Raw genomic sequence first — 72,089 nt, 5'->3', positions numbered from 1 at the left:
ATGTTACATCGGAAAGTGAAGCACAAACCAACCTCCTAGATTCAAAGTTTCTAACCCAACTTTTTCATACACTTCCGGAAAGAACCTCTTCATTTAATCTAATCCTAAGCAGCTTCTGCTCTGGCAATCTCACACTCCTTACCAGAGCTTACAAAACTTTCCCCAGACCCATCCTAGAATACAGCTCATCTGTTTGGAACCCATACCACATCTCGGACATCAACACCCTTGAAAATGTCCAGAGATACTTCACCAGAAGAGCCCTTCACTCCTCCACCCGAAACAGAACACCCTACAAAACTAGACTTACTATCCTGGGTCTAGAAAGCTTAGAACTAAGACGCCTTAAACATGATCTAAGTATTTCCCACAAGATCATACGCTGCAACGTGCTGCCTGTCAATGACTACTTCAGCTTCAACCAGAACAACACAAGAGCAAACAACAAATGCAAGCTTAATATTAACCCCTCCAAATTGGACTGTAAAAGATACGATTTTAGTAATCAAGTTGTCAAAGCGTGGAACTCATTACTGGACTCCGTAGTATCATCCCCTAACCCCTAACACTTTACGCTTAGACTATCCATGGTTGACCTCTCCAGATTCCTAAGAGGTCAGTAAGGGGCGTGCATAAGTGTACTAGCTTGCCTCCTGTTCCCTGTCCTATTGTCTCTCCTATATTTCATACATAGTATCTACTATCTGTTCTGTCGGTCTCTCCGGTAGACTCCTCCCAAAAATTCACAGGTACAAATTTCAGACACACACACGTTTGAAAATTCAAAACAATGTTCTTTATAATGAAAATTCACTTAAACCAAGCCCTCTTTTGGTATAGCAAAGAGCACTCGTCTCCAAACAAACTGGTAATTTGTACATGTCCCTTATCAGTTCTGTGATACTTAGCTTGCAGCTGTGAGGTAATTCACAGTCCTTCTTCTTTCACAAAGTGATACACACTTTACTCTGGTTTAGTTTCAAAGTGGGGAAAAATCAGCACACAAAAGGTCAAAGTCAGTAAAGCAGGCACGAAACACAACGATCAGATAATCCTCCACAATGGCCAAACCCACAGGCTGTTATTTACAGCAGCCTCACTAATTACCACAGCCCCACCCAACCACAGGTAGCCTCATTTTCTTTGATAATAATCTCTCAGTTGTTGCTGCCTATGCATCGCTCTCCTCATGCGTGGCTGTATCATTAACTCTTGTTCTGAATCCAAGGAGGAGCTAGATAATTGATCTCCTTCTGAGCTGTCTGCCCCACTCTCCTCCTCCTTGTCAGTCATGTCTTCTTGGTCAGAGGAGCCTTCATCAGCAGATTCCACTGGGGGCAAAACAGTCCTGCAGCATGTGGATGTCTCCCCCACATCCACAGTCCTTGGGGCAGGAGCTGGGCCAGAGCTAACCACAACACTATCCCTATATCTTTTCTTCTATTCTCTTATTGATATATTTTAATCCTTTATTTTCACTTCTATTCTTTCTCCAATATATTTTACTCGAGTGTATCCTCTATAACCTTCATTGTGTATTATTGTGCATTGGACAAAATAAATAAATAAATAATATTTTTTTAAAAAAAACCTTTGCTTGACTCCATTCGATTGTTCTGCTGAAAGAAATGAAGGCTTTTGGCAAGGCCTGTAGGTTCGAATTGACTTTATAAAGCACCCACTGGATCTATTATTGAAAGGCCGGTAGTAACCAGGCCTGCCACGAATAATTCTGCGGAGACAAATTGCTGATTTTGGCCACCGAGGAGGCGATGCGTCTTATAATTAGTTTTCATTTCATACCGAATGGCACAAACTAGAGATGAAAACTCCATCAGCGAGAGATACGGACTGTAATTGTTTGAAAATAGCCAGGAAAGTATCTGTTTGGGACTATTCCCTGGGGATCTGAGAGACTGTAACTATCCTTTGAGGAGGAATTACACAGAGCTGAGAAATACAGTGATACCTTGTCTTACAAACTTAATTGGTTCTGGGACGAGGTTCTTAAGGTGAAAAGTTTGTAAGATGAAACAATGTTTCCCATAGGAATCAATGGAAAAGCGATTAATGCGTGCAAGCCCAAAACTCACCCCTTTTGCCAGCCAAAGCCCCTGTTTTTGCACTGCTGGGATTCCCCTGAGGTTCCCCTCCATGGGAAACCCCACCTCCGGACTTCCGTCTTTTTGTGATGCTGCAGGGGAATCCCAACAGGGGAATCCCAGCATCACAAAAACGAGCGCTTCGCTGGAAACGGAAATCCGGAGGTGGGGTTTCCCAGCGAGGGGAGCATCAGTGAAATCCCAGCATTGCAAAAACACTGAAGTCCTCGAAACCCCAACTCCGGACCTCTGTGTTTTTGTGATGCTGTCATTTTGCTGAGGCTCCCCTCGCTGGGAAACCCCACCTCCGGACTTCTGTCCTGAGGTGGGGTTTCCCATGGAGGGGAGCCTCAGGGGAATCCCAGCAGCGCAAAAACGGGTGCTTCACTGGCAATGGAAATCCAGAGGTGGGGATTCCCAGTGGCAGCGGTGGGTTTGTAAGGTGAAAATAGTTTGTAAGAAGAGGCAAAAAAATCTTAAACCCCAGGTTTGTATCTCGAAAGGTTTGTATGACGAGGCGTTTGTAAGATAATGTATCACTGTACAGAATTAGAATTTTTGGTTTGAGAGGGGCACCAATAGCCTTTAAAAAAATATTCAGTAATAGTGATTCTTGAGAAAGATGCAGAATTTGAAATAAGTAGGATTCCCAATTACTTCATACCTGGTAAATATGGGGATATTATTTCAATGTCTAGTTTGCTTCCCACCCACCCCCACTTTTGACTTCGCTGCATTATTTTATTTGGGTGGGGGGATTTGGGGATTCTCTGAATTGCACCGAATCTTAACTAGAGGTTGTCAGAAATCCATGCAAAACCCCCAGCAGCCCACCCCTGAGTATTGCAGTCTAGCCACCATGGCTTCATTCTCAATCAAGGATCTTCTATTGGGTCTTAGTGGCTAAAGAGTGGACTGCATATCATATGACTTCCCGAACGCCATCACTCTGCTAAACAAATAATCCCAACGCTTAGTCTGCATTACTATTCATCTTCTCATCGTTCCCATCACCCATTTCCTCCCACAAATGACTGTATGACTGTAACTTTGTTGTTGTATCCTTAAGATTTATATTGACTGGTTCCTAATATGATTTGGACACACATACAACCTGGGAGAAACCCCTCTCAGCAGTAGCGACGGCGAAAGAGACCTCGGAGTCTTGGTGGACAATCAACTAAACATGAGCCAACAATGTGCAGCAGCAGCCAAAAAAGCCAATACAATCCTAAGCTGCATCAACAGGGGAATACACTCCAAGACCAGGGAAGTCTTAATATGACTCTACTACGCCCTGGTCAGACCACACCTGGAGTACTGTGTTCAGTTCTGGTCACCACACTTCAAAAGAGACATTGAAACTCTGGAGAAGGTGCAGAAAAGAGCCACCAAGATGATTAAGGGATTGGAAACCAAGACTTATGAAGAGAGACTGAGGGAACTGGGCATGGATAGCCTAGAGAAAAGGAGGGCCAGAGCGGACATGATAGCAGTCTACAAGTATACGAGGGGTTGCAGTAGAGAGGAGGGGATCACTTTATTCTTCAGGGCACCGGAGGGCTGGACGAGGAACAACGGCTGGAAGCTGACCAAGGAGAGATTCAACCTGGAAATAAGGAAGAACTTCCTGATGGTCAGAACGATCAACCAGTAGAACAACCTACCAGCGGACGTTGTGAACTCCAATACTCTGGATATTTTAAAGAGGAAATTGGACTGCCATTTGGCTAGGATGCTATAGGGTTCCTGCTTAGGCAGGGGGTTAGACTTGATGACCCGCATGGTCCCTTCCAACTCTAACAATAAACAAACAAACAAACAAACAAACAAACAAACAAACAAATAAAAGATTGCTTATTTGTACCCGTACTCTCATTAAGTGTTGTACCTTATGATTCTTAATGAACCTTTCTTTTATGTACATTGAGAGCATCTGCACCAAAGACAAATTCCTTGTGTGTCCAATCACACTTGGCCAATAAAAAAATCTATTCTGTTCTGTTCTGTCGGTACTCCATACTGGTCTAATAGCCAATGATAGAAATACTGTATTGAAACCAGAGTACATGTGGCAATGGGGGTTTGTTCAGACAATAATACAAGTCAACATATAGTAAATGTATTATTTACAAGATATACAATATCTCCATAGTCTTACACAGTAATAATAATAATAATTTAATAATTTATTAGATTTGTATGCTCACAACATAACAATTACATAATGCATTACAAATCCAATAATAAAAATTTAAAACCAATTAAAAAACATTAATAACATAACCAATATTATAAAATCCCCAACTACACAATCATACACATTCAACCCAGTCCATCATACAATAGAGGTCGAAAAACATAGCGAAGGGGGGGGGGGGTTAACTATCCACACGCCTGGTGACAAAGGTGGGTCTTCAGCATTTTATGGAGGGCGAGGAGGGAGTTGATTCCAGAGGGCTGGGGCCGCCACAGAGAAGGCTCTTCCCCTGGGCCCCACCAGCCGACATTGTTTAGTCGACGGGACCCGGAGAAGGCCAACTCTATGGGACCTAATCGGACGCTGGGATTCGAGCGGCAGATTATAATTACAATACAGTCCATTTTCTTCAAACATTACATATATTATCTCCTTATATTATATTATCTCCTTTGCACACAGCTGATATAATACACCATTTAGTATTAGCACACAGCTTATCCGCTTATTAATTCATCAAATACCTTTACATCAGTATAATATATTCTTCACAGTATATTGCACACAGCTCAGATATTAATACTAACCAGCATATATAACCCAGTAACCAACATTACAAGATAAGGCAGCAGAACAGATGCAATGCAACAAAGCTCAACACAACAGAATGTAACAAAGGAATGTAACAGAAAGCAGCCAATCTGTCTCCCTTATAGAGCTAAATTGCAGCCTAGCTTATAATTACTACCTAGCTCTTAAAGTAATGCCACTATTTTCTCCTAACATACTCTGCTGGTTTATCTTCATATATTGGAAACTATACCAATACAGTACGTGGTACTGACATCTCCTCTCCTCTCCTCTCCCCTCCTCTCCTCTCCTCTCCCCTCCTCTCCCTTCCTCTCCCCTCCTCTTCCCTCTCCTCTCCTCGCTATCCTCTCCTCTGCTCTGCTCTGCTCTCCTCTCCCCTCCTCTCCCTTCCTCTCCTCGCTATCCTCTCCTCTCCTCTGCTCTGCTCTCCTCTCCTCTCCCCTCCTCTCCCTTCCTCTCCCCTCCTCTCCCCTCTCCTCTCCTCGCTCTCCCCTCCTCTCCCCTCCTCTCCCTTCCTCTCCCCTCCTCTCCTCTCCTCTCCCCTCCTCTCCCTTCCTCTCCCCTCCTCTTCCCTCTCCTCTCCTCGCTATCCTCTCCTCTGCTCTGCTCTCCTCTCCCCTCCTCTCCCTTCCTCTCCTCGCTATCCTCTCCTCTCCTCTGCTCTGCTCTGCTCTGCTCTCCTCTCCTCTCCCCTCCTCTCCCCTCTCCTCTCCTCGCTCTCCTCTCCTCTCCCCTCCTCTCCCTTCCTCTCCCCTCCTCTCCCCTCTCCTCGCTCTCCTCTCCTCTCCTCTCCCCTCCTCTCCCTTCCTCTCCCCTCCTCTCCCCTCTCCTCTCTCTCCTCTCCTCTCCATTCCATTCCATTCTATTCTATTCTATTCCGTTCTATATTTCAGAAATCTATTAAACAACACTTTTCAGTTTGGCTGGAAGATCTGGGGACTGTTGTCTTTTCAGGAATGTATTTATTCTGCACATTTATCTCATTTCTCCCCAGGAAATCAAGAAATTCAGCAGCCATTGTTTCTTGACAAGATAATCATTATCTTCTAGCGTAGGCTGGGCTATGTGCCAGCTATCTCCATAGCTGAGTGTGGAGTTCACCCTGGCAAACCACAACAACACAACAACAACCTTCCTTCCAGAAAGTGAAGGTGATGAAGATAGAAGAAAGCAGATGAAATTAGTTTTGTCAAATTAGTTCTTCTATCTTTTTTTTTTAAAATCTTCCAACAGTTAGTGTCATCCCTAAACCCCCAACACTTTACCCTTAGATTATCTACGGTTGACCTATCCAGATTCCTAAGAGGTCAGTAAGGGGCGAGTACAAGTGCACTAGAGTGCCTTCCGTCCCCTGTCCTATTGCTCTCCTATATCTCCTATTCCTTTCTTCTATTCCTATATCTCTTCTTCTATTCTTTCATTGATATGTTCTATTCCTATATCTTCTATTCTTTCTTAGATATATTTTACTATGAGTAAAATATATCTAAAAAAGAATAGAGGATATAGGAAGATAATATCTTCTATAACAGCGTTTCCCAACCGGTGTGCCGCGGCACACTAGTGTGCCGCGAGACATGGCCAGGTGTGCTGCCAAGCTCCAGCTGGGCGGGGCGCTGCCAGTACTTCCATCCTGGGGCTCCCGCTCGCAGCTGTCAACCGGCTCCTGCTCGATGCCGCGGTTTTCAGCGCTCTCCTGCTGGGCCCCAAAGAAGGAAGGCAGGAAGAAGGAGAGCTCCATTCTTCGTGCCTTTTTCCCGCCTTCCTTCTTTGGGGCCCAGCAGGAGAGCGCCGAAAACCGCGGCATCGAGCAGGAGCCGGTTGACAGCTGCGAGCGGGAGCCCCAGGACGGAAGTACTGGCAGCGTCCCGCCCAGCTGGAGCTTCTCTGGCGTCGACGGCAAGTGTCCTTTGTGGCCCGGCGGGAGGGCACTGGCGATGGGAGCGGGGGGGGCGCAGCGGCCGCAGGCAGTCGCGGGGAGATGGCGGCGGCGAGAGGGAACGCTCTCTCTCGCTCTCTCAGCTGACTGCAAGCGGGAGCCCTGACGGTGGCGGTTGGACGTGCTGCTGGACGTCGTACATGCTGGCGCTGCGGGCCTGACATATACGGTGTCCAGCTGCCGCCGTCAGGGCTCCCGCTTGCAGTCAGCTGAGAGAGAGAGAGAAAGAAAGAAAGAGAGACATATAAGAGAGGCAGAGAGAGAGAGAAAGAGAGACATAGCAAGAGAGGCAGAGAAAGAGAGACAGAGCAAGAAAGAGAGGCAGAGAAAGAGAGATAGAGAAAGAGAGAGAGAAAGAGAGACATAGCAAGAGAGGCAGAGAGAGAGAAAAAGAAAGAGAGACATAGCAAGAGAAAAAGAGAGACTTAGCAAGAGAGGCACAGAGAGAGAGAGAAAGAGAAAGAGAAAGAAAGAGAGACATAGCAAGAGAGACAGAGAGAGAGAAAGAGAGAGAAAGAGAGAGAGATAGCAAGAGAGGCAAAGAGAAAGAAAGAGACATATAGCAAGACAGTGAAAGAGAGAGAGAGAGCAAGAGAGAGAGAAAAAAGCAAGAAAGAGATAGCCAGAGAGAGAGAGAGAGCAAGGGAGACAGAAAGACATAGAGGAAGGGAAGGAGGGAGAGAGAAAGAGAGCAAAAAAGAGAGGAAGAAAGAAAGAAAGAGGGATGGAGAGAGAGAAAGAAGGAAAGGAAGGAAAAGAGAGAAAGAGGGAGAAATAGAGCGAAAGGGAGGAAGAGAGAGGGGTTTTTTGTCCAAACTTTTCTTTAGCCCCCGCCCCGCCCCCCCCTTTCAGTGTTCCCCAGGATTTTGAAAATATGAATAATGTGCCGCGGCTCAAAAAAGGTTGGGAAACACTGCTCTATAACCATCATCATGTATTTTACTATGTGTATACCCACTAAAACCCTCATTGTGTATTGGACAAAATCAATCAATCAATCAAGAAATAAAAAGGATAGAAGGCTGAGTCAATCTTGAGCCGGTCAGGATCGAACTCCTGGCGGTGGGTAGAGTTAGCCCTGCCATGCCGCATTCTAACATTGTTCATTGATGACCAGGTTTTTATAGGCAGGGATCGTAGTGCTCGTACTTCTTTAAAAATAGTTCAGATGTTATTCTTTCCCCCTCCTTGACAGTCAACATTGAAAATACGTAAACAGATGGTTCTCCGCAAAACGGGGCAGATGACAACTTTCAAGTAAGGAGTGTTGGGAGATTTCTTTGCGATGTTTGGGGACAGACAAGACAGCTGTCCCCAAATATCTTAATTATAGCATTTACAAAGTTCTAATTAATGTAATGTTGTTTTTATGATTATATTAATGCGGCATCCATTAGCACTCTTATTCACTTTGCAGGTTATATTTGGAAAATCAAAATGAGATGACGGAAGGTACTAAATGGAGCATAGAATTTTTGGCAGTTGGCAGAAGCAGTGATTTTCAAGCCTACCTTTTGAGAGAGAAAAACCATCCCCAATGAATTGCACAAGATCAATCTTTCCCCTCATATATCTACTATAAATCTGTGTACCTCACAATTGATAGCCCTTGAGAGGTTTATTTATTTATTTGTCAAACAAGTATAGTATTATAGTACATATTAACATAACATAACATAACATAACATAACATAACATAACATAACATAGAGGTATAACATGCAGGAAGAGGGAGATTATGATCCCGCTATATAGAGCGCTGGTGAGACCACATTTGGAATACTGTGTTCAGTTCTGGAGACCTCACCTACAAAAAGATATTGACAAAATTGAACGGGTCCACAGACGGGCTACAAGAATGGTGGAAGGTCTTAAGCATAAAACGTATCAGGAAAGACTTAATGAACTCAATCTGTATAGTCTGGAGGACAGAAGGAAAAGGGGGGACATGATCAAAACATTTAAATATGTTAAAGGGTTAAATAAGATTCAGGAGGGGAGTGTTTTTAATAGGAAAGAGAATACAAGAACAAGGGGACACAATCTGAAGTTAGTTGGGGGAAAGATCAAAGGCAACATGAGAAAATATTATTTTACTGAAAGAGTAGTAGATCCTTGGAACAAACTTCCAGCAGACGTGGTTGGTAAATCCACAGTAACTGAATTTAAACATGCCTGGGATAAACATATATCCATTGTAAGATAAAATACAGGAAATAGTATAAGGGCAGACTAGATGGACCATGAGGTCTTCTTCTGCCATCAGTCTTCTATGTTTCTATGTTTCTATAACATAACATAACATAACATTGACCCCCTCAGAGAGGGTTCGCAACTTGGGCGTCCTCCTCAATCCACAGTTCACATTAGAGAAACACCTTTCAGCTGTGGTGAGGGGGGTGTTCGCCCAGGTTCGCCTGGTGCACCAGTTGCGACCCTATTTGGACCGGGAGTCACTGCTCACAGTCACTCATGCCCTCATCACCTCGAGGCTCAACTACTGTAACGCTCTCTACATGGGGCTACCTTTGAAAAGTGTTCGGAAACTTCAGATCGTGCAGAATGCAGCTGCAAGAGCAATCATGGGCTTCCCCAAATATGCCCATGTTACTCCAACACTCCGTAGTCTGCATTGGTTGCCGATCAGTTTCCGGTCACAATTCAAAGTGTTGGTTATGACCTATAAAGCCCTTCATCGCACCAGACCAGACTACCTCAGGGACCGCCTTCTGCTGCACGAATCCCAGCGACCAGTTTGGTCCCACAGAGTGGGTCTTCTCCGGGTCCCGTCAACCAAACAATGTCACTTGGCAGGACCCAGGAGAAGAGCCTTCTCTGTGGCGGCCCTGAACCTCTGGAACCAACTCCGCCCAGAGATTAGAATTGCCCCCACCCTCCTTGCCTTTCATAAGCTGCTTAAAACCCACCTCTGCCGCCAGGCATGGGGGAACTAAGATACATTTTCCCCCTAGGCCTTTACAATTTTATGTATGGTATGTTTGTATGTATGATTGGTTTTTATATAATGGATTTTTAACTGTTTTTTAGTATTGGATTTTGTTGTACTGTTTTACTGCTGTTGTTAGCCGCCCCGAGTCTGCGGAGAGGGGCGGCATACAAATCCAATAAAAAAATAAAAAATAAAATAATAATAATAATAATAATAATAATAACAACAACAACAACAACATAAGTAGAACATAGTAATAGAAAGGATAATAAGACAATAGGACAGGGACATTAGGCACAAAAGTGCACTTATGCACGCCCCTTACAGACCTCTTAGCAAAGGGGAGAGGTCAATTGTAGATAATGTAAGGCTGAAGATTTTGGGGTTGGGGGAAGCAACAACAGAGTCCGGTAGTGAATTCCAGGCGGTGACCACTCTATTGCTGAAATCGTATTTTCTGCAGTCAAGTTTGGAGCGATTTACATTCAGTTTGTATCTATGACGTGCTCTTGTGTTGTTGTTGTTAAAGGTGAAGTAGTCACTGACAGGGAGTACATTGTGATGTATGATTTTATGAACAACGGTTAAATCATTTCGGACAGGCAGATTCTAAATTCTGAGCTCAATGACATGCGCTCATGAAAACAAGCTATGCATTGGAGGGAGGGGAAAAAAACATGAGCATGGATTTGTGTGATGAAAGAAAAGGATTAATGATAGGCTCAGGTGTTGGGGGCTGGAGCGTTTGGTGACAGATGGTGAGCATTCCTGAGAATGGGAATCCTGAGAATGCTGCTGCTGCTTAATGCCAGGTCGGTGGTAAACAAAGCTCTCCTCATCCGGGATCTGATCCTGGATGAGGAGGCCGACCTGGCATGTATTACTGAAACCTGGCTGGGCCCAGAGGGAGGTGTTCCTCTCTCTGAAATTTGCCCAGCTGGGTTTCAGATATGGCATCAACCTCGACCCCAGGGAAGGGGGGGAGGAGTGGCTATTATAGCCAGGGAGAGCCTTTGCCTACGTGGACTCATTGCTCCGGAAATTGCGGGTTGCGAGTCACTCTTGATGAAGTTGGACCTAGGGGTTCAGGTGGGCTTATTTCTCACGTACCTGCCTCCCAGCTGCGTGTCAAAAGCCCTGCCTGTGCTACTCGAGGAGGTAGCCGGGTTGGCGGTGGAGTTCCCCAGACTTATTGTCTTGGGGGACTTCAACCTGCCGTCACTCGGCGAAACCTCTGGGTTGGCACAGGAGTTCATGGCCACCATGACAGCCATGGACCTGACTCAAGTAGTACGGGGTCCGACTCATGAGGGGGGGCACGCACCCGACATGGTATTCCTTTCCGAGCAACTGAGTAATGGTCTGAGACTAAGGGGCTTAGAAGCAGTGCCTTTGTCATGGTCAGACCATTTTCTACTTCGGCTTGACTTCCTGGCTCCAATCCTTCCCCGCAGGGAGGCGGAACCAATTAAGATGTTCCGCCCCAGACGCCTGATGGACCCAGAGGGCTTTCAGACGGCGCTTGGGGTTATACCAGAGGCACTTGTCCACAGTTCGGCAGAGTCTCTTGCGAAAGCCTGGAACGAGGCTGCAGCAGAGGCCCTTGACCGGATTGCGCCTTTGCGACCTCTCCGTGGCGCTAGACCCCGTAGAGCTCCATGGTTCAACGAGGAGCTCCGGGAGTTGAAACGCCAGAAGAGACGTCTAGAGAAGCGATGGAGGAAGAGTAGGTCTGAATCTGATCGAACACTTGTAAGAGCTTTTATTAAGACTTACAAAGTGGCGCTCAAGGCGGCAAGATGCGCGTACCATGCCACCTTGATTGCATCAGCGGAATCCCGCCCGGCCGCTCTGTTTAGGGTGACCCGCTCCCTTCTTAATCAGGGGGGAGTTGGGGAGCCCTTGCAGAGTAGTGCCGAGGACTTTAACTCGTTTTTCGCTGATAAAGTCGCTCGGATTTGGGCCGACCTCGACTCCAATTGTATAGCAGAGTCGACTGACAACGAGTCAGTCGAGGTGACTGGGGCACGTACTTGTCCACCTGTCTGGGAAGAGTTTGATCTGGTGACACCTGATGAAGTGGACAAGGCCATTGGAGCTGTGAGTTCCGCCACCTGTTTACTGGATCCATGTCCCTCCTGGTTGGTCTCGGCCAGCAGGGAGGTGACACGGAGCTGGGCCCAGGAGATTACCAACGCTTCCTTGGGGAGGGGAGTTTTTCCATCACTCTATAAAGAAGCGCTTGTGCGCCCCCTCCTCAAGAAGCCCTCCCTGGACCCAGCTGTGCTTAATAACTACCGTCCAGTCTCCAACCTTCCCTTTATGGGGAAGGTTGTTGAGAAGGTGGTGGCACTCCAGCTCCAGCGGTCCTTGGAAGAAGCCGATTATCTAGGTCCCCAGCAGTCGGGTTTCAGGCCCGGTTACAGCACGGAAACCGCTTTGGTCGCGTTGATGGATGATCTCTGGCGGGCCCGGGACAGGGGTTTATCCTCTGTCCTGGTGCTCCTTGACCTCTCAGCGGCTTTCGATACCATCGACCATGGTATCCTTCTGCGCCGGCTGGAGGGGTTGGGAGTGGGAGGCACTGTTCTTCAGTGGTTCTCCTCCTACCTCTCTGGCCGGTTGCAGTCGGTGTTAGTGGGGGGACAGAGGTCGACTCCTAGGTCTCTCCCTTGTGGGGTGCCTCAGGGGTCGGTCCTCTCCCCCCTGCTATTTAACATCTACATGAAACCGCTGGGTGAGATCATCCAAGGACATGGGGTGAGGTATCATCAATATGCCGATGATACCCAGCTTTACATCTCCACCCCATGCCCAGTCAACGAAGCGGTGGAAGTGATGTGCCGGTGCCTGGAGGCTGTTGGGGCCTGGATGGGTGTCAACAGACTCAAACTCAACCCGGATAAGACGGAGTGGCTGTGGGTTTTGCCTCCCAAGGACAACTCCATCTGTCCGTCCATTACCCTGGGGGGGGAATTATTGACCCCCTCAGAGAGGGTCCGCAACTTGGGCGTCCTCCTCGATCCACAGCTCACATTAGAACAACATCTCGCAGCTGTGGCGAGGGGGACGTTTGCCCCAGGTTCGCCTGGTGCACCAGTTGCGGCCCTATCTGGACCGGGACTCACTGCTCACAGTCACTCATGCCCTCATCACCTCGAGGTTCGACTACTGTAATGCTCTCTACATGGGGCTACCTTTGAAAAGTGTTCGGAAACTCCAGATCGTGCAGAATGCAGCTGCGAGAGCAGTCATGGGCTTACCCAGGTATGCCCATGTTTCACCATCACTCCGCAGTCTGCACTGGCTGCCGATCAGTTTCCAGTCACAATTCAAAGTGTTGGTTATGACCTTTAAAGCCCTTCATGGCACTGGACCAGAATATCTCCGAGACCGCCTCCTGCCGCACGAATCCCAGCGACCAATTAGGTCCCACAGAGTGGGCCTTCTCCGGGTCCCGTCAACTAAGCAATGTCGGTTGGCGGGCCCCAGGGGAAGAGCCTTCTCTGTGGCGGCACCGGCCCTCTGGAACCAACTCCCCCCGGAGATTAGAACTGCCCCTACTCTTCCTGCCTTCCGCAAACTTCTTAAAACCCACCTTTGCCGTCAGGCATGGGGGAATTGAAACATCCCCCCCCCGGGCACGTTGAATTTATATATGGTATGCTTGTGTGTGAGTCTGTTAGTTTGTGGGGGGTTTTAAATCTTTAAAATTTTAAATTGTTGATTACTTACGATTTGTCTTTTTACATGTTGTGAGCCGCCCCGAGTCTTCGGAGAGGGGCGGCATACGAATCCAAGTAATAAATAAAAATAAATAAATAAGACTGGGAATTCGATCTGAATAATGGTTAGTGAAGCAGAGTGATAAACATTACAGAAAAAGAGATTATTTACAAGGGAAAAATATCCAGTGCATGAACCTGGGATGATAGATAGATAGATAGGTAGGTAGGTAGGCAGGCAGACAGGCAGACAGATAGAAGGATAGAGACCCAAGTAGTCAGAGATAGATAGGCAGATGGATAGACAGTTAGATAGAAAGACAGATTGACTGACAGACTGACAGAGAGATATACATACATACATACATACATACATACATACATACATACATACATACATACATACATAGTTACAGATATAGATATAGACAGACAGACAGACAGTGAGTCAGACAGATGGATTGATAAATAGATAAATAGAGATAGATAGACCGACAGACAGATAGATAGTCAGAGAGACAAGCCAAGCTAAGACAGACAGACATAGACAGAAATATAGCTAGATGGACAAAGACAGACCAATAGACAGACACAGTGATAGGTAGGTAGATAGATAGGTAGGGGGAGAGAGAGAGAGAGAGAGAGAGAGAGAGAGAGAGAGAGAGAGAGAGAGAGAATGAAACAGAGAGATAAACAGAGATAGATAGAGAAATGATAGATAGAGAGAGATAACCAGATAATATCTGACCTCTCTTTTCACTTGGCCACTCTAACAAAAATTATTTTTGTTAGGAAAAAAGGAGCAAGGAAGATCCAGGAGTGAGGATCGTATTTTAATATTACGGGTGCCTTTGATGAGGGCTGGTGATGTTAGAAATTTTAACCATAATTGAATAACAGAGTTGGAAGAGACATTAGAAATCTTCTAGTTCAACCTCCTGCTCAAATGTTTCGTACCATTTACGACAAATGGTTATCCCATCTCTTCTTAAAATTCCCCAATGTTGAAGCACCCACAATTTCTGGAGTCAAGTTGTCCCACGGATTAATTGTTCTCACTCTCAGGAAACTTCTCTTTAGTTCTAAGTTGCTTCTCTCCTTGATTAGTTTCCACCCATTGCTTCTTGTTCTGCCTTTCGGGGGCTTTGGAGACTAGGCTGACCCCGTCTTCTGCATGTCTCAGAGACCATTTTCCTGGGGGACGCAATTACTCTCAAGGAGTTATGATAGATGGAGATTTGATTAGCTTCATCGGCTACTGGGGGAAAGGACGGGGAGGGGAAGGGGACATTAAAATGCAATCTATGCTCCTCTGCCCAGGAGGTAATATTTAAAAATGTACGAGCATCGAGCTATCAAGGCCCTGTGGCTTTCTCTGCTGCGAGACAATTGAAAAGTAATGGAAATCCTATTGATTTTCCATTGGGGGGCAAACAGCTGGATGCCAATTGTCCGTGCTTGTGGCTGGAAGAGAAATTGGAATAGCCAATCAAGACACTCACTCGGTTCCCTGGCAAATACGGCTCTCGCCCCCCACCCCCTACTCTCAAAGGCCAACTTGCTCGAGATTTTTTTTCCACCCGGTCTTCTGATTAAATTGCTATAAAATGAGATCATTAGAACGGGCTCAACAGTCCCGGATGGCTTGTCACAAAGCAGAGCAAGTTTACAGATTATTTATTTATTTATTCATTTGTCCAATACACAAATACATAGGAAGAAAGATAGACATGTGATAGTATAAAAGAGGGTGAAAGTGAACTTAGAGGAGAGGATATATGAAAGAAAGAAAATATATATGATTAGTGAGAGAAAGGAAAGACAATTGGACAGGGGAAAGGCACACCAGTGCACTTATGTACGCCCCTTACTGGCCTCTTAGGAACCTGGAGAGGTCAGTCATGGAGAGTCTAAGGGAGAAGTGTTGGGGGTTAGGGGTTGACACAATTGAGTCTGGCAATGAGTTCCACGCTTCGATAACTCGATTGTTGAAATCATATTTTTTACAGTCAAGTTTGGAGCGGTTCGTATTAAGTTTGAATCTGTTGCGTGCTCTTGTGTTGTTGCGGTTGAAGCTGAAGTAGTCATTGACTGGTAGAACGTTGCAGCATATGAGGCCTACGATTGTAAGTCTATTTTCGTAGGATATTCTGTTTCGAGTGGAGGAGTGAAGGGCTCTTCTGGTGAAATATCTTTGGACATTTTCAAGGGTGTTGATGTCTGAGATGTGGTATGGGTTCCAGACAGATGAGCTGTATTCAAGGATGGGTCTGGCAAAAGTTTTGTAGGCTCTTGTGAGTAGTGTGAGATTGCCTGAGCAGAAGGTGCGTAGGATCAGGTTAACAACTCTAGAAACTTTTTTGGCGATATTGTTGCAGTGGGCTTTAGTACTTAGGTCATTCGATATTAGTATTACTAGAGTTGGAAGGGGCCTGGCAGGTCATCTAGTCCAACCCTCCCCCACCCACTCAAGCAGGAGTCCCTACACCATTTCAAACTAATAGCTGTAGATGTTGTTTATCTCTTTGTGTCTGTTGATGGCTGATTTGTCTGACGGTCAGGCGTCTAGGAATTCTCCAGCATTTTTGGATTTAGTTTAATCTGCGATGCTCCCAGTCAATAGCCGCTTGTCACTGGAGCTATCAGTGCACCGTCCGAGGCTGTGGCGAGCACATGCACATTCGGCGGGCAAACGCTCAACCCGTCGACACAAGATTTGGCTTCTGCACATGCACAGCCTCATTTTGGGATGCACGGAAGAGTGAAATTTTGCTGATTTTTGCTTCTGCGCATGTGCAAAAGCAAAAAATTGGTGAAAATTGTTGAAATTTTGCTCCTGCGAGCATCCTCACACAAAATTTCACTTTATGTGCATGTACAGAATTCAAATCTCATGCGGGGGCATGAGGGCGTGCATTGGAGATGCACAGTGGTGTTCGCATCCCAGATTTCCCTACCGGGATGGGCAGGGTTGGGCTACTGCCCAGATGGGGGGGACACACAGTGGGGTAGTGAAAATTGAGCTCCCCCCCAGAGCACCCAATTTGCACTGAAAGATGTTGAAAGAAAATGCAGGGCGTCCTGCATAAGCTATGCCCACAGTGGGGTAGTAAAAGTTTTGGTAGCCCTTCACTGGGGACGGGGCACCATATAGCATAACCTGGAACCCATTACTGCATGCTTCCCCATTCCCAGTTGAAACTATAATTAAGCCTTAAATTAAAATTAATAATAATAATAATAATAATAATAATAATAATAATAATAATAATAATTTATTACATTTGTATGTCGCCCCCCTCTGAAGACTCGGGGCGGCTCACAACAATAATAATAACAATGTTACAATGGAAATAAATCTAATATTAAAAAACAGCTAAAACACCCATCTTTTAAAAACCATACAACACACACATACCATAAAATAAAATGTAAAAACCTGGGGGAGGTGTCTCAGTTCCCCCATGCCTGGCGACACAGGTGGGTCTTAAGTAACTGGAAGCTGACCAAGGAGAGATTCAACATGGAGATAAGGAGGAACTTCCTGACGGTCAGAGCGATCAACCAATGGAACAATCTACCAGCGGACGTTGTGAACTCCAACACTCTGGACATTTTTAAGAGAAGATTGAACTGCCACTTGACTGGTGTACTATAGGGTTCCTGCTTGGGCAGGGGGTTGAACTCGATGGCCTTCATGGTCCCTTTCAACTCTAACAATAAATAAATAAACTTGCAAAAGACAAGAAGGGTGGGGGCAGTTCTAATCTCTGGGGGGAGTTGATTCCAGAGGGCCGGGGCCGCCACAGAGAAGGCTCTTCCCCTGGGGCCCGCCAAACAACATTGTTTGGTCAACGGGACCTGGAGAAGGCCAACTCTGTGGGACCTTATCGGCTGCTGGGATTCGTGTGTTAGAAGGCGGTTCCGGAGGTATTCTGGTCTAATGCCATGTAGGGCTTTAAAGGTCATGACCAACACTTTGAATTGTGATCGGAAACTGATCGGCAGCCATTATTGTTCAGCATTCCTCTTTCTTGCACAGCAGACAATAGACATTGAATGAAGTTCGGCCATTTCAGCACTGCGCTCCTTTCTTCAGTGAAAATTCCACAAGAAAATCAAATGGGCTAGATGTCTCTCTCTCACACAAACACACATTATTTTGTGTCAGTGTGTATAGCCTGTATACAATAGTGTTACACACATAAGAACATAAGAAGAGCCATACTGAATCAGGCCAAAGCCCATCGAGTCCAATATTCTGTGTCACACAGTGGCCTATCAATTGTCCATGGGGATCTTGAGCAGAAAGAGAAGGCAAGACCCTCCCTTTCCCTTGACCCCCAACAAATGGTACCCAAGGGAATCCTGCCTGCCTCAACCAATCTAGAAGCGGCACTTGGACATCCGTTTCAATAACCACCAATACACTTGGCATCCATGAATCTGTCTAATCCTGCCTTGAAGCTATCAAGGCTGACAGCTGTCACGACTAGTGATGGGTGAACCGAACCCGCACAATTCGGGTCCGTACCGAATTTTGCGGTGTTTGGTATGCCGAACACGAACCCAATTTTTTTTCAAAGTTCGGGGTCGTGTTCGGCGTTCAGAGCTTTTAGGGCACCGGCAGGTTGCTAAGGATGCCAAGGTGATCACTTCCTGGATTCCATGGAATCCAGGAAGTGATCACCTTGGCATCCTTAGCAACCTGCCGGTGATGTCAAAGCTCTGCCCCCGGAATCTCTTTGTGGGAGGGATTCCCCATTCGGGTTTGAGTTTGGGTTTGGTTCGGGTTTGGCCAAATTTTGCGTAAAGTTCGTCTGAACTTGCCGAACCCGAACACTGTTGGGTTCGCCCATCACTAGTCACGACCTCTCCTGGAAGTGAATTCCATAAACCAACACATTCATTCATTCATTCATTCATTCATTCATTCATTCATTCATTTATTTATTTATTTACCAATACATAATACACATTGAAGAGAAAGATATGTAATAATATAAGTAAAGAAAATAATAGAATAGAATAGAAGAAAAGATATAAAAGTATAGGTGAACATATTTGAAAGGAAGAAAAGATAAATGAGATAAGGAGAGACAATTGGACAGGGGACGGAAGGCACACTGGTGCACTTATGCACGCCCCTTACTGACCTCTAAGGAACCTGGAGAGGTCAATCGTGGATAGTCTAAGGGAAACTGTTTGGGGTTAGCAGTTGACACTACTGAGTCAGGTAATGAGTTCCACGCTTCGACAACTCGGTTGCTGAAGTCATATTTTTTACAGTCAAGTTTGGAGTGGTTAATATTAAGTTTGAATCTGTTGCGTGCTCTTGTGATGTTGTGGTTGAAGCTGAAGTAGTCATTGACATGTTGCACCCGCACAGAAAGAGAAACATTTATACCTTGGAAAAGTAAAAAAATAATAATCCTAATTTAGTATATAGCACAGAGAAGCGAGCACAGGATAATTACGTCTCAATCTACACATGAAGGGAAAAAATGAAAATGTACATCCACTGAACCTCCCTTCGCTAAAGACTCCGAAATGCACTTTCCATTAGAGTTGTGTCAACCATCAGATCCATCTTTTCCCAGATATGCGCATTAGCAGCGAACGCCGGGAAAAAAAATACTGACAAGGGTAATCGTATAAAAATTAAATATTGCAATTTTGCTAAATGAACATGAACGAGGAATTCAAACTTGAAATTAACTCGCGGATGCTTTTGTTGGAGACTGTGGGAGGACAGAGAGGGTGTATCCTTAGATCCATTAATAAGCCGAGAAGACAATTCTTTTGTTACCTAAGGAGCCACAATGTAAGTACTGTTTGCTTAAAAAAGGCAGCGTGTCAACATCTTCAGTTAAAGCACTTTGAATTCCACATACCTCTCTCTCTACGAGGAAGCAAGGCACACAGTTTCTAAATCCCCTCTAGCAGTGGAAGAATTGATGTTCTTACGAAACAATAAGCTTTTTGCAATCGTTCTTTTCAAATGCTTTTGTTGGAAACAGGGAGGTGAGTATTGGAGAGCAGAGTGTTATGCCATTTACTTTATCGAAAGCCTTCTGCCCATGACTGGAATAGATCTCAAAATCCCCTTTGAAGAGCTGCCAACAGCGACCATTATCCAAACAATGAGTATATGTGCTTTGTGGCTGTCCTGAGACCATAAGGAAGTCACTTGTATGGAACCCACATTGCATATCTGACATCAACACAATTGAGAGAGTCCAGAAATATTTCACAAACAGAGTCCTTTACTCCTCACAACAAAATACCTTACTCCGCCAGACTTGAAATTCTTGGTTTAGACAACTTACAACTCCGTCGTCTCCGTTCTTACTTAATTATAGTTCATAAAATCATATACCAAAATGTCCTACCTGTTAATGACTACTTCACCTTCAACTGCAACAACACATGAGCACGAAATTGATTTAAACTAAATGTCAACCGCTCCAAATTTGACTGCAAAAAATATGACTTCAGCAACAGAGTAATCAACACTTGGAATGCACTACCTGACTCTGTGGTTTCTACTCCTAACCCCAAAACCTTTAACTTTAGACTATCTACAGTTGACCTCTCCCCCTTTCTAAGAGGTCTGTGAGGGGCGTGCATAAGTGCACCATTGTGCCTACCGTCCCAATCCTATTGTCTTCTTTTGTTACTTTTTATCATTACTCATCTAATCTTTTATTTGTACAAATTACCACTCTATAATTGTTTGACAAAATATAAATGAATAAATGAATGAATGAATGAATGAATGAATGAATGAATAAATAAATAAATAAATAAATAAATAAAATGAATTGCATGTGGAAAAGCACAGGTCATAACTGTGGAAAAAAGGCCATAAGTCACTTTTTTTCAGTGTTGTCGTTACTTGGAACGGTCATTAGAGAATACCCTAGACTTACAATCCTAGGTTTAGAAAGCTTAGAACTACGTCGCCTTAACGTGACCTAAGCATAGCCCATAAAATCATCTGCTACAACGTTACCTTCCTGTCAAAGACTACTTCAGCTTCAACCACAACAACACACGAGCACACAACAGATACAAACTCAAAGTAAGCCACTCTAAACTCGACTGCAGGAAATACAACTTTAGTAACCAGGTAGTTGATGCATGAAACTCACTACCTGAGTCTGTCGTATCATCACCTAATCCCCAAAACTTTACCCTTAGACTATCCACTGTTGACCTCTCCCGATTCTTAAGAGGTCAGTAAGGGGCGTGCATAAGTGCACCAGCGTGCCTTCAGTCCCCTGTCCTAATGTTTCAATTTTACTAGTATCATGTATATAAATATTATATCTTTGTATACCACCAATACGTATGTGGCAAAACAAGCAAATAAAATAAATAAATTAAGCGTACTGCTGTAAGTCAAGGGCTACTTATATATAATAGAAATGGCCCTGGGTTGGGCAGAGAGGCAAATAAGGAGCTGTGATGTTCCTTCAATACACCAGGGTGATTCGACACAAAAATATGTAACCCTTCCCTGGTGCAGAACTGAAGGGATTGGATTTATTTATTTATTTATTTATTGGATTTGTATGCCGCCCCCTCTCCGGAGACTCATGGCGGCTAACAGCAATATAAAACAGCATAGAATAATAATCCAATACTAAAAACAGTTAAAAGCCCATTATTATAAAAACCAAACATACATACAGACATACCATGCATAAAATAGTAAAGGCCTAGGGGGAAAGAGTATCTCAATTCCCCCATGCCTGGTGGCAGAGGTGGGTTTTAAGCAGCTTACGAAAGGCAAGGAGGGTGGGGGCAATTCTAATCTCTGGGGGGAGTTGGTTCCAGAGGGCCGGGGCCACCACAGAGAAGGCTCTTCCCCTGGGTCCTGCCAAGCGACATTGTTTAGTTGACGGGACCCGGAGAAGACCCACTGTAGTCTAGAGGATAATTCTCTGTCTTACAAGGCAAAGGTTGCAGGTTCAAGTCCCAGTGGGTATGGCTAGCTGATGAGGCCAAAATAGATCTATCCTAGTCTCCCTTAATTTTCAAATTCAGCAAAAAAACCATGTAATATATATAGATATTTAAAGCCATGGTTTTCATCGTTATCCAAAGAGGAACTTTTTTTCTCCGTCATCTCTGGCTCCAAAAGCTAAGCAAACAGATTTATGGTGTCATTACTTGCTGTAATAAACTCCGCTAAAAGTAATTTTCATCGCCCGTGACTTCAAAATGAATGGGATTGTTTTGGCCAATAAAATAGCAGGCTGGCCAGAAAAAGGGTTGAGGGTCATTCATTATTGCTGTAGCTTTTCATCCCTCTACTGATTCTTTCTTCGGAAGCATATTATTGTCTAAGCAGGTCATCATCAAGTTTCCCCCATGCATGGAATGTGGGAGGGCTTGAACTCAAGGGTGCTGAATACATGAATCAGATTAGATTATTAGAGTTGGAAGGGACCTTGGAGGTCATCTAGTCCAACCCTCCACTCCAGCAGGAGTCCCTACACCATATCAGTGAAGCAGTGGAAGTGATGTGTCCTAAGATAAAATATAGGAAATAGTATAAGGGCAGACTAGATGGACCATGAGGTCTTTTTCTGCCGTCAATCTTCTATGTTTGTACGTTTGTACGTTTGTACTTTTGTACGTTTGTACGTTTGTACATTTGTACGTTTGTACGTTTGTACGTTTCTACGTTTCTACATTTCTACGTTTCTACGTTTCTATGTTTCTAGTCTACCTCCTAAATATGGGGCTATTTATTCTTTCGACACATTTTATATTACATATCCCTTCCCATCTGCACATTAGCATACGAATCACAAGTTTGGTGCCATGTAATGGGATGAGGCTGTATCTTTATTATTCCATCTGGTTCCGACAAACTTTGGGAAAAAATGAACAGCATAAAAGCCTGTTTTCTCCTTAACTTGGTGAGAAATGGCCAAGATTCCAATGGGATTAAGGGACCAATTTGTTAAGACTAGTGATGGGCGAACCCAACGGTGTTCGGGTTTGGCAACTTTGGACGAACTTCACCTAAAGTTCGGCTGAACTGAATCCGAACTCGAACTCCGAACACTACGTGACATCAAAGCTCCGCCCCTGGAATCCCATCGTTTTTTATTTTTACGGATTTTTTATTTTTATTTATTTTTATTGTTACGAAAAAGGAAGCCGCAGTGGCGCTGCAAGCAAAGAGAGGTCCTTTCACATAAAAATAAAAATGAAGTGATCACCTTGGCATCCTTAGCAACCTGCCGGTACATGTGACATCAAAGTTCCGCCCCAGGAATCTCTTCGTGGGAGGGATTCCCCAGCTCCTTTTGTGCCTCCCTCCCATCCTCCCGACAGCCCCCCATTGTTTGCCTTCCTCCACCGCCCCCGCGCCCAGCTTCTCCTCCTCTTCTCAGCAGAGGACAGCTGGGTGGTGGGTTTTGCGGTGTTCGGCACAAACGCCGAACTGAAGCACGAATATTTTTAAAAATTTGGGTTCCGGTCTGGTATGCCGAACACCACAAAATTCGGTACGGACCCCAAATTGTGTGGGTTCGGTTTGCCCAGCACTAGTTAAGATTCTTTGAATTCTTATATCTTTCAGAAGCATTCCCCACCAACTAAAAGTGGGTGAAAATTTCAGAGCATCTTATAGAATGAGTCTGTGGAGAGGGGCGGCATACAAATCCAATAAATAAATAAATAAATAAATAAATAAATAAATAAATAAATAAATGAACGAACGAACGAACGAACGAACGAACGAACGAACGAACGAACGAACGAACGAACAAACAAACAAACAAACAAACAAACAAACAAATGCCCATTTTTGGCCTCCTGAACACTCCATGCATTTCTTTTTTGCCCTCCATGGCCCCCAGAGGCACTCTGCAGTGCTTCACGTGGCCTGCTATTGCCAAAATGTGGCCTGTTTTTGGCCTCCTGAACCCTCCATGCCTTGCATTTTGGCCCCCCAGAATCACTCAGTGGTCTGAAAATGGGAGTGTTTTTGGTGAAAACAGAGATGCATAAAGCTTGGGAGGCCAAAAATGGGCCTGTTTTTGGCCTACAAAGTGCTCCTGGGGGGGTGGGCAGGGTGAAAACTGGGTGTACATAGGCCAAAAATATATTTTTTCTTTGTTTTCTTCTTCTAAATCTAGGTGCGTCTTATAGTGAGGTGCATCTTATAGCCCGAAAAAATCTGATAATTGGTATACAGTGTTCCCTCGATTTTGGCGGGTTCGAACTTCGTGAAAAGTCTATACCACGGTTTTTCAAAAATATTAATTAAAAAATACTTTGCGGTTTTTTCCCTATACCACGGTTTTTCCCGCCTGATGACGTCATATGTCATCGCCAAACTTTCGACCGCTTTTAATAAATATCTTTTTAATAAACTATAATAATAATAATAATAATAATAATAATAATAATAATAATAATTTATTAGATTTGTATGCTGCCCCTCTCCGAAGACATGTTTAATAAATAAACATGGTGAGTAATAATCTAAATGGTTGCTAAGGGATTGAGAAATTGTCATTTAGAAGTTTAAAGTGTTAAGGGAAGGCTTGTGGTACTGTTCATAGCCAAAAATTGTGTATTTACTTCCGCATCTCTACTTTGCGGAAATTTGACTTTCGCGGGAGGTCTCGGAACGCATCCCCCACAAAAATTGAGTGAACACTGTATAGCTAGTCATCATTCCCTATTTTTTTCTCACCTCTCCTTTATATTGTCTATGCTGTTCTTTATTTCTTTGATCCTGCCTCTCTAAAACTCATGTTAAACGGTTTATACCAGTGAAGGCGAACCTATGGCATAGGGCTTTCAGGGGATGGGGAAGCTGTTTTTGCCCTCCCCGGGCATTGAATTATGGATGTGGGCACTCCCGCATATGCGATAGTGTGCGCCCGAGCTCTTTTGCCACCCGAGGAAAAAAAAGGTTTGCCACCCCTGGACTATACCAATAAACCCAAAAGCATCATTATAAAGCTACTCAAATAATGCAGAAATCAGCAATAAATTCGGACTGAGCTGAAATTGACTCTTGCATATTTGCCAGCACATATGGCAAAATGGGTGGTGTGTCTGTTTGTGTGTGTGTATGTGTGGGTGTGATTTACGGACTTGGAACTCTTCCAGAAACCAACAGCTGGGAAACAGCACCCTCCTTCCACCATTAAAGAGAAGCAATGATTTACAGGATGCCAATGACAATGTTTGAGCACATAGGATATTGTTCAGCAAGAGTTTTATTTTATTTATTTATTTATTTTGTCAAGTATGTATTGGTAGTATACAAAGATATAACAATGTTTATGTTCTGCCGGGCTCTCTGGTATGAGCCTCCCTAAAATTCAAAGGTGCAAATTTCAGACCCACACACGTTTGAAAATTCAAAACAATGTTCTTTATCACAAAATTCAAAAGAAACAAAGCACCCTTTTTGTATTGCAAAGAGCACTCGTCCCAAAACAACCTTGTAGGCTGTACAATCCCCTTAATCAGTACTTAAATACTTAAGTACTTAGAAGAAATGTCACAGCCCTCCTTCTTCCATGAAGTGAGACACACACACTTTGCTCTGCTTTGGTTTCAAAGGTGTGAAAAATCAACAAACAAAGTCCGGAAAACAGCAAAACACAGTCCTGAAGAACTGCGATCAGATAATCTTCCACAATGGCCAAACCAACGTTTTGCTATTTGTATCAGCAGCTCTAATTACTGGAGCCACACCCAAACACAGGTGGCCTCTCTTATCTCCTGTAATATGTCCCCAATTGGTCTCTTCTACGCATAACTCTGCGCCTGCGTGGGTCCAAGACCTCCACATCCGAATCGACCGAAGATAATGGAGATTGGCTTCCTGGGCTGTGTGCCAAGCCCCCCCTCTCCCAAGTCACCCCCACCTTCTTCTTCGTCCAAGGAAACTGCACTACCTGCCTCTGTCGGCAATAAAACAGGCCTATGAAATGTTGATGTTTCCCCTGCATCCACCTCCACATTCCTTGGGGCAGGAGCTGGACCAGAGACAACCACAACAGTTTATATGCATGATATTGGTACTAATAATAGAGAAAGATTAGGACAGGGACGGTAGGTATGCTGGTGCACTTATACATGTCCCTTACTGACCTCTTAGGAATCGGGTGAGATCAATAGTGGATAGTCTAAGGGTAAAACTTGGGGGGGGGGGTTGATGATACTACAGAGTCAGGAAGTGAGTTCCATGCATTAATTACTTGGTTGCTAAAGTCGTATTTCCTACAGTCAAATTTGGAGTGGTTTGTTTTCTGTTGTGTGCTTGTGTGTTGTTGTGGTTGAAGCTGAAGTAGTCATTGACAGGAAGGACGTTGTAGCAGAAACAATAATAGGATTAGATACGGTGCTCCCTATTTTGACAACTCATTGTCTATTTGATAAGAACGCAGTTATCCAGTCATGTAGGGAACCCGAGATGCCATAGGATCTCCATTTTAGAAGTAGTTTGTCATGAATCACTGAGTCGAAGGCTTTACAGAAGTCTATTAAATTGCTTCTATTGATTTGCCTTGGTCGAGATGGAGCCTAGCTTGGAGTATTTCAGGGAGACGTGTCTTTCTGAAGGAACAGTGGATGTCTGTCTAAAGTTTTCTTCACTTTAGCAAGCCCCAGTTAGACCTGCTTTCCCCCAGTGCCATGCCATTCATTCATTCATTCATTCATTCATTCATTCATTCATTCATTCATTCATTCATTCATTAGATTTGTATGCCGCCCCTCTCTGGAGACTCTTAACTGTTCTGCTTTTTTAATCATTGGATTTGTATTTTGTGTTCCTGTTGTGAGCCGCTCTGAGTCTTCGGAGAAGGGCGGCATACAAATCTAATTAATAATAACAACAACAACAACAACAACAATAACAATAACAACAACAACAACAACAATAATAATATTGGACTATTGGACTTGGCCCGTTCCAGCAGTTCAATAATTTTCGCCCTTAGGTCATATTTCTTCAAGCTTTGAATTAAATAGCTGAGCCTCTGATGGTTCTGTAATGTACTGCTTTGTTGTGGATTTAAATCCTGCTTATGTCCCATAAATTACTTCAGAGGGACGAGGCTGCGAATGAAATCAATGAGTCATATGAAATTAAATGAGGCCCAGATGTGGGGTGGATTCCATATTAGCGGTCGTGGTGGGTGTCCTAGGTATCAGGGCCTGGATTGAAGTGTGAAACCTTCTGACCTTTTCAGTTCTCTCGATGGCCTTTGATACCATCAATCATGGAACCTTGAGAAAATTGAGGGCTGGAGACTGGAAGCGCAATTTTAAAGGTTCTTCTTTAGTTAGTGACTTCGGTTGGTAGGTGAGGTTTGATGTTCTGAGGAGCACATCAGTCAAGTTGGTGGCACCTGCAATTTCTCAGTCTGCTCCACTTATTACAGGTAGTCCTCAAACTTCTGGGCTCTGGGTATGTTTTTCCTATCACAGTAAAGGAGGTTGAATGTGTATAATTTTAGAAGAGCTGTGCATGCATGTTTTTGCACATATACATACAGTTTATATAGTAGATAATGTATATTTTTGTGTGCCTGTGTGTAATATGTATGTACACATATGGCATATATACATTGAATTAAATAGTATATTTTGGATGCTCAGGAATAGTAAATATATAGGGAAATTGTATCTCTTTGAGGACAGGCGCCCTAACCCAAACCGTTGACCTGAGTGATGCCAAGTTGGCTACCTTTAAGCCAGTCACATGACCTTTAAGCTACCCCCTAGCCACATGATCGTCAAGTCACTCCCACCTGCTCACATGGCCGGCAAGCCACACCCACAAAATAAACCACACCCACAGTGTGGTAGTAAAAAAATTTGCAGCCCTTCACTGCAGAGGGCCATCTCTCCCATCAAGATAGGACTTAGCACAAGATTTGTTATGGGTGGGTGGGTGATTACTGAATCTTGACCTCAAGGGAAGTTGAAGGAGTCACAGCTTGATGTCATGAGTGCCTCTCTGCAGATTTATTGTCTGTTCTGCCCAGCATTTGGAACCAATGGTGGTGAGGAATGTCTTTTAGACTGGGGGTAATTTGTACTGTTTTTATCCTATGTGCTCCTTATTTTTTGTTGTTTTTGTTTGTAAATCCCCTCTTTGAAACTCACGGTGATTGCTGGCATATGAAACTTTGGAAGAAGGAAGGGAAGGAAGGAAGGAAAGAAGTAAAGGAAGAAGGAAGGAAGAAGACTAGATAATTTATAGAAGGAAGGTAGGAAGGAAAGAAGAGAGGGAAGGGGAAAGGAGGGAGGAAAGATAGAAAGATAGAAAGATAGAAAGATAGAAAGATAGAAAGATAGAAAGATAGAAAGATAGAAAGATAGAAAGATAGAAAGATAGAAAGATAGAAAGATAGAAAGATAGAAAGATAGAAAGATAGAAAGATAGAAAGATAGAAAGATAGAAAGATAGAAAGATAGAAAGATAGAAAGATAGAAAGATAGAAAGATAGAAAGATAGAAAGATAGAAAGATAGAAAGATAGAAAGATAGAAAGATAGATAGAAAGAGAAGGATAGAAAGATAGAAAGAGAAGGAAAGAAAGATAGAAAGATAGAAAGAGAAAGATAGAAAGATAGAAAGAGAAGGATAGAAAGATAGAAAGATAGAAAGATAAAAAGAGAAGGATAGAAAGATAGAAAGATAGAAAGAGGATAGAAAGATAGAAAGATAGAAAGATAGAAAGAAATGCAAGAATAGATAGATGCATGGAAGGAAGGGAGGGAGGGAGGAAGCAAGCAAGTAAGGAAACAAAGAAAGGAAGCAAGGAAAAAAGGAAGGAAAGAAGGAGAATGGACAGAAGGAAGGAAGGAAAGGAGAAAGGGAGGGATGGAGGAGGGATGAAGGAAGGAGAGAAAGAGCAATAAATAAAGAAAAATGAAAAAAAATGCTGTCATTTCCCTTCTTTTCACTTTCATACCCACTTTATTTTATAAAGACTACCCTGACTTTTACTCAGCCGAAAGTAACCAAATTAAATATACTGGAAACAGACATATCCTTATGACATTTTGACAGTTCAATTATTTATGTGTGATGGGTGTGGAGGAGAAGAATATTAAGAGAAACCCACCATTTGCTTCCATCCCTTCTCCTTTTAGTTTTTTGTGTCTGCAATGGATGTCAGGTGGTCTCCCCAAAAATCATACAACCATATCTATAGTTTGGTTCCACCGTCTCAACCCCCCCCCCCCCCCCCATTTCTGGCTGCTGCAGAAAAATCATCAAATGCTGCTGTGTAATATTTGGTATCAGAGCTTTCAGAAACAGATTATATTATTTGATACATGAAAACTCAGCTGCAATAACCTTTATATTTATGAAAATCCCGTTGTAATTGTGGAATGACATCAAGATAGCGTGGATGGATGGATATAGATATATAAATACAAACAATGGTACCTCTACTTATGAACTTAATTCGTTCCGGCCCTGTTTCCTCCCAGGAGATTCCTAGAGAGGCCCCCCAGAGGCTTCTCCCCACCTTTTCCGGCCCTGTTTCCTCCCAGGAGATTCCTAGAGAGGCCCCACGGAGGCTTCTCCCCACCTTTTCTGGCCCTGTTTCCCCCCATGAGATTCCTAGAGAGGCCCCCCAGAGGCTTCTCCCCACCTTTTCCGGCCCTGTTTCCTCCCAGGAGATTCCTAGAGAGGCCCCCCAGAGGCTTCTCCCCACCTTTTCTGGCCCTGTTTCCTCCCAGGAGATTCCTAGAGAGGCCCCACGGAGGCTTCTCCCCACCTTTTCTGGCCCTGTTTCCTCCCAGGAGATTCCTAGAGAGGCCCCCCAGAGGCTTCTCCCCACCTTTTCCGGCCCTGTTTCCTCCCAGGAGATTCCTAGAGAGGCCCCCCAGAGGCTTCTCCCCACCTTTTCCGGCCCTGTTTCCTCCCATGAGATTCCTAGAGAGGCCCCCCAGAGGCTTCTCCCCACCTTTTCCGGCCCTGTTTCCTCCCAGGAGATTCCTAGAGAGGCCCCCCGGAGGCTTCTCCCCACCTTTTCCGGCCCTGTTTCCTCCCAGGAGATTCCTAGAGAGGCCCCACGGAGGCTTCTCTCCGCCTTTTCCGGCCCTGTTTCCTCCCAGGAGATTCCTAGAGAGGCCCCATGGAGGATTATCTCCACCTTTTCCAGCCCTGTTTCCTCCCAGGAGATTCCTAGAGAGGCCCCACGGAGGCTTCTCCCTGCCTTTTCCGGCCCTGTTTCCTCCCAGGAGATTCCTAGAGAGGCCCCACGGAGGCTTATTCCTGCCTTTTCCAGCCCTGTTTCCTCCCAGGAGATTCCTAGAGAGGCCCCACTGAGGCTTCTCCCTGCCTTTTCTGGCCCTGTTTCCTCCCAGGAGATTCCTAGAGAGGCCCCACAGAGGCTTCTCTCTGCCTTTTCCAGTTACAGTTTTGGAAGTTCGGGTTTGTAAGTGGAAAATAGTTCTTGAGAAGAGGCAAAAAAATCTTGAACACCCGGTTCTTATCTAGAAAAGTTCAAAAGTAGAGGCGTTCTTAGGTAGAGGTACCACTGTGTCAGTGATGGGCTACCAAAATGTTTGCTACCACACTGTGGGCGTGGCTTATGCATTTTGTTTCAGTGCAAATTGGGTGTTCTGGAGTGGAACTCCATTTTCGCTACCCCACTGCATTCGCCCACGTCTGGGCAGTAGTGCTATTCTGCTGTACGAGTACACGTTCAAGCAAAAATTTTCTTCCTTCACCTGTGCAGGTAACAAAATCTCACACAGGGAAGCACATGGGTGTGTGTTTCGGCACGGAAACAAAAAACCTCGCCGAAACACGCACCAGGTTCTAAAGAATATTTTGTCTTTAATTTTAAATAATAAAACCATTGTCTTCTGATGTTTCTGGAGAAACACAAGTGACACCACTAGATTATTGCAGCACAAAATTAGATGACGTCCCTAATTTGACCCTAAAACAGAGAAACTGAAGAATACCTTTATTAAAGTTTAAGTTTTATTAGATTTGTATGCCGCCCCTCTCTGAAGACTCGGGGCGGCTCACAACAACAGCAATACAATATACAAAGTACAAATCCAATATAAGTTAAAAGCAATTTAAAACCCATAAATAGTAAAAAAACGATCATTACTACACAACCATACCATTCTCTTATATTACAGTCAGAAAAAAGGTGGTGCTGGGGGCACAAGATAGTTATTCCCCCCATGCCTGGCGACATAGATAGGTCTTCAGCATCTTACAGAAGGCGGGAAGAGTAGGGGCAGTTCGAATCTCTGGGAGGAATTGATTCCAGATGGCTGGGGCCACCACAGAGAAGGATCTTCCCCTGGGTCCCGCCAAACGACATTGTTTAGTTGATGGGACCCGGAGAAGGCCAACTCTGTGGGACCTGATTGGCCGCTGGGATTCGTGCGGCAGAAGGCGGTGTACTTGAACCTGTCCCTTTCTTTATAATGTTGCTAAGAGAAATGTGTTGCTTGGGTACATTGATATAGGCATATATCAGTGAAGCAGTGGAAGTGATGTGCCGGTGCCTGGAGGCTGTTGGGGTCTGGATGGGTGTCAACAGACTCAAACTCAACCCTGATAAGACAGAGTGGCTGTGGGTTTTGCCTCCCAAGGACAATTCCATCTGTCCGTCCATTACCCTGGGGGGGGGGAATCACTAACCCCCTCAGAGAGGGTCTGCAACTTGGGGGTCCTCCTTAATCCACAGCTCACATTAGAGAAACATCTTTCAGCTGTGGCAAGGGGGGCGTTTGCCCAGGTTCGCCTAGTGCACCAGTTGCGGCCCTATTTGGACCGGGAGTCACTGCTCACAGTCACTCATGCCCTCATCACCTCGAGGCTCGACTACTGTAATGCTCTCTACATGGGGCTACCTTTGAAAAGTGTTCGGAAACTTCAGATCGTGCAGAATGCAATTGTGAGAGCTATCATGGGCTTCCCTAAATATGCCCATGTCACACCAACACTCCGCAGTCTGCATTGGTTGCCGATCAGTTTCCGGTCACAATTCAAAGTGTTGGTTATGACCTATAAAGCCCTTCATGGCACCGGACTGCCGCACGCATCCCAGCAACCAGTTAGGTCCCACAGAGTGGCCCTTCTCCGGGTCCCGTCAACTAAATAATGTCGTTTGGAACCAACTCCCCCCAGATAACAGAGTTGCCCCCACCCTCCTTGCCTTTCGTAAGCTCCTTAAAACCCACCTCTGTCGTCAGGCATGGGGGAATTGAGACTTTCCCTCCCCCTAGGCTTATAAAATTTATGTATGGTATGTTAGTATGTATGATTGGTTTTTAAATTGGGGTTTTAAATTAACTTAAACTTAAATTTTGGATTTGTTTACATTGTATTATTATTGCTGTGAGCCGCCCCGAGTCTGCAGAGAGGGGCGGCATACAAATCTGATTAATATATAAATATATAATATAATATATAAATAATGTAGAAAGATAACTATGATAAAAAGAGCCTAACAACCAGGAGAAACCTGGCAGTACTTTTCCAGCGCAACACGTTTATTAAAAGGTAGACATTTTTCAGAATGCATTTGGAGAAGTGAGCTACCCAAGTTTATATTTTTAATAAAAATGTTTGTCTGAAAATATATATATATATATTTATTCTTACTCCTGGGATTCTCGGCACCCTCAATGGCATTCAAAGCAGATTCCTTTTTCTTTCTAGCAGATCTTTTTAAAAGGTGGAGTAGGGAGGGGGAGTCCTTTTGGCTTAGGAAGCATTATTAGCTACAACTTTTGACAATACAGTATTGTATTTGGAACCGAAAATACAGAATTGCATGTCAGCAGCCCGAATTCTCTTTCATGGACACCATTGTGCAGTCAGCGAAGCTCTCTTCCAATTAAAGGAAGAGCAATTTGACATGGAGTGAAATGAAGCAGAACATGTTTTAAAATAGTCTGCGGTCCGAAATTAGAAAAGTGGAACAGGCTGTGCCAAATTAGGCTGGGTGCTCCATTTAGAACGGGCGGCACTTACGGTCCAAAACAAGAGACCCCCCTCCGTAATGATGCAGTAACAACAGGGGGTAACCGAGCTTATTATATTATTTATTTACATTTGTTTTTTCTCCTCCGAAGCTGAAGTCAATGATTTAAATGGAACAGGTAGTGTCCTGTGATTTTTTTTTCATTTAAAAGAAAATGTTAAGGGTGGGGGGGAATGAGCCCCACAGTTCCAGCAGAAACGTTCTGGAGTTGGAAATATATCCTTATCAACTATTTCTATAGGTAGTTCCCCACTTATGCCCATAATTGCTAGGTGAATCTCTACATGATGAGAAAGAGAGAGAGGGAGAGAGAGAGAGAAGGATGATGATGATAAATAGAAAGAATGATAGATGATAGATGGATGATGGATAGATAGATAGATAGATAGATAGATAGATAAATAGATAGATAGATGATGGATGGATGGGTGGATGGATGGATAGATGATGGATAGATGATAGATAGATAGATAGATAGATAGATAGATGATGGATGGATAGATGATGGATGGATAGATGATGGATAGATGATAGATAGATATAGATAGATATAGATGATATAGATGGATAGATGGATGGATGGATGGATAGATGGATAGATAGATAGATGGATAGATGGATGGATAGATGGATAGATATTCCATTCAGCCATCCCAACACTACTCTGAATTAAGGGATTATAGAGTCCTAAAAAAGGAAGATGGATGGATGGATGATAGGGACATTTTATATGCATGTATGTAGGTAGGTAGGTATGCCTGCCTGCATGTATTTATGTATATATGTATGTATGTATGTATTTATTTTATTTATTTATTTATTGGATTTGTATGCTGTCCCTCTCCGTAGACTCGGGGCGGCTAACAACAATAATTAAAAAACAGCATGTAAATCCAATACTAAAACAACTAAAAAACCCTTATTTTAAAACCAATCATACCTACAAATAAACATACCATGCATAAATTGTAAAGGCCTAGGGGGAAAGAGTATCTCAGTTCCCCCATGCCTGGCGGCAGAGCTGGGTTTTAAGGAGCTTACGAAAGGTGAGGAGGGGGGGGGGAATTCTAATCTCCGGGGGGAGTTGGTTCCAGAGGGCCGGGGCCGCCACAGAGAAGGCTCTTCCCCTGGGCCCCGCCAAACAACATTGTTTAGTTGACGGGACCCGGAGAAGGCCCACTCTGTGGGACCTAACTGGTCGCTGGGATTCGTGCAGCAGAAGGCGGTCCCTGAGATAATGTCCAATGCAATGGGCAACAGGTGATTCACCTCAGACACTCACCTCAGACTGTTGAGAATTCAATCCTAGGCAGTGACAATTTTAAGTCACATAAATCAAGCACTATCTGTATTCTCAAGTCAATCAAATTTTATCTATTTTAATAATTTAGGATCAGATTGTCAGATCTTAATTGTATTCAGACATAGCTTAATCATGGTTTGCTGTTCTTAATTATACATAAAAAGTATTTTTTTTGGAAAAAAAAATCTTGTAGAGTTTTTGAAGCCACCAAAGTTCACAACCTATTTTAGTTTGCTTACTTCCAGTTGGCTGGATTCACTTCGTTTGAACGTTGTTTTAATTTTTCTCTCCACATCCCAATTGTTTTTGATTTTTGCATAACTGAACAAGACGCATTCAATGCTTTTTAATAAGAACCTGGTAACACTGAAGCAATTATTATGAAGCCGAGTAAAGTTTATGAGCTGGAATAAATTTAATTCTACCTCATAATAAATGTGACAGCGTTTTCGAAGCAACCTTTGTTGTTCCATTAAATTTTTCTCTCCCTATTTTTTTAAATTTAATCCTGAATAGATTAAAGAAATGAATTTTTAAACTCTGCTGAGGAGAATCTCGTCGTGAAATGGGACCTTGAGACACAGGAAGGGAAACTGTAATAAACAGATTTTATTTTTTCAAAAAACAAAATCTGTTTTACCTCAGGGATATTTCCCCCCACCTCCTCTATTGCTTTAAAGCGATTGCTGAAGAAAGAAGCTGAGAGGAGAAAGAAATATAACAGTTTTACCAAGAACAGAGGGTTCATCTGACAGCACCCATTAAAAAGATTTAATGAAGCTCCCAGGAGTTATTTTGAAATCAGCCCGAGAGATGTTTAGAATTCAGTCTGCACTTTGGTATTAATTTAAATCATAAAAATCACAGATGGAGCCGTTATTGATACCTATGGAAAGTACAATGTGAATTATGGGGCGCTTTTTTAAAAAAAGTACCGAGCTTCTAGGGATTCAAGACTTTTTGCCGAGATGAGAATGAAATAATGATTTTTTTAAAAAACTACCAAAGATGGAGAAATTAGGACTGCAAAACTGATAGCCACGCACCTGTGTCCAATATATCTCCCTCATAAGCATAAATCTAACTAAGGATCTATAAAGACTTCGTTGCTTCTCCCCCAGATGGAAGCGCCTGTACCCTTAAGCAAATATATGTTGCTTTTTCAGCGATAAATCTGACAAAAATCAGGATTTTAGGTACCATCAAAAGTCTCACCTGAACCAGAAAGGACTTATCGTATTTTTCGGAGTATAATCCCTCAACACCGTCAAACTATTTACTGCATTACTATTACTACTAGTTTTTTCTCATCGTTCCTATCATCCATTTCCTCCCGCTTATGACTGTATGACTGTAACTTGTTGCTTATATCCTTAAGATTTTTATTAATATTGATTGTTTCTTCATTGCTTATTTGATCCCTATGACAATCATTAAGTTTTGTATCTCATGATTCTTAACAAATGGTATATTTTCTTTTATGTACACTGAGAACATATGCACCAAAGACAAAATCCTTGTGTCTATTCTATTCTATTCTATTCTATTCTATTCTATTCTAACTGTTCGCCCTAGAACAAGGACAGAAACACCAGCCTGAAGATGACGAGTGGGACCTCGTTGAAACGTCGCCAGAAATTTCTAAATCCTACACGGGAAGAAACCCGAATGTACCAAGACCATCATATATATATATATATATGTTTTCATAGATTCTCACGGGTACAGGTATGACAGTCTTGGTATATTTGGGTTTCTTCCCGTGTAGGATTTGGAAATTTCTGGCGATGTTTCGACGAGGTCCCACTCGTCATCTTCAGGCTGGTGTTTCTGTCCTTGTTCTAGGGCGAACACAGTGAGACCTGAGCTGCCTTCCTTCTATAAATACCTGAAGATGACGAGTGGGACCTCGTCGAAACATTGCCAGAAATTTCCAAATCTTACAAGGGAAGAAACCCGAATATACCAAGACAGTCATATATATATCTACGAAAAATCTACGAAAACAAATATATATTTGCCTTGTTCTAAGGCAAACACTGCGAGACCTGAGCTGCCTTCCTTCTATAAATACTGGTGGCTGGGTGTGGTTTGATGGCTCAGCAATTGCCTGCTGTGTAGAAACTTCCTGGTGAGTCAGTGGGGTAACAATTGGGGTCGTTGATGTAGCTGAGGTATGCTGATTAGTTAACGGTTGCAGATTAGGCGTGATATCCTGAGTAGTTGGAACTTGCAGGCTACTTGATTGTTTTACAGTGTGTGTTCTGAGTCTGGTTTCTATGGCTGGGATACGTTTGAGGGCTGGTATATATATATGTGTGTGTGTGTGTGTGTGTGTGTGTACCCATTAAAACTCTCATTGTGTATTGGAATAAACAAACAAACAAACAAACAAACATTACGTATGATTAAACAGAGACTCTTGAGAGATGTGATTGTCCAGTAACGGATTCCAGTCCAGCCTGCATGGAAGAACTGACTCTGAGGAGACACTATTCTAAATATTCTATTTTGAGAAGAAAATATGGTTGTATAAAATATTTCATTTCAGGGCTGGCTGACGCAAACTGTTCCTTTGTTTTACTTCCAGAATACTTGCACGCCGGGGCTTGTTGCCATTCAAAGAAAACAGAAGATTCTAGAACCGAACCCTTCAGAAAATCCAGCTAGCGTCTCTCCAGAGGCCTTTTAGCCATTTTGTGCCAATTCCTGATCTCTCCCTTCTTTTTTCTTCCCTTGATAGAAGCTCAATACGCCACCAGGGACAATTTAATCAAAACCCTTAAAAAAAAAAAAAAGGCCTTCCATTTTCTCACCCGTTCTGGTTTTTTCCCCCCTCACAGAGATGCTATTGACTCCCCCTCAGAGTAATACCAGCCAAGCAAAGGAAAGGTCAACCGCCCTTTAGCTTTCGATATCCCACACAAAGAAAGAAAAAGAGATAAATAAAACGTGCTGTGATTTGCCCCAGAGGGGATTCTTGTTTATTCCTTCGACCGCTTTCAGAAAACCTAGCCTGAGGAGAAAAAAAAAACCACGGGAGGCAAAACACAAAACAATGTTGTTGCCTTTGTGTTTTTAATACCGGGGTAAAATGGAAAGCCAAATGGATCAAGCCGATAATAGAAAGGTTGGCAGCGTGATTAGCCACCACATCAAAAAAAAAAAAAGCTTTTAAACTTTAAGTCGCAGTGGGGCAAGTAATTGGCCTTGGAAGAAAAAAAAAAGACTCCGAAATGGCCTGCTTCCTCATCTGAGTAGCTAAATATTATATACAGTGGTGCCTCTACCTAAGAACGCCTCTACTTACAAACTTTTTTAGATAAGAACTGGGTGTTCAAGATTTTTTTTGCCTCTTCTCAAGAACCATTTTCCACTTACAAACCCGAGCCTCTGAAACTGTTACTGGAAAAGGCGGGGAGAAGCCTCCGTGGGGCCGCTCTAGGAATCTGCTGGGAGGAAACAGGGCCAGAAAAGGTGGGGAGAAGCCTCTGTGGGGCCTCTCTAGGAATCTCCTGGGAAGAAACAGGGTCTCCACCCTCCCTGTGGTTTCCCCAATCGCACACATTATTTGCTTTTACATTGATTCCTATGGGAAAAATTGCTTCTTCTTACAAACTTTTCTACTTAAGAACCTGATCATGGAATGAATTAAGTTCATAAGTAGAGGTACTACTGTACATGGTACTAGTAAAAGAGAAACATTAGGACAGGGGACGGAAGGCACTCTGGTGCACTTATGCACACCCCTTTCTGACCTCTTAGCAATCGGGATAGGTCAACAGTGGACAGTCTAAGACAGTGTTTCCCAACCTTGGCAACTTGAAGATATTTGGACTTAAACTCCCAGAATTCTCCAGCCAGCAAAGTAGAGTTGGGGCAGGGAAGCAAAAGTTTCAACTGATGGATACATATTAATAAGGGAAATTAGAACAAGGAAACAATACAAATAAAAAATAAAATTAATTTTTATTAACACAAATGGAATTCAAATACACCAAAAAGAGATGTGTAATACTCACAAAGCTGAGAAAATTAGACAATAATGGAATATCATTATTAAAAAAGATGAAAAACATGACCAAAAGTATGAGTTGATCTAGCATCTTGAGTAAAGTACTGCAGGCCATTAAAGCTGACTGTAGATCTGCAAGTCAGCGATTCAAATCTCACCACTGGCTCAAGGTTGACTCAGCCTTCCATCCTTCCGAGGTGGACCCGGATTGTGGGGGCAATAGGCTGGCTCTGTTAAAAAGGACTATTGCTAACATGTTGTAAGTTGTCATGAGTCTAAGGAGAAGGGCAGCATTTAAATTTTTGTTGAGGTTCGATTACTGCAACGGAGGCTCAATTACTGCAACACTCTCTATAGGGGCTACCTCTGAAAAGTGTTCGGAAACCACAGATCGTGCAGAACGCAGCCGCGAGAGCCATCGTGGGGCTTCCAAGATTCGCCCACGTTTCTTCAACACTCCGTGGCTTGCATTGGCTGCCAATCAGTTTCTGGTCACAATTCAAAGTGTTGGTCATGACCTTTAAAGTCCTACATGGCATTGGACCAGATTATCTCCGGAACCGCCTGCTACTGCACGAATCCCAGTGACCGATAAGATCCCACAGAGTTGGCCTTCTCCGGGTCCCGTCGACTAAACAATGTCATTTGGCGGGCCCCAGGGGAAGAGCCTTCTCTGTGGTGGCCCCGGCCCTCTGGAACCAACTCCCCCCGGAGAGTAGAATTGCCCCCACCCTCCCTGTCTTTCGTAAACTACTTAAGACTCATTTATACCGCCAGGCATGGGGGAGTTGAGATATTCCTTCCCCCTAGGCCATTACAAGTTATGCATGGTATGTTTGTCTGTATGTTTGGTTTTATAATAGGGGTTTTTAGTTGTTTTATTATTGGATTGTCACATGCTGTTTTTATTATTGTTGTTAGCCGCCCCAAGTCTACGGAGAGGGGCGGCATACAAATCCAATAAATTATTATTATTATTATTATTATTATTATTATTAATTAATTAATTATTATTATTATTGTTGTTGAACAAACAAACAAACAAACATTTTGGTGATTCCAGCAAAAGTACAAACCCACCGTTGCAGAATACACTTCGGAATATGGCACTATTGATCGAACTAGAGGCGTGTTGGGCAAAAAGGATGTTGACCACTTTATGAATTAATGTGACACAGGTGAAAAATTATTCTGCTTGGTGACATGAATTCAGCAGTTGGAACCGAATGCAAGTGTATAGAAAAAGGATTAGGTCATTTAGAGAGCCTGAATAATTGAGGATGATGTAAGTACCTGCTTAGAAAAAGCCCTGAAAGAATACAGGGGGAAAAAATAGAGCAGGAAGGAACTACAGGAAGGGTATTAAGGGAAAAATAGAACAACCAGGAAACAATACAAATAAAAAATGCAAGAAGAAATCAATATTCATGAAGCTCAGAAAATTAGACATTGATGCAATATCAATACAATATATATATATATATATATATATATATATCAAACAATAAAAAGAAAGGAGTAGTAATATGGATGAAAGAAAAATAAAAATTACCCTTTTGGAGTATAAGACGCACCTAGATTTTAGATGTATAAAACAAAACCCTGATAAGATGGAGTGGCTGTGGGTTTTGCCTCCCAAGGACAATTCCATCTGTCCATCCATCCCCCTGTGGGGTGAATCATTGACCCCCTCAGAGATGGTCTGCAACTTGGGTGTCCTCTTTGATTCAAAGCTCACATTAGAGAACCATCTTTCAGCTTTGGCGAGGGCGACGTTTGCCCAGGTTCGCCTGGTGCACCAGTTGCGGCCCTATCTGGACCGGGAGTCACTGCTCACAGTCACTCATGCCCTCATCACCTCGAGGCTCGACTACTGTAACGCTCTCTACATGGGGCTACCTTTGAAGAGTGTTCGGAAACTTCAGATCGTGCAGAATGTAGCTGTGAGAGCAATCATGGGCTTCTATAGGTATAGGGAAGTTAGGTCCCACAGAGTTGGCCTTCTCCAGGTCCTGTCGACTAAACAATGTCATTTGGTGGGACCCAGGGGAAGAGCCTTCTCTGTGGCAGCCCTGACCCTCTGGAATCAGCTCCCCCCAGAGATCAGAATTGCCCCCACCCTCCTCTCCTTTCGTAAGCTCCTTAAAACCCACCTCTATCGTCAGGCACGGGGGAATTAAGATATTCCTTCCCTCCAGGCCTATACAATTTATGCATGATATATTTGTGTGTATGTTTGGTTTTTAATAAGGGTTTTTGGTTATTTTAAATATTAGATTTGTTATATGCTGTTTTATTATTGTTGTTAGCCGCTCCGAGCCTATGGAGAGGGGCGGCATACAAATCTAATAAGTAAATAAGTAAATAAGTAAATAAGTAAATAAGTAAATAAGTAAATAAGTAAATAAGTAAATAAGTAAATAAGTAAATAAGTAAATAAGTAAATAAGTAAATAAGTAAATAAGTAAATAAGTAAATAAGTAAATAAGTAAATAAGTAAATAAGTAAATAAGTAAATAAGTAAATAAGTAAATAAGTAAATAAGTAAATAACATTTAATAAAATACCAGTGTAGCAGAATACTTTTTACAAACATGTATGCTTTTTGCAACCATGTACACTTTTTACAAACTTCAAACTTGACAGCTGTAAGACTTGTGGACTTCAACTCCTAGAATTCCTCCTCCAGTCATGCTGGATGGGGTAATTAGAAGGCAAAACCAGCCCCATTTTTGTGAAAAAGGGCCGGTTCTTCTGCAAAAATGGGGTGGGGAAGGTGTCCCAGGAGCCTGCAGACAGCTCTTGGGGACTGGGGGGAGGCAAAAATTACCCCATTTTTGTGAAAAATGGGTCTTTTTTTGTGGATGGGTCTTTTTTTGAGGCTGTCAAGTGTAAATCTTTGAGGGTGTAGGGGTGTGCGTAGCAATTAGATTCAATTTCAGGGAAACCTGGGTAGAATCATTTCCCACAGTGTTATTTATACCAGAGACAGGGTCAGGAATTATATCTAAATGATAATGCATGCCAGCTTTTAAATGACTGGTGTCGATGTTGCCACTGACATCAGGCTGGGGGAAAAAACACATGACCAGGATACATGGTGCTAGCAAATGTATCTTGTTTGGTGTAATTTAATGCACCATGTAATTTAATGTGAGGCGTAGAAACAGCACAAACTGACAAAATGCTTACAGTTAACTCTGCAGCGCAACAAAGGAAGTGGAAGGATTTATCTTATCTTATGTTTTTTATATCTAACCAATTTTGACAGAGTGTTAGAATGCGTGCTTCCATTTGTTGGGCCCTTTCTTCAAGTCGGATGCTGGAAACGCTCAGTTAAATTTAATAGTTGACATTTGAAAACACAGAGTCTTTATATGTGTTAACATAAGAACGCAGCTGGAAGGGACTTTGGAGGTCTTCTAGCCCAATTCCTGGCTCAAGTAGGAAACCCTACACAGTGGTACCTCTACCTAAGAATGCCTCTTCTTATGAATTTTTCTATATAAGAACCAGGTGCTCAAGTCAACGAAGCAGTGGAAGTGATGTGCCGGTGCCTGGAGGCTGTTGGGGCCTGGATGGGTGTCAACAAACTCAAACTCAACCCAGACAAGACGGAGTGGCTGTGGGTCTTGCCTCCCAAGGACAATTCCATCTGTCTGTCCATTACCCTGGGGGGGGGAAACTATTGACCCCCTCAGAGAGGGTTCACAACTTGGGTGTCCTCCTCGATCCACAGCTGACATTGGAACATCATCTTTCAGCTGTGGCAAGGAGGGCGTTTGCCCAGGTTCGCCTGGTGCACCAGTTGCGGCCCTATTTGGACAGGGAGTCATTGCTCACAGTCACTCATGCCCTCATCACCTCGAGGTTCGATTACTGCAACGCTCTCTACATGGAGCTACCTCTGAAAAGTGTTTGGAAACTTCAGATCGTGCAGAACGCAGCCGCGAGAGCCATCGTGGGGCTTTCAAGATTCGCCCATGTTTCTTCAACACTCCGTGGCTTGCATTGGCTGCCGATCAGTTTCCGGTCACAATTCAAAGTGTTGGTCATGACCTTTAAAGCCCTACATGGCAATGGACCAGATTACCTCCGGAACCGCCTGCTACTGCACGAATCCCAGTGACCAATAAGGTCCCACAGAGTTGGCCTTCTCCGGGTCCCGTCGACTAAACAATGTCGTTTGGCGGGCGCCAGGGGAAGAGCCTTCTATGTGGCGGCCCTGGCCCTCTGGAACCAACTCCCCCCCGGAGATTAGAACTGCCCCCACCCTCCCTGTCTTTCGTAAACTACTCAAGACTCATTTATACCGCCAGGCATGGGGGAGTTGAGATAACTCTTTCCCCTAGGCCATTACAAGTTATGCATGGTATGTTTGTGTGTATGTTTGGTTTTATAATAGGGGTTTTTAGTTGTTTTTATTATTGGATTGTACATGTTGTGTTTATTATTGTTGTTAGCCGCCCCGAGTCTGCGGAGAGGAGCGGCATACAAATCCAATAAATAATAATAATAATAATAATAATAATAATAATAATAATAATAATAATAATAATTATTATTATTGCCTCCTCTCAAGAACCATTTTTAAAATTTTCATTTATTTATTTTTATTTATTTATTCGATTTTCATGCCGCCCTTCTCCTTAGACTCAGGGCGGCTTACAACCTGTTAGCAATAGCACTTTTTAACAGAGCTAGGCTATTGCCCCCACAATCCGGGTCCTCATTTTCCATTTACAAAACTGGGTTTCTGAAACTGTAACCAGATAAGGCAGGGAGAAGCCTCCGTGGGACCTCTCTAGGAATCTCCCGGGAGGAAACAGGGGCAGAAAAGGTGGAGAGAAGCCTCTGTGGGGCCTCTCTAGGAGTCTCCTGGGAGGAAACAGGGGCAGAAAAGGTGGAGAGAAGCCTCTGTGGGGCCTCTCTAGGAGTCTCCTGGGAGGAAACAGGGCCGGAAAAGGCAGGGAGAAGCCTCCGTGGGTCCTCTCTAGGAATCTCCTGGGAGGAAATAGGACAGGAAAAGGTGGGGAGAAGCCTTCCTGGGGCCTCTCTAGGAATCTCCTGGGAGGAAATAGGTCCGGAAAAGGTGGAGAGAAGCCTCCGTGGGGCCTCTCTAGGAATCTCCTGAGAGGAAATAGGGCCAGAAATGGTGGGGAGAAACCTTCCTGGGGCCTCTTTAGGAATCTCCTGGGAGGAAACAGGGCCGGAAAAGGCAGGGAGAAGCCTCCATGGGGCCTCTCTAGGAATCTCCTGGGAGGAAATAGGGCCAGAAATGGTGGGGAGAAGCCTTTCTGGGGCCTCTCTAGGAATCTCCTGGGAGGAAACAGGGCCGGAAAAGGTGGAGAGAAGCCTCCGTGGGGCCTCTCTAGGAATCTCCCGGGAGGAAATAGGGCTTCCACCCTCCCTGTGGTTTCCCCAATCGCACACATTATTTGCTTTTACATTGATTCCTATGGGAAAAATGGCTTCTTCTTACAAACTTTTCTACTTAAAAGTCTGGCAAGGAATGAATTAAGTTCGTAAGTAGAGGTACCACTGTAACCGTAATGGCGAACCTATGGCACGCATACCACAAGTGGTATGGGGAGCCATATTGAAGGGCATGCAAGACTTTGCCTTGTTGTAGCTCCAGCACACATGTGAACGCTGCCCAGCTGGTTTTCGGTCTTGGAAAAGGCTGTTTCGTCCTCCAGACACTTCAGGGCAAAAAAATCCCCCAACGGACAAACTGGAAGTTTGGAAAAATGTATTTCTGGTTTGCCGTTGTGCTGTTTTTTGCCCTCCTGAGGGTTCAGGGAAGCTTCCTGAAGCCCCAGAGTGCAAAAAAAAAAAAAAAAAAAATAGCACAAGGGACAAACCAGATGTGCATTTTCGTTGTGCTGTCTTTTTGCACTCTGGAGGGTTATATAAGAACGGGGAATTCAAAGCAGAAATGAGATTGGACAGCTTTGAGGCTTCCCTGTGTGGATCAAGAAACATTTGACATTCCCGAGTTTCACAATTACATCTTTTCTTTTTTTGGATGGCAGTAAAACCCTCATTATTTTGAGGAAGTTTTAAAACTGTCAGGTTTTTGCTACACAGACCCCACAGCCAGCCACCTCTTCTCTCTTTTTTTTTGTAGAAGTGTTGAAGTGCAAATTGTGTCACTGTTTCTTTTCCAACTTTCTGAGACCCTGCTGATAAAAACAAAGCAAAACCAGTTGAAGGAAGAAGGATAGAAGAAAAAAAGACTTGAAATTCAAGGAAGCTGAAACAAAACTTTCACACTTTTCCAGTAATCTTTGACTTTAAAAAGGTGCTTCAATACTTTCAGTGCACTAACTACTTCTTTGGATAGCCAATATGGCGGGACAGCATAAAGCCAACGTAGGGATTGCTTTGATGTTTTATTGCTAGAAAAATAGTTACTGTTGTGGTTAGCTCTGCCTCAGCTCCTGCCCCAAGGACTGTGGATGTGGGGGAGACCTCCACATGCTGCAGGCCTGTTTTGCCCGCGGTGGAATCTGCTGATGAAGGCTCCTCTGACCAAGAAGACATGAGTGACAGGGAGGAGGAGAGTGTGGCAGACAGCTCAGAAGGAGATCAATTATCTAGCTCCTCCTTGGATTCAGAACAAGAGTTAATGATACAGCCACGCATGAGGAGAGCGATGCATAGGCAACAACAACTGAGAGATTATTATCAACGAAAATGAGGCCACCTGTGGTTGGGTGGGGCTGTGGTCATTAGTGAGGCTGCTATAAATAGCAGCCTGTGGGTTTGGCCATTGTGGAGGATTATCTGATCGTTGTGTTTCATGACTGCTTTACTGACTGACTTTTTGTGTGCTGATTTTTCCCTGCTTTGAAACTAAACCAGAGCAAAGTGTGTTTCACTTTGTGAAAGAAGGACTGTGAATTGCCTCACAGCTGCAAGCTAAGTATCTCAGAACTGATAAGGGACTTGTACAAATTACCAGTTTGTTTGGAGACCAGTGCTCTTTGCTATACCAAAAGAGGGCTTGGTATAAGTGAATTTTCATTATAAAGAACATTGTTTTGAATTTTCAAACGTGTGTGTGTCTGAAATTTGTACCTGTGAATTTTTGGGAGGATTCTACCAGAGAGCCCGACAGAACAGTTACTTTCAATTCTTCATTTCTCCCATTTGGACAATTTTCCCCTCATCATTCTTTGGGGGAGGGAAGGGATGTGGGCTCATGAACACATGTTACCCCATCCAACACACACCCTTTTGGTACCCAAACCAAGCAAGGTTCACCATCACTGTTTTATACAGGCTGCGTTCCAAAAGTAATGCAATTGAATTTCCAGCGCTGCTCCTATTGGTTAGAGTGGGACCGAAAGTACTTGAAGTAGGTGGAGGGGTATGCTAAGTTTTGCCGCGAAACTTGTCTCAGTGCTCTCCAAGCTGTGGAAGCGGCAGGACATCAGTTATTGTCAGTTAAATGGGTGAGCAGTGTGGTTGGGCGGTAGGAAAAGCAAGTAGAATGCTTGGCTGCATAGCTAGAGGTATGACAAACAGGAAGAGGGAGATTGTGATCCCGCTATATAGAGTGCTGGTGAGACCACATTTGGAATACTGTGTTTAGTTCTGGAGACCTCACCTACAAAAAGATATTGACAAAATTGAATGGGTCCAAAGACAGGCTACAAGAATGGTGGAAGGTCTTAAGTATAAAACGTATCAGGAAAGACTTAATGAACTCAATCTGTATAGTCTGGAGGACAGAAGGGAAAGGGGGGACATGATAGAAACATTTTAATATGTCAAAGGGTTGAATAAAGTCCAGGAGGGAAGTGTTTTTAATAGGAAAATGAACACAAGACCAAGGGGACACAATCTGAAGTTAGTTGGGGGAAAGATCAAAAGCAACGTGAGGAAATATTATTTTACTGAACGAGTAGTAGAGCCTTGGAACAAACTTCCAGCAGATGTGGTTGGTAAATCCACAGTAACTGAATTTAAATGTGCCTGGGATAAACATATATCCATCCTAAGATAAAATACAAAAAATAGTATAAGGGCAGACTAGATGGATCATGAGGTCTTTTTCTGCAGTCAGTCTTCTATGTTTCTATGTTTCTATTGTAAACCTCTGCGCGCCGTGTGAGGAAAAAAAGGGGATCGACGATCGAGCAACGTTACGCGATTAAGTTTTGTGCTAAACTGGAAAAGTCTCTTGAGGAGACTAACAAAATGATTTATGAGGCTTATGGGGACTCTGCTCTGTCCTACTCACATGTTTCGAGGTGGTTAAAGGCCTTTAAGGAGGGTCGGGAAGGGGTTCATGATGAACAATGCTTTGGGCGGCCATCAACCAGCAAAACCAACAACAATGTGGCTCATGTTCAGTAATTGTTGGGCTCTGACCATCGATAGAGTATCAAGAGGGTTGCCAACGAACTGAACTTGTCATCTACTGTTGTGTTTCACATTGTTACTGAAGATTTAGCGATGAAGAAAGTTTGCCCCAAGCTCGTGCCCAAGGTGTTGTCAGACGACCAAAAGACCAACCAAGTGGAAATTTCAAGTGAACTTTTGCAACATATAGAAATTGAACCTCATCATCACTGGTGATGAAACCTGGGTTTTTGAATATGACCCAGAAACAAAACGCCAAAGCTCTGAGTGGGACACCGACCAGTCCCCCAAGTCCAAAAAGGCAAGAATGAGCAAATCAAAAGTGAAAACAATGCTCATTGTCTTTTTTGACAGTAAAGGAGTGGTCCATAAGGGTCTTGTTCCTCAAGGACAGACAGTTAACGCTGCCTACTACATGGATGTGCTGGAAAGACTCCGAAAAAGGGTAATCAGGACGAGAAAAGACATCTCCACTACCTGGCAGCTCCATCCCGACAACACACCTTGCCACAACGCACTACGAGTCCACAGGTTCCTGGCTAAACACCAGGTGCCAATGCTGCCCCCCCCCATAGTCCTGATGTCACCCCAGCAGACTTCTTTTTGTTCCCAGCCCTGAAAGGAACCAGTTTTTCATCCATAGAAGAGATCAAATCAGCCATGACGAAGATCTTGCGGGAGGTCTTGAAGACACCTTCCAGGGCGCGTACCGGTCATGGCAGAGTCGCTGGAAAAAATGTGTAGAGGCCCAAGGACAGTACTTTGAAGAATTTTAAGTGTTTGTGCAAAGCTGTTCAATAAATGACTTTTAAAAAAAATAATTGCATTACATTTGGAATGCACCTTGTACTATTCCAGATAAATGTCTGTCCAATCTCTTCTTGAATATCTCTTGAAGGCAAGTCGCTTCCCCTGTTTTCTTCTTTCTCTCTCTCTCTCTCTCTTTACAAGAGAGGGTGTAAATTTGGATGAAATGCTTTCTCATTCGGTTGCTTCAGCAAATTTTCCACAAGAAGATTTGACGTACGCGATATATTCTACGATTCTGTCCCCCCACTCCCTCCCAAAAGGCTGCATAAATAGGCTGGTTCTGTTTTGCAAAGCAAGCTGGTGACTTTTATGATAAGACCGGCTATGAATCATATAAATAAATAGACGGCACAGTAAATGGGCAGAATGGAGACAATATATGGTATATCTTAGCTTCAATCGGGGTAGCCTGGCTGGGGGGCAATGCAGTGGGGTAGCAAAAAGGACCTCCACCCCAGAGCACCCAATTTGCACTGAAAGATATTGAAAGAAAACGCAGGGCGTCCTCTTTGGGCAGCTTCTGCGTTCTTCCCGAGGCTGCCCAAAATGAATGCTCCAACACTGGAAGTTTTAAAGAGATTGGACAACCAATTGTCTGAAATTGTAGGGTTGTGATGGTGAACCTAAGCAGGGGGTTGGACTAGAAGATCTCCAAGGTCCCTTCCAGCTCTGGTATGAAGGCATGCAGCCCTCCTTCAGTGGGTCGACCTCTAGGGAGGCACTTGATGCCATGATTGCCACATCAGAATGAAGTGACAGAGAGAAAGTTTTCTCGATGAGACGACCTCGAATGTATCAAGATCTCTCCTTTTATCGTATTTTACTTTTCCTGACATGTGGTACAGAATAACCAATTCGCGAACGCCACATACATTAAGCCATCCCCCAACTACCATTCACTCTTGCACCATATACGGCTTCCCTTGTGGCTTCCCTATAGGTAATTAACAGAAGCTTCATTCTTTGCCTTTTCCTGGATTGTGTGTTTACTGGTGATTAGCAAAGGAATGAGAGTAAGGCATATATTTCCTTATATGGAAGTTAGCTATAGGTTTTCTTCATGCTGTGTATCAAGTTAATTATTTCCCAACATGGTCATGGATTCTGCAGCTTGCTTACTCAGCCTGGACTCTTGCTTCCTTTCAATAGAGGAAGAATTAAGGTTTTATACAGCACCCATTAGGCTTAAAACATCACTCTCCAGTAATATTTTATCCCTAAATTTCAGTGCCTATAAACCTATGATTACAAAACTGGTATTCTATCCTGTCCTGTCCTATCCCATCCCATCCCATCCCATCCTATCCTATCCTATTATTTGGTTTATTGAGAAAGTATGGATGCTTCCTATATGTCGATGAGACATTGGATTGTCTTGCAGACCAGAAGATAAAATAAAGAAAACACAACAGACCATGTAAAAATCTCTACTAACCAAGCTATATAACTTTTTAATTGAGTATAAAATGGAAACGGAAATAGTTAAGGAAATATGATTAGTTGGGCTAAAAATTTAGGACATAACATATATTTAGAACAATGGGAATTAATGTGGAAAAATGTCAAAATAACGAAATCTGTTCCATGTAAAGAAAATATCCAAAAAATGTTCTACAGATGGCACTTAGCACCAGCCAGACTAGCCAAAATATATCCAAACCTGAAACCAAATTGTTGGATGTTTAAAAATAAAAATGGGACCTTCTTTCATTTATGGTGGACATGTCCCCAAATAAAAAAGACATGGAAAAAACTCCAAGGATGGATTTTCGATATTACCACAATTAAACTGAGATTAAAACCAGAGACCTTTCTTCTAGGCATAATAAATCAAAAACTTTAAAAAAAACTATTATTATTTGATACAACATATGATTACTGCAATAAGAATCACAATAGCACAAAGTTGGAAAAAAGAAAAAACACCATCAGAAAGAGAAATGATTAAAAAAATATATGACTGTGCAGAAATGGACAGATTAACCCAAAAACTTAAAAATAAAGAAGAATCAAAATATTATGAAATCTGGAAAAAAATTTATGACTGGGTAGAGACAAGGAAAAAAATAAAAAACAAAAAACAAAATCAATAACAATAATGGTAGTAAATAAACTAGAAGTTCTTAAAATCAATCCGAGACACAAAATTAAGATCAAACCAATCCGACTTTAGATTAATTGTATGATAGAACAAATGTGTGACAACCGCTGATGCCATAAGCTGCATATTGATATCAAAAGGAAAAAACAGAACTGTTAGGTCAACAGTTCAACGGGGAGGGAGAGGGAACTAGGGGCAGCTCTGTATAAAGTATCTTAGAATCTAAGCACAACAACTATACAAATAATAATTATATTCTGAAATGATACAATCTGTACAACACTATATATCTGCTCTTTTTTAATCTTTGTATTGTAATAAAAATTATTTTTTTTAAAAAAATCTCTACTATCTTTTGCTGAGAAAGACAAAACTTTTTGGGCGTAATTTCTCTTTTCTTACAAGCTTGCATTGTGGATAAGAACGCCGCGGCTGTTGAAGGCATAGCAACCTTAAAGAAAACACAACAGACCACGTAAAAATCTCTACTATCTTTTGCTGAGAAAGACAAAACTTTTTGCGCGTAATTTCTCTTCTCTTACAAGCTCGCATTGCGGATAAGAAATCCGCGGCTGTTGAAGGCATAGCAACCTTAAAGTCCTATCGTAAGCAAGATTAAGGAAAAGGAAGATATTTATTTTATTGTATTTTTTTTTGCAAGCAGAGTCCCCAAACCTTCCTGTCTGAACCATTATCCCTTCTCTTACCTCATATCCTCTGTCTCATCCCCGGTTGATAATCTCGGGCCAGGTTACCTAATGTTTAATCAACAGCTTAATGCGGTGACACTTTTGCCACCATTTGTATTCACCTCTCAGACTGTCTGGAGCCACGTCGCATTAGACAATTGCCTTTGTACATAACACTTTAATGGTCCTCCTGACATAAAGGATGGGCTCTCGTGAATGTGGAAATAGCTCCTTCGAGATCGGAATAACGATGGGAGCAGACACTCACAAAACGCTCCTGGTGCCAGATTTGGTTACTTCCAATAAGCAATATGAAAGCCAACTTCTACAATTACAAGTTTTGCTGGGAGGTATTTTAGGGCAAATGGGTGAAAAAGACCTTGAGATGTTCGTTCTCTCTAAGTCAGCAAGGGTCGGGAACCAGGATCAGATTCTGTTAAGTGTGGTTGATTGTAGTTAGAAACATAGAAACGCCTGTTTGTGCCCAGCGTTCCTGTCCTGATGTCTTTTATCTTTTCTATCTCTACTTTATACTTATATTATGTTAAACGTACTACAATATAATACTATATTTGTATGACAAATAAAATAGATAGATAGATAGATAGAAAGAAAGAAAGATAGATAGATAGATAGATAGATAGATGGCAGATAGATAGATAGATGATAGAGGTAGATAGTGTTGGGAAAAGAATAGACAGACAGATGATAGATAGATAGATAGATAGATAGATAGATAGAAAGAAAGATAGATAGATAGAAAGATAGCTAGATAGATGGTAGATAGATAGATAGATGATAGAGGTAGATAGTGTTGGGAAAAGAATAGACAGACAGACAGATGATAGATAGATAGATAGATAGATAGATAGATAGATAGATAGACGGCAGAAAAGGACCTCATAGTCCATCTAGTCTGCCCTTATACTATTTCCTGTATTTTATCTTGGGATGGATATATGTTTATCCCAGGCATTTTTAAATTTAGTTACTGTGGATTTATCTACCACGTCTGCTGGAAGTTTGTTCCAAGCATCTACTCCTCTTTCAGTCAAATAATATTTTTTCAAGTTGCTTCTGATCTTTCCCCCAACTAACCTCAGATTGTGTCCCCCTGTTTTTGTGTTCACTTTCCTATTAAAAACACTTCCCTCCTGAAACTTATTTAACCCTTTAACATATTTAAATCTTTCGATCGTGTCCCCCCTTTCCCTTCTGTCGTCCAGACTCTACAGATTGAGTTCATTGTCTTTCCTGATACGTTTTATGCTTAAGACCTTCCACCATTCTTGTAGCCCATCTTTGGACCCGTTCAATTTTATCCATATCTTTTTGTAGGTGAGGTCTCCAGTTCAGAAGTTGCGATGCAGCTTTTGGCCTGGAAGAGAGAAACAGACAGAACAATGGTCAGAAGGGAAGTGAGATGCCTTCCATTGAGGACCTGCATACTGCACGAGTCAAAAAGAGGGTTATGAAAATATTTACTCACCCCTTGCATCCTGGACACAAACTATTTCAATTCCTTCCTTCCAAACGTCGCTACAGAGCACTGCACAAGAACAGAGCACTAGACACAAGAACAGTTTTTTTCCTGAATGCCATCACTCTACTAAACAAATAATTCCCTCAACACTATCAAACTATTTACTAAGTCTGCACTTCTACTAGTTTTTTCTCATCGTTCCTATCACCTATTTCCTCCCACTTAGGACTGTATGACTGTAGCTTGTTGCTTACATTAAGATTTTTATTAATATTGATTGTTTCCTGATTGCTTATTTCATCCCTATGACAATCATTAAGCGTTGTACCCCATGATTCTTGACAAATTTATATTTTATTTTATTTATTTATTTATTGGATTTGTATGCCGCCCCTCTCTGGAGACTCAGGGCAGCTAACAGCGACAATAAAACAGTGTACAATAGTAATTTGGTATTAGACATGATTAAAAATCCATTAATATAAAAACCAAACATACGTACATACATACCATGCATAGAATTGTAAAGGCCTAGGGGGAAAGAGGATCTCAATTCCCCCATGCCTGGCGGCAGAGGTGGGTTTTAAGTTGTTTACGAAAGGCAAGGAGGGTGGGGGCAGTTCTAATCTCTGGGGGGAGTTGGTTCCAGAGGGGCGGGGCCACCACAGAGAAGGCTCTTCCCCTGGGTCCTGCCAGGCGACATTGCTTAGTTGAAGGGACCCGGAGAAGATCCACATCTGCACCAAAGACAAATTCCTTGTGTGTCCAATCACACTTGGCCAACAAAATAATTCTAATTCTACTGAGCCTTGGTGGCACAGTGGTTAGAGGGCAATACTGTATTTCTTTTCCAGGTGTGTAAGAACCCTTGTATAATAAACTGATGGACCAACGTGTAGGCTGGGGAGCTACTAATGCTTCTGTTATTTTATTTATTTCTTAGGTTATTCTATTTATATCCTCCCATAAAGTGACCCTTGGTGGTTATGGAGCATCTGCCCATTATTGTGGTCGGATCATTATTGGGTGAAGAATTGAGATCTTTTAGGATATTTGTGACTCCGATGTCAGCTTATATGGGTTGTCTCTGAAGAGTAATGATCCTTTTTAAAGAATTGTTATAGCTTTAGCTGTTGTTTCATCAGAGTTCATGGCCACTGTATGGGCAAGAAGAAAGAACGATAGCTCCCAGGTTCTGTTGGCCAAATTGCAAGGAATTCTAGCTATGGGGTCTTTACTGCTTTCTGTGTTTGGTTGCTTTCTTGCGACATTTCATGAAACTTCTGAGAGAAAACTCAAGATCAAGTGAGGTATTAATACAGTGATACCTCGTCATACAAACTTTTTGAGATACAAACCCGGGGTTTAAGATTTTTTTGCCTCTTCTTACAAACTATTTTCACCTTACAAACTCACCGCCGCCGCTGGGATGCCCTGCCTCCAGACTTCCGTTGCCAGCGAAGCACCCGTTTTTGCGCTACTGGGAGTCCCCTGAGGCTCCCCTCCATTGGAAACCCCACCTCTGGACTTCCGTGTTTTTGTGATGCTGCAAGGGAATCCCAGCAGGGGAATCCCAGCAGTGCAAAAATGGGCGCTTCATTGGTAACGGAAGTCCGGAGGTGGGGTTTCCCAGCGAGGGGAGCCTCAGTGAAATCGCAGCATCGCAAAAACACAGAGGTCCGGAGGTGGGGGTTTCAAGAACTTCGGTGTTTTTGCGATGCTGTGATTTCACTGAGGCTCCCCTCGCTGGGAAACCCCACTTCCGGACTTCCGTTGCCAGTGAAGCACTCATTTTTGTGATGCTGGGATTCCCCTGCAGCATTGCAAAAACACAGAAGTCCGGAGGTGGGGTTTCCCATGGAGGGGAACCTCAGGGGAATCCCAGCCTCACAAAAACGGGTGCTTCAGCTGGCAAAAGGGGTGAATTTTGGGCTTGCACGCATTAATCGCTTTTCCATTGATTCCTATGGGAAACATTGTTTCGTCTTACAAACTTTTCACCTTAAGAACCTCGTCCCAGAACCAATTAAGTTTGTAAGACAAGGTATCACTGTACCACTCTATAAAGCCTTAGTGAGACTGCACCTAGGATACTGAGTCCAGTTTTGGTTATCATACTATAAAAATGTATGTTGAGATTCTAGAAAGAGTGCAGAGAAGAGCAACCAAGATGATTAGAGGACTGGAGGCTAGAGATAAATAGTTAAATTTACTAGATGAAATATACCACATAGCAATATCTGATAGATAGGTTTATTCTTCTCTTTTTGTCTTTGAATTAGCATAAATTATAATTATATAATTGAGGGAAAATATTGAAGTTTGAAAATTTTATGATAATATATTATACATAGAGATATATCATTGACATGTTTACTTTTCTGTATTGATCTATACTATAATTAGTTTTTTTTCTGTATTAAGAAGACTTCTATGCTGAGTGGAGCAATTGTAGCTCCTTTCTACGTTAAATGTTGTATGTCTTTTTATGTCTTTATTTCAAATATTAATAAAAATATTTTTTTTAAAAAAAGAGAGGATTGGAGGCTAAAGCCTATGAAGAACGGTTGCAAGAACTGGGCATGGCTAGTCTATTGAAGAGAAGGAGCAGGGGAGACGACATCATCATCATCATCATCATCATCATCATCATCACAACAACGACAACAGAGTTGGAAGGGACCTTAGAGGTCTTCTAGTCCAACCCCATGCTTAGACAGGAAAACCTGCATTACTTCAGACAGATGGTTATCCAACATCTGCTTAAAAACTTCCAGTGTTGGGGCATTCACAACTTCTGGAGGCAAGTTGTTCCACTGATTATCTGTTCTGACTGTCAGTAAATTTCACCTTACTTCTAAGTTACTTCTCTCCTTGTTTAGTTTCCACCCATTGCTTCTTTTTTTACCCTCAGGTGCTTTGGAGAATAGATTGACTCCTTCTTCTTTGTGGCAACCCCTGAAATATTGAAAGACTGCTATCATGTCCCCCCGTCCTTCTTTTAATTAAACTAGACATAACCAGTTCCCGCAACCGTTCTTCATATATTTTAACCTCCAGTCCCCATAGCATCTTTGTTGCTCTTCTCTGCACTTTTTCTAGAGTCTCAATATCCTTTTTGCATCATGTCGACCAAAACTGAATGCAGTGTTCCAAGTGGGGCCTTCCCAAGGCCTTATAAAGTGGTATGAACACTTCACATGATCTTAATTCTATCCCTCTGATAATGCAGCCCAGAACTGTGTTGGCTTTTTTGGCAGCTGCTGCACACTGCTGATGATACATGATAGCAGACTTTTTCACACGATAGCAGTCTTTTAATATCTCAGGGGTTTCCACAGAGAGGAAGTGGGTCAAGCTATTTTCCAAAGCACCTGAAGGCCAGACAAGGAATAATGGATGGAATCTGAACAAGGAAAGATTGACGGGCCCCAGGGGAAGAGCCTTCTCTGTGGCAGCCCCGGCTCTCTGGAATCAACTCCCCCCAGAGATTAGAACTGCCCCCACACTCCTTGTCTTTCGTAAATTACTCAAGACCCATCTACACCGCCAGGCCTGGGGGAGTTGAGACACCTTTCCCCCAGGCTTTTTTTTATATTTATGTTTGGGTATGTATACGTTGTTTGCTTTTTAAAAATATGATGGGGTTTTATGTGCTTTTTAATATTAGATTTGTTTTCGCTGGAATATTGTTTTTATTATTGTTGTGAGCCACCCCGAGTCTTCGGAGAGGGGCAGCATACAAATCTAATAAATTGAATTGAATTGAATTGAACCTGGAAATAAGGAGGAATTTTCCGACAGTGAGAACAATCAATCAATGGAACAGAAGTTACCTTTGGAAGTTGTGGGAACTTCACCACTGGAGGGTTTCAAGAACAGACTGGACTGCCAGAAATGGTGTAGGGCAGTGATGGCAAACCTATGGCACAGGTGCCACAGGTGGTACACAGAGCCATATCTGCTGACACATGAGAAATTGCCCTAGCTCAGCTCCAATGTGCATGTGTGTGTTGGTCAGCTGATTTTTGGTTTCCACAGAGGCTCAGGGAGGGCGTTTTTGGCTTCCAGAGAGTTTCCAGGGGGTGGGGAAAACTGCCTCTTTCCCAACTCCTGGTGGGCCCAATAGATGTGTGTTTTGCCCTTCCCAAGCTCCAAAGGTTTCCCTGGATCTGGGGGAGGGCAAAAAAGTTAGTCTTTTACTCTGTTAAACTACCAAGCTCTAAGAGCAACAAGGACCCCACAGTTGAATCCTCAGCTACAAATTATTTATTTATTTATTTATTTGTTTGTTTGTTTGTTTATTTATTTATTTATTTATTTGTTTGTTTGTTTGTTTGTATGCCGCCCCTCTCCAAAGACGGCTAACAACAATAATAAGACAGCATATAATAATAATCCAATACTAAAAACAATTAAAAACCCATTATAATAAAAACATTCTCCTCTATCAATAATTCTAGCTTTTTTTTTAATTTTAAAGAAATTTGTTAATGCTTTCCATGCAATATGTGAAGAACGGATCCATCGCCGCCTTGGGTTTTAAGGCTTTCTGCATTGCTACTTCTACATGTGTAGTTCCAATTAAAGTGTTAATTTTGACCCTTAAAGCCCTGAATGGAATTGGAAGCATTTATCTGGGGAATCACTTGCATTGTTAAGAACCTGCCCTTGTTTAATAGGATCCTTAGAAAACAAATCACTTCTGCCATTAAGATTAAATAGAAAGATTGTCAGCACCATGGACAGCACTTCTTGTTGGTTTGTCCTCTCTAAACATGCCAAGATAATATTTGGCTTTCTCTCTTCCTCCTCTTTTTTGCATTCTGGACACAATGATACACACATTTATATTTTGCAGTAAGCTATAGACTGTGGCATAACTTATATAAAACATTGTTCTCCACCTATCCATCAGTTAATTCAAGTTGGCTCACCACATCCGAGTCTACGGAGAGGGGCGGCATACAAATCTAATAAATAAATAAATAGATAAATAAAATCCTACACTATTTCTGGCAGATGGCGGTTCAGTCTCTTCTTGAAAGCTTCCAGTGATGGAGCAGCATAGAAATCAAATACATTCAAATTCAAATTCCTGGGGTTATGTGTTCCGCCTTTCTGGCCTTGGGTGTTATTTGGGGAAGTCAGATTCATTTAAAACCATGTTACTAACTTAACAACTGCAGCGAGTCTTATGGAGATGAATGATCTAAAAATATAGATAAAATATTTAATAAGATAGATAGATAGATGATAGATAGATAGATAGAGATGATAGATGATAGATAGATAGGTAGATAGGTAGATAGGTAGATAGGTAGATAGATAGATATAGATATAGATATAGATGATAGATGATAGATGATAGGTAGATAGGTAGATAGGTAGATAGGTAGATAGATAGATAGATAGATAGATAGAGATGATAGATGATAGGTAGATAGATAGATAGATAGATAGATAGATAGATAGGTAGAGATGATAGATGATAGGTAGATAGGTAGATAGGTAGATAGGTAGATCGGTAGATAGGTAAATAGATAGATATAGATGATAGATGATAGATGATAGGTAGATAGATAGATAGATAGATAGATAGAGATGATAGATGATAGGTAGATAGGTAGATAGGTAGGTAGGTAGATAGGTAGATAGGTAGATAGGTAAATAGATAGATATAGATGATAGATGATAGATGATAGGTAGATAGATAGGTAGGTAGGTAGGTAGGTAGGTAGAGAGAAAGATAGATAGTTAGATAGATAGATAGGTAGGTAGATAGGTAGAGAGAAAGATAGGTAGGTAGGTAGGTAGGTAGATAGGTAGATAGGTAGATAGATAGATAGATAGATAGATAGATATAGATGATAGATGATAGGTAGGTAGATAGATAGATAGATAGATAGATAGATAGATAGATAGATAATCTTTAATTTCTAATCCCTTTATCATTCTGCTTGCTTTCTTCTGCACTTTTTCTAGAGTATCAATGTCTCTTTTGTAGTGTGGTGATCAAAACTGAATGCAGTACTCTAGGTGTGGTCTGACTAGGGTATTATAGAGTAGCATCAGCACCTCCCTTGTATTGATTCCTCTGTTTAAGCAGCTCAAGATTGTGTTGGCTTTTTTAGCCGCTGCTGCACATTGTTGGCTCTCTCACATTCACGGCTGTTGAGAGTGTAAGTTTTGGGTTTTTCTTACTTAGGTGTGGGATCCTTTTTAAATTAACTTTTTTAAAACAGAAAAAGTTTTCAGGAGAGACTTTTGGGGGGAGGAAAGAAAGAAAGAAAGAAAGAAAGAAAGAAAGAAAGAAAGGAGGTCTTAAGCATAAAACTTATCAGGAAAGACTTAATGAACTCAATCTGTATAGTCTGGAGGACAGAAGGAAAAGGGGGGACATGATCAAAACATTTAAATATGTTAAAGGGTTAAATAAGGTCCAGGAGAGAAGTGTTTTTAATAGAAAAGTGAACACAAGAACAAGGGGGCACAATCTGAGGTTAGTTGGGGGAAATATCAGAAGCCACGGGATAAAATATTATTTGACTGAAAGAGTAGTAGATGCTTGGAACAAACTTCCAGGAGATGTGGTTGGTAAATCCACAGTAACTGAATTTAAACATGCCTGGGATAAACATATATCCATCCTAAGATAAAATACAGGAAATAGTATAAGGGCAGACTAGATGGACCATGAGGTCTTTTTCTGCCATCAGTCTTCTATGTTTCTATGTTTCTATAATAGAGGTAGATAGTGTTGGGAAAACAATGGACAGACAGACAGATGATAGGTAGTTCGGAATGTAGGTAGGTAGGTAGATAGATAGGTAGATAGGTAGGTAGATAGATAGATAGATAGGTAGATAGGTAGATAGGTAGATAGATAGATAGATAGATAGATAGGTAGGTAGGTAGGTAGATAGATAGATAGATAGATAGATAGATAGGTAGGTAGGTAGGTAGATAGATAGATAGATAGATAGGTAGATAGGTAGATAGATAGATAGATAGATAGATAGATAGGTAGATAGATAGATAGGTAGGTAGGTAGGTAGGTAGATAGATAGATAGATAGATAGATAGGTAGATAGGTAGATAGGTAGATAGGTAGATAGGTAGATAGGTAGATAGGTAGATAGATAGATAGATAGATAGATAGATAGATAGATAGGTAGGTAGGTAGGTAGATAGATAGATAGATAGGTAGGTAGGTAGATAGGTAGATAGGTAGATAGGTAGGTAGGTAGATAGGTAGATAGATAGATAGATAGATAGATAGGTAGGTAGGTAGGTAGGTAGATAGATAGATAGATAGATAGATAGATAGATAGATAGATAGATAGATAGATAGATAGATAGATAGATAGATTTGGCAACCAGAATTTGGAAGCCAAATTCTTTTTTATAAGGAGCATGTCATATATTAAATATTCTGGCCCGATCTGCATTTTCCAGGAAGGAATAAAAGGGGAAAAAATAATGTAATTCGGAACTGGCGTTTGTCCCCTGCGTGTTTTGTATGATAAAGAAATCATAAATGAATAGTAGCATTTGCATTGTTCACTGGCAGCATTTACAGAAGAAAAGGTTTTGAGGGATGCATCTCCCTGCTTCTTCCCGGAATAACCCATGGGGGTCACTGCTCATTTAAGGGAAGCCTAGCTCAGCGTGACATTAAGGGGGGCAGTTTGGTTGTCTTGAGTTCATTCTTCTTCGGAATCGCCTCTACTTCTCTTTTGACTCCCCCTCCTTCCTTTTCAACTCTATTTGCATGACGACAAATATATCGCATTTTTTACAAACAGCTCACGCAGCAGCTTCGAGTATTTATGGCTTCCTTTTCATGTTAGTCATGTTTTCGTTATTGCAACCGGTTGCCATGGAGAGAAAAAAACCCCCATATCAATGGGATAGGCTCAAATTTATAAAGCAAGAATGGGAGGCAAACTCCAAACTGTAAAATTGCATCACTGAAGCAATTAGAAACATAGAAGACTGACGGCAGAAAAAGACCTCATGGTCCATCTAGTCTGCCCTTATACTACTTCCTGTATTTTATCTTACAATGGATATATGTTTATCCCAGGCATGTTTAAATTCATTTACTGTGGATTTACCAACCATGTGTCCTGGAAGTTTGTTCCAAGGATCTACTACTGTTTCAGTAAAATAATATCTTCTCACGTTGCTTCTGATCTTTTTGGCAGTGTTACATGTTGCTTGGTGTATTCCTATTCTCTTTGTTTACACAGGGTTGCTCAGTTTGGGAGTTCAATCTTCACTGAAGATCTATAGAGTTGATAGACCTTTGAGGTCTTCTAGCTCAACCCCTTGTTCAAGCAGGAGACTCTAGACAAGTGATGGTAGAACCTTTCTTTCCTCAGGTGCTGAAAGAGCTTGCACGCATGCTATTGCACATGTGTGAGTGCCCACACCCATAAGTCAATGCCTGGTGAGGGCGAAAACAGCTTCCTCAATGCCTTGGAGGCCCTCTGGAGGCCAGGAAAGGCCTGTTTTCCAACTTCTGGTGGGCCCAGAAGGCTTGTGTTTCACCTTCCTCAGGCTCCAAAGCTTATCTGCTGCTGGGGGAGGGTAAAAACGCCCCCCCATCCTCCAGGAGGCTCTCTGGAAGCCAAAAATACATTCCCAGAGCCTCTGTGTGAGCCAAAAACTAACTTGCTCCAAATAAGTTTACTTCCAGTCCTAACCAGGAGCTCCCAGCTCTTACTCTCTTGCAAGCTGTTTCATACTTTCTCTCTGCAAAGAATGTTTTCCAAGCTTCTTCTCTGGTAATTGTGAACTGCTAACAAGAGCTTACAAAACATTTGTCATACCAATCCTAGAATACAGCTCACCTGTCTGGAACCCACATTGCATATCTGACATCAACACAATTGAGAGAGTCCAGAAATATTTCACAAGAAAAGTCCTTCATTCCTCTTCTCACAACAAAATACCTTACTCCGCCAGACTTGAAATTTTTGGTTTAGACAACTTACAACTCCATCGTCTCCGTTCCGACTTAGTTATAGTTCATAAAATCATATACCAAAATGTCCTACCTGTTAACGACTACTTCACCTTCAACCGCAACAACACACGAGCATGAAATCGATTTAAACTAAATGTCAACCGCTCCAAACTTGACTGCAAAAAATACGACTTCAGCAACAGAGTAATCAACGTCTGGAATGCACTACCTGACTCTGTGGTTTCTACTCCTAACCCCAAAACCTTTAACTTTAGACTATCTACAGTTGACCTCTCCCCCTTTCTAAGAGGTCTGTAAGGGGCGTGCATAAGCGCACCACTGTGCCTACCGTCCCTGTCCTATTGTCTACTTTTTATCATTACTTATCTAATGTTTTATTTGTACAAATTACCACCCTATAATCGTTTGACAAAATAAATAAATAAATGAGTGAGTGAGTGAGTGAGTGAGTGAGTGAATGAATGAATGAATAAATAAATAAAATAAATAAGCTCTAAGTCTTTGCAGAGTTTTTTCACTGCTCTAACTTGCTCCAAATGTTTCTTTCCAGCCCTAACCAGGTGCTAATGGTTTTCCCAGCTCTTACTGGCTTGCAAGCTCTTTCATTGTTACTCGCTCTGAATAAGGTTTTTTTAAAGCCCTAACTAGGGGATAAAATAATGTTCTGAAGCTGACCAGACTAAGGACACTAGCCAGATGAATACCTGGTGTTGTGGTTAGCTCTGGCTCTGCTCCTGCCCCAAGGACTGTGGATGTGGGAGAGACATCCACATGCTGCAGGCCTGTTTTGCCCCCCCCCCCGGTGGAATCTGCTGATGAAGGCTCCCCTGACCAAGAAGACATGAGTGACAGGGAGGAGGAGAGTGTGGCAGACAGCTCAGAAGGAGATCAATTATCTAGCTCCTCCTTGGATTCAGAACAAGAGTTAATGATGCAGCCACGCATGCGGAGAGTGATGCATAGGCAACAACAACTGAGAGATTATTATCAAAGAAAATGAGGCCACCTGTGGTTGGGTGGGGCTGTGGTCATTAGTGAGGCTGCTATAAATAGCAGCCTGTGGGTTTGGCCATTGTGGAGGATTATCTGATCATTGTGTTTTGTGCCTGCTTTACTGACTTTGACTTTTTGTGTGCTGATTTTTCCTCGCTTTGAAACTAAAGCAGAGCAAAGTGTGTTTCACTTTGTGAAAGAAGAAGGACTGTGAATTGCCTCACAGCTGCAAGCTAAGTATCACAGAACTGATAAGGGACTTGTAGAAATTACCAGTTTGTTTGGAGACGAGTGCTCTTTGCTATACCAAAAGAGGGCTTAGTTTAAGTGAATTTTCATTATAAAGAACATTGTTTTGAATTTTCAAACGTGTGTGTGTCTGAAATTTGTACCTGTGAATTTTTGGGAGGATTCTACCAGAGAGCCCGACAGAACACCTGGTAAGCAGGTTTCCCCCCCAATTTTCCACTGCATCTTATATTCTGAAAAATACGGTCGTTGGAAAGCTGTCAAAGCTGTCAATTTATGTCCAGAGGGAGATGGGGTTTTTTTTTTTTACTCTTAAATTTTACTTGGCAAACCGGCCATCCAAATCGCAAATAAGCCGCTGTTCTTTTAAAAATTTGGTGTTTAATGGATTTCTTCACAACTTAAAACTAGCCACTGAAATTCTGCCTCTTAAGTTTCATGCCTCCATTTCCCCATCTTAGCTAAAGCACATTTTTGGATTAAGCTCCAGGGTTTGTTTCTTTTTTGGCCTCAATCCCAGTCCATTATTGACTCCCCAGCCATTACTGACATCTTATACCAATTTAGAACTTGAATAGATCCTTAAATCTCTTTCAATGAAAAGGAGACAGGGTAGGATATGATCACAATATCAATTAACACCACGCACAATTATCCAGACAACCTCCTCCATTGATTTTTGTGCAAACACAATGGTGTGATGGAAATCAAAGAGATAGGCCAACCAGCCTGTGCCCTTCCAAATGATGACTTTTATGGCTTTTAGGACAGTCGTTAAATCTATGTGAGTATTTTATTTATGCAATTGTTATTTATTTTTAGTAGAGGAAGAAACCGCCCTAATGGACGCTCTGGAATAGTGTACAGCTAAGCAAAAGAAAGCAAACAAAACAAGAATCCCCAACTGTAATTATCTAAGAGACTTAAGTGCCAAAGCCCACTGCAACAATATAGCCAAGAAGGCTTCAAGAGTTGTAAACCTAATCCTACGTAGCTTCTGCTATGGCAATCTCACACTACTTACCAGAAGCTTACAAAACTTTTGCCAGACCCATCCTCGAATACAGCTCATCTGTTTGGAACCCATAACGCATCTCAGACATTAACACCCTTGAAAATGTCCAAAGATACTTCACCAGAAGAGCCCTTCACTCCTCCACTCGAAACAGAATGCCCTACGAGACTAGACTTTCAATCCTGGGCCTAGAAAGTTTAGAACTAAGACACCTTAAACAAGATCTAAGTATTGCCCACAAGATCATATGCTGCAACGTCCTGCCTGTCGGTGACTACTTCAGCTTCAACCACGACAACACAAGAGCACACAACAGATTTAAACTTAATATTTATATGCCGCCCCGAGTTTGCGGAGAGGGGCGGCATATAAATCCAATAAATCTAAATCTAAATATTAACAGCTCCAAACTTGGCTGTAAAAAATATGACTTCAGTAACCGAGTTGTCGAAGCGTGGAACTCATGACTCCATAGTGTCATCCCCAAACCCCCAACACTTTACCCTTAGATTATCTATGGTTGACCTATCCAGATTCCTAAGAGGTCAGTAAGGGGCGAGTACAAGTGCACTAGAGTGCCTTCCGTCCCCTGTCCTATTACTCTCCTATACCTCCTATACCTTTCTTCTATTCCTATATCTCTTCTTCTATTCTTTCATTGATATGTTCTATTACTTTATCTTCTTTTCTATTATTTCTTAGATATATTTTACTATGAGTATCTCCTCTATAACCTTCATCATGTATTTTATTATGTATATATAGATATATACCCACTAAAACCCTCATTGTGTATTGGACAAAATAAATAAATAAAAAATAAATAAGACAGTAGTTCTCAACCTTTCTAATGCCGTGACCCCTTAATACAGTTCCTCGTGTTGTGGTGACCCCTAACCATAAGTCTAGCGCCAATTTTCCCAACAGAGCTTTAAGCTGATTGGCAGGAAGGTCAGAGGGATACCCCCACTGTAAACCGCCTGATTGGTCAGATTGTAAAAATATATTCCAAGGCGCCAGAATAGAAGCTGTAGTTCTTAACACCATGGGAAACTTGTTACATGTTGCTCGGTGTATTCCTATTCTCTTGGTTTACGCAGGGTTGCTCAGTTTGGGAATTCAATCTTCACTGAAGATGTAAAGAGTTGATGGACCTTTGAGGTCTTCTAGCTCAACCCCTTGTCCAAGCAGGAGACTCTAGACAAGTGATGGTAGAACCTTTTTTTCCTCAGGTGCTGAGGAAAAAATATATTTTCTCTATCGCACAATACTAGGACATTACCATTCGATTAAAAAAAACTATTTGTATCAACACAATTTAACTTGCAGTAACTATTATAGCCTTTGTATGAATAAAAATATTCTTTGTAAACAGTATATTGTGCACAATTTGTATCTTTTGAGGGTATCCTGAAGCTTAAAAAGTTGATGTGATAGACAAAAACTGTAGTTATTTTTGGATCCAGAGGCCAAATGTTAGTTGAAAACAGGTCACAAATTTAAGACAATGAAACTGCTGTTCCCCAGTGTAATCCAAGAGCCAAATCCAAAGTAGTTATCACTCACATTAGATAGTTGACCACACTAGCTTGTCATGAGGCTCACCTTTAAATAGCCAAAAGGCATGGGCAAGTGGAATCTCCTGGGAGGAAACGAGGCCGGAAAAAGTGGTGAGAAGCCTCTGTGGGGCCACTCTAGGAATCTCCTGGGGGAGGGGGACAGGGCCAGAAAAAGCAGGGAGAAGCCTCTGTGGGGCCTTCTAGGAATCTCCTGGGAGGAAACCAGGCCAGAAAAAGTGGTGAGAAGCCTCTGTGGGGCCACTCTAGGAATATCCTGGGGGGGGGGGGGGGAAACAGGGCCAGAAAAAGCAGGGAGAAGCCTCTGTGGGGCCTTCGAGGAATCTCCTAGGAGGAAACCAGGCCAGAAAAAGTGGTGAGAAGCCTCTGTGGGCCTCTCTAGAAATCTCCTGGGAGGAAGCAGGGCTGGAAAAAGCAGGGAGAAGCCTCGGTGGGGCCTCTCTAGGAATCTCCTGGGAGGAAACAGGAACAAAAAAAGCAGGGAGAAGCCTTGGTGGGGCCTCTCTAGGAATCTCCTGGGTGGAAACAGATCCTCCACCCTCCCTGTGGTTTCCCTAATTGCACACACGATTTGCTTTTACATTGTTTCCTATGCGAAAAATTGCTTCTTCTTACAAACTTCTCTACTTAAGAACCCAGTCATGGAACGAATTAAGTTCGTAAGTAGAGGTACCACTGTATAGCCGTCTTCCTTAGTCAATGAAATTCTGTCCTGACTGTCCTAGATTCAGGGGTCTCTGTAAAGTTTTAAATATCCAAACTGGTTTTGCAGAAGGACTGTCAGAATCGGAGGGTAGATTTTTTATTTTTTTTTTAAAAAGGAATAGCTTAGAGAATCCGTTTCGCAGGCCTGCCAACGGGTCTCTGGAGATATATCAGTTTCATAAAACTGGCCCATTTCTGAGAATGAGATAAATTAAGCCACTTCACTAATTGTCACAGCGAGAATATGCCCAACGTAGAACAATTTGCATGTTAATGTCACCCACGTGGGAGAGAAACTCATAAAGCTTCAGGATTATGGGGAGGGGGGAACCAGCTGTGAAAATTTCTGAGCCGAATGTTTCAAGAAGCTACCTGGCCACCTATTTTCCCCTGACAACACAGCCGCAGACTGTCACAAGTGTTGTGTGTCCCCCCCCACCCCCCGCGGTGACATGGCTGTGAAAACAGAACAAAACCAGGAAAAAAAGGCATAGATGAAGGGAAAATGGGGCCCCTTGAACCTTGGTGCTGGAAAGCAAAAATTGCAACGACTTTGCGGTTCTGCAAGTGGAATAAAACCCTCCGATTCTTACTTACTTACCGTACTTGCTTCATTGTCATTGCACCTTGTGCAATGAAATTGAATGCCACCTCCAGTGTACATTATAATTATAATTACAAAAAATAAAACACAACGCACATCCTTCACATACTGTACAATTGAATTGGATATCGATATTGCATTAATATCGCACTATTTAAAGGGTTAAAGGGTTAAATAGGGTCCAGGAGGGAAGTGTTTTTAATAGGAAAGTGAACACAAGAACAAGGGGACACAATCTGAGGTTAGTTGGGGGAAAGATCAAAAGCAACATGAGAAAATATTACTTTACTGAAAGAGTAGTAGATCCTTGGAACAAACTTCCAGCAGACGTTGTAGATAAATCCACAGTAACTGAATTTAAACATGCCTGGGATAAACATATATCCATTGTAAGATAAAATACAGAAAATAGTATAAGGGCGGACTAGATGGACCATGAGGTCTTTTTCTGCCGTCAGTCTTCTATGTTTCTATGTTTCTATGTTTCTATTCCATTCCATTCCATTATCTATCCTATCCTATCCTATTCCATGCCACACCACTTTATGCTATTTTTCTTCCTTTTTCCTCTTCCTCTTCCTCTTCTTCCTCTTCTATTCTATTTTATGCCACACCAGGCCATTTTATGCTATTTTCTTCCTCTTCTTCTTCCTCTTCCTCTTCCCCTTCCTCTTCTATTCTATGCCACACCATGTTATTTTTCTCCCTCTCCTTCCTCTTCTTCTTTCTCTTCCTCCTCCCCTTCCTCTTCCTCCTCCCCTTCCTCTTCCGCTTCCTCCTCCTCTTCCGCTTCCTCCTCCTCCTCCTCCTCTTCCTCCCCTTCCTCCCCTTCCTCCTCTTCCTCCTCTTCCTCCTCTTCCTCCTCTTCCTCCCCTTCCTCCCCCTCTTCCTCTTCCTCTTCTTCTTCTTCTTCCTCTTCTCCCCTCTCCTGTCCTCTCCTCTCCTCTACTTTACCCTACCCTACTCTACTCTATATTCTATTCTATGTTTCATCACCGGATGCTTTCAAGAAGAGATTGAACAGCCACTTTTATGAAATGGTATTGGACTTCCTGTCTGAGCAGGGGTTGGATCGGAAGACCTCCAAGGTCCCTTTCTGTTATCTTCTGTTCCTCTGGCAGCCCTTCAACCCTGGAAGGCTGCTATCACCTCCCTCCTAGTCCTCCTTTTTTTAATTAGACTAGACATATCCATTCCCGCAACCATCCTTCATACACTTTAGTCTCCAGTCCTTTATTTTCCCTGTCCTTTCCTTATCTTATCTCTTACCCTTAATTTACACTCCTTTAAAAAAAAATTGTCTGTTTTGCTTACTCAGGAAAACCATAATGTGGTGGTGAATATGCATGTCCATCGCTAGCCTGAAGCTCCTGTGTAGGCAGGTCTTCCGTCGATCAATAGAGGTTGCTTTGGGGAGACAAAGGGAATGAATATTAACTTTCAAACCTTCTGGATGGATTTCCTCCAGGCATTTGAAGGAAATTAGGGGGAAATAAAACCCGACAGTAAGTCAATGTCTGGTTTTGCTGGATAAAACTCTGGGTAAGAGTTTTAAGTATTGCCCACAAGATCATATGCTGCAAACGTCCTGCCTGTCGGCGACTACTTCAGCTTCAACCACAACAACACAAGAGCACACAACAGATTTAAACTTAATATTAACCGCTCCAAACTTGACTGTAAAAAATATGACTTCAGTAACCAAGTTGTCGAAGCGTGGAACTAATTACTGGACTCCATAGTGTCATCCCCAAGCCCCCAACACTTTACCCTTAGATTATCTACGGGTTGACCTATCCAGATTCCTAAGAGGTCAGTAAGGGGCGAGTACAAATGCACTAGAGTGCCTTCCGTCCCCTGTCCTATTGCTCTCCTATATCTCCGATACCTTTCTTCTATTCCTATATCTCTTCTTCTATTCTTTCATTGATATATTCTATTCCTATATCTTCTTTTCTATTATTTCCTAGATATATTTTACTATGAGTATCTCCTCTATAACCGTCATCATGTATTTTACTATGTGTATATTGATATATACCCATGAATTTGGTTGAATGGTTTTAAATGTCTGTGGTTTAAGATTTAGGTCTATGCTTGAGTTCATAAATTTTGTAGTTTGCAATAATAATAATAATAATAATAATAATAATAATAATAATAATAATAACAACAACAACAACAACACAATTTATGAACACAATATTCCCATAGGAATCAATGTAAAAGCAAATAATGCGTGCGATTGGGGAAACCATAGGGAGGGTGGCGGCCCTGTTTCCTCCCAGGAGATTCCTAGAGAGGCCCCATGGAGGCTTCTCCCTGCTTTTTCCGGCCCTGTTTCCTCCCAGGAGATTCCTAGAGAGGCCCCACGGAGGCTTCTCCCTGCTTTTTCCGGCCCTGTTTCCTCCCAGGAGATTCCTAGAGAGGCCCCACGGAGGCTTTTCCCTGCCTTTTCCAGCCCTATTTCCTCCCAGGAGATTCCTAGAGAGGCCCCACAGAGGCTTCTCCCTGCCTTTTCCGGCCCTGTTTCCTCCCAGAAGATTCCTAGAGAGGCCCCACGGAGGCTTCTCCCTGCTTTTTCTGGCCCTGTTTCCCTCCCAGGAGATTCCTAGAGAGGCCCCACAGAGGCTTCTCCCTGCCTTTTCCAGCCCTATTTCCTCCCAGGAGATTCCTAGAGAGGCCCCACAGAGGCTTCTCCCTGCCTTTTCTAGTTACAGTTTCTAGTTACAGTGTAAGTGGAAAATGGTTCTTGAGAAGAGGCAAAAAAATCTTGAATACCAGGTTCTTATCTATAAAAGTTCTTAGGTAGTGGTACCATTATATTTCAAAAATTATCACTCTAGCTCCTCCTATCCCACATTCCTTTCCTTCTGTTCCTTCCTTGAAGTTTGCAACCTACAGAGATACATTTACAATTGCCTTCTGGCTGATTGTCATTCAGTTTTGCAGACAACCTTGGGGAAAACGTCTTGCGATAGTATCTTAGTGTTCGGCATCGCACTGGTGCCATCGCTTCTCTATTCAATCCCTTCCTGGACAAGATTTATGGCTGGGCTTCAGGTTGTCAGGCCCAGCTCCAGATTGCGAATTCCTGTTTTCTTTTGTTCTCCTTCCATTCAAATAAAGGAGCAATTTACTTCTTAGTCAGACACATGAAAGAGATGTGGAGAGTTGAATGTATTTTTTTTTGGGGGGGGGGACACAGCCCTCGTGTCTGTTCCTAGATATTCTCTTGGACTCTGAAGTCTTGGTATCGAGCTTTAAGTCAAGGGCTACCTCTAAGCAAAATAGAATGAGTAAAAATAATTCTGGAATTAAGATTGATTATTAGTATTTATGATTTTTTTATGATATATGTGATTTTAGTGATGTTTTTACTGTTTTTACTTGTATTGTATTTATAACCGTTGTTAGCCACTCAGAGCCCATTTCAGAGTGAGCGGCATATAAATGCAATTAATATGTTTGTGAGCCGCCCCGAGTCTTCGGAGAGGGGCGGCATACAAATCCAAATAATAAATAAATAAATAAATAAATAAATATGTTAAAGGGTTAAATAAGGTTCAGGAGGGAAGTGTTTTTAATAGGAAAGTGAGAACAAGAACAGGGGGGCACAATCTGAGGTTAGTTGGGGGAAAGATTAGAAGCAACGTGAGAAAATATTATTTTATTGGAAGAGTAGTAGATGCTTGGAACAAACATCCAGCAGACGTGGTTTGTACATCCACTGTCACTAAATTTAAACATGCCTAGGATAAACATATATCCATCCTAAGATAAAATACAAGAAATAGTATAAGAGCAGACTAGATGGACCATGAGGTCTTTTTCTGCTGTCAATCTTCTATGTTTCAATAATAATAATAATAATAATAATAATAATAACAACAACAACAACAACAACAACAACAACAACAACATTGAGTATGAGGATAATCAGAACTGCAGAAAAAACAAATGCTGCCAACCTGCCTTTTATTGAGGACCTATATACTGCACGAGTCAAAAAGAGGGCGGGGAAAATATTTACTGACCCCTCGCATCCTGGACATAAATTGTTTCAACTCCTACCCTCAAAACGTCACTACAGAGCACTGCACACCCAGACAACTAGACACAAGAAAAGTTTTTTTCTGAACGCCATCACTCTACTAAACAAATAATTCCCTCAACACTGTCAGACTTTCTACTAAATCTGCACTTCTATTCTACTAGTTTTTCTCATCATTCCTATCACCCATTTCCTCCCATGTTGACTGTATGACTGTAACTTGTTGCTTATATCCTAAGATTTTTATTAATGTTGCTTCTTCATTGCTTATTTGACCCCTATGACAATCATTAAGTGTTGTACCACATGATTCTTGACAAATGTATATTTTATTTTATGTACGCTGAGAGCATATGCACCAAGATAAATTCCTTGTGTGTCCAATCACACTTGGCCAATAAAATTCTATTCTATTCTATTCTATTCTATTCTTTACACAAAGTCCAGCAAGAAATAAGTGCAAGCACAGAAGCAAAACAAAAGGCAAAAAACCACCAAAATCTCACGGTCACATGCTTCTTCAAGTGAGATTTTGCTTCCTGTGTATGTATCCGCCCCCAGTCCAGCCAGCTGCCCATGATTGCATGTGGTTCTGCTTCATCATTAAACCATGTTCCCACTCAGCCTCCATGTTTCCAGTATCTTTCTCCCAGCTTGGGACTCAACCTGATGGATATTTCTACCAACAGTTGACATGCCACAAAAACACACCCACTCCTCTATGGATACAGACAGACACACTCTTTCCTAAGGAATGTGTAAATTCGTGCTCCTTTGGGGGGGGGGAGAATTAATACGGAGGATATGAGATTTTTTCAGAAGGAGCATTAAGTGAAATTAAAATATTTCAATGGTGAAATACAAAAATGGACAGAAAAATGGAAACACTTGACTTTTTGGAATCATAATGTTTGAACTTGTTCAAATCAATCAAAACTTGACATATTTTAATGTTTTTTAAAAATTCTGTTATTTGATATGTTTTTTTAAACTACCTTTTTTTAAAACAGAAATTTAAGGAAATTGGTTATAACTTTCTAGAAATGGCGGACCTCTCAGACTTTCAAAGAGGCCAAATTGTTGGTGCTCGAATGGCAGGCGCTAGTGTAACAGAAAGTGCCCGAATGTTTGGCTTTTCAAGAGGTCATGTCTCAAAAGTAATGACTGCTTTTGAAAGATAAGGGAAAATGTCCTCAGCCAAGCATAGGTCTGGTCGAAAGTCGAAGTTGTCTGAGAGAGACCGTCAGACTTAAAAGCGAATTGTAAGAGCGGATCGCAAGACCGCAGCTCCTAAAATCACTGCAGAGCTCAATAGACACATACAGAACCCAGTTTCCACAAAAGCTGTTTGAAGGCAGCTTCAGAAATCTGGATTCCACGGAAGAGCTGCAAGGGGTTTCCATTTTTTTGCCCACCCCCGTATGAAGAAGAAAGGAAAAATACCACGGTCTTGTTTTATCTTAGCTACAGTAGGTTTTTTTTTTTAAAAACAAAACAAAAAGATTTGATGTTTTGCTCCGAAATCCCCGACAGCTTTTGTGGCTTTGTTTTAATGAATTGAAATGTCTCCTTCTATCAATCAAGCTCTGACAGGGCGATATTTGTAACATCTTTGTTATTATCCCCAGGATCCTTTTAAAACTTAAATAGACTTCAATGTGTGATGTTATTGTATTCTAACCAGATATGGATTATTGTTGGGGGACTAGAGAATAGATACACAGTGAGAGGGTCAATAGATGGAAATTAATTTATCTACCTTGTAACTGCTGGATGAAATTGACGTTGAGCGTCAATGAACCAGGAATGCCCTCTTTCTTATTTGTTTCAAGACTAACAAAAACAGATTCTCCTAAATATTTCATAGGTTCTATTACGCAAAACTCCTTCTCAACAAAGTTAATCTCTAGTGATTATCATAACGGAGCCTGCAATTTTCTTATTTACTATCCAATATATCTGTTAAGAAAATCCAAATGTACAGGTATAGTGTAAGTGGTACCTTGCTCAATAATTGCATTGCATTGCATTGTAATTCTATTCTGTTCTGTTCCGTTCCATTTCATTCCGTTCCATTCCATTCTTGCATTCCATTCCATTTCATTCAATTCCATATTTTCTATTCTATTCTACCCTGTTCCGTTCCATTCATAGAAACATAGAAAATTGATGGCAGAAAAAGACCTCATGGTCCATCTAGTCTGCCCATATACTATTTCCTGCATTTTATCCTAGGATGGATATATGTTTATCCCAGGCATGCTTAAATTCAGTGAATGTGGATTTACCAACCACGAATGCTGGAAGTTTGTTCCAAGCATCTACTACTCTTTCAGTAAAATCATATTTCCCCCCAACTAACCTCAGATTGTGCCTCCTTGTTCTTGTGTTCACTTTCCTATTAAAAACACTTCCCTCCTGAACCTTATTTAACCCTTTAATTCCATATTTTATGTTATTATTTTATTTTATTTTATTTTATTTTATTTTATTTTATTTTATTTTATTTTATTTTATTTTATTTTATTTTATTTTATTTTATTTTATTTTATTTTATTTTATTTTATTTTATTTTATTTTATTTTA

This window comes from Erythrolamprus reginae, chromosome 4, assembly GCF_031021105.1.
Source record: "Erythrolamprus reginae isolate rEryReg1 chromosome 4, rEryReg1.hap1, whole genome shotgun sequence".
In the NCBI taxonomy this organism is placed as follows: domain Eukaryota; kingdom Metazoa; phylum Chordata; class Lepidosauria; order Squamata; family Dipsadidae; genus Erythrolamprus; species Erythrolamprus reginae.
This window is presented reverse-complemented; position numbering follows the sequence as displayed.